This window comes from Crassostrea angulata, chromosome 2 (assembly GCF_025612915.1).
Source record: "Crassostrea angulata isolate pt1a10 chromosome 2, ASM2561291v2, whole genome shotgun sequence".
NCBI classification, from domain to species: domain Eukaryota; kingdom Metazoa; phylum Mollusca; class Bivalvia; order Ostreida; family Ostreidae; genus Magallana; species Magallana angulata.
This window is the reverse complement of record NC_069112.1, coordinates 63,450,990-63,512,647: the sequence shown is the minus strand read 5'-3', so window position 1 is coordinate 63,512,647 and position 61,658 is coordinate 63,450,990. Positions and strand designations below refer to the sequence as shown.

The 61,658-nt window shown below is 34.1% G+C and overlaps 2 protein-coding genes and 2 pseudogenes across 2 annotated transcripts; 2 read left to right on the top strand and 2 right to left on the bottom strand.

The window, feature by feature from the left end:
• Positions 1–6,594: 6,594 nt before the first annotated feature.
• Positions 6,595–13,615, top strand: LOC128172807 (putative protein TPRXL). The gene is given in 7 exon segments (XM_052838552.1): positions 6,595–6,752; positions 8,564–8,721; positions 9,954–10,043; positions 10,751–10,819; positions 11,142–12,087; positions 12,688–13,035; positions 13,038–13,615. Coding segments are annotated over 3 exon segments (1,158 nt in total). The 5' UTR covers positions 6,595–6,752; positions 8,564–8,721; positions 9,954–10,043; positions 10,751–10,819; positions 11,142–11,306; the 3' UTR covers positions 13,067–13,615.
• Positions 13,616–20,432: 6,817 nt separating this feature from the next.
• On the bottom strand, positions 20,433–21,833 carry LOC128174665 (uncharacterized; the record flags this gene model as incomplete). Its single annotated transcript, XM_052840160.1, has 1 exon — positions 20,433–21,833. A coding segment is annotated over one exon (1,401 nt), but the record flags the coding sequence as incomplete, so codon positions are not given.
• A 2-nt stretch (positions 21,834–21,835) lies between these two features.
• LOC128172781 (uncharacterized) lies at positions 21,836–25,997 on the bottom strand (annotated as a pseudogene).
• Positions 25,998–26,947: 950 nt separating this feature from the next.
• On the top strand, positions 26,948–30,898 carry LOC128174664 (uncharacterized; annotated as a pseudogene).
• Positions 30,899–61,658: the final 30,760 nt, after the last annotated feature.

Sequence of the window (61,658 nt, the reverse complement as noted above, 5' to 3'; positions counted from 1 at the left end):
CGCAGATCGGTTGCGGAGATGGAGGATGGATTTATCTTACAGTTTCTGTTGAATCAAGGATACTTAATGTTCTGAATGAGGTAAGTTTTGTCATTTACAATTTACTTTTATCGCACTAATTGTTGTTGTGATTCAACAGAGTTCCGGATATACTTGTATTACAGTAAATCTTACAATCACTCATGAGCATTTGCACAGCATGTGCAATTTATCAGCTGTTTATAGGCCTATCTCAGATGTATTATTCATTGAATATAGTTTACTGGCAAAGTTTAGCTCCTACATCATATGTTAGTTATTTTTGTTTAATGTAGAACCCTGCCACATAGGTTGATAAGAAAAGAAATTCTGTATCAATTGCAGAATCGATTCGAATTTCCTCGGCGATTTGAATAAAAAAATCTCACATATTATTGATATACCGAGGCTACCGAGCTAATCTTGTAACTTCATTTCCTTGTGTTATTTACTCAAAACAACTCGTAAGCATCTTGGTTTATGGGGTCTATGTTATACATTGATATATACAAGTAAACCAAAATCAGGCACAGAGTTTAACACTGTTGAAGACATGTTACATGCACTTACATACATGTAGTACACGTGTAGGCCTACAGAGGTGTGTACACTAAAGCACGATAAAACAGGAGATTTATGAATCAGTCTATCCACCTTGAACATTTGTTTATTTTTCTCATTTTTTCTATGTATACATTTTTACTCTAGACACTATTTACATTTTTGATAGTTTGTACAGGTTTTGTAGTCGCGCAAGACTGTCACTTGTATATTGTTTTGTAGATATATTAATATAGAAAATATGATCATCTTAAAATAAATGTAACGTGTAATGATAATTATCATGATTATTTTGATTTACATGTGAACTTTTAATTCCTTAAAATTGAAGTGTGATGGAATAATGGTGTATGTCTATATTAATATTAATATGCATGTAAAACACTCAAAGACAGCATGTAAAACACTCAAAGACATGTACAGGGTGGTGACAAAAGTGAGTAAATTGGCGGCCATTTTGAATTCTGATTGTAAACAAATCAGGGTAATAAAAAACCTACTTACCTTTCTGCTGAGTTGTGTTTTGACCTAATATTTTGTAATATGGCCCTTTGATCTGATAACTAACTGTAGTCGACGGGGAATTGAGGAATACAAGTTCTGTATGTACATCAAAGGGATTGAGAGCCAGGCATGCTGAAGTACTGCTTTCAGATCATCAACTGTGTCAATGTTCATCATATGTCTTTTTACTTGATTTTTTAAAAGCAACCAGATATTTTCGATAATATTAACATCAGGAGACTGAGCTGGCCATGTAAGAGTTGGAATGTTGTTATTTTCTTTCCAGGCTTTAGTCATCCTTGAGGCATGAGGTGGTGCATTGTCATCCTGAAACAAGTATGGCTTATTTGAAAAATATTTGGCTATGACTGGCCACAGGTTCTCATCTAATACGTTGATGTATTTCTCACTGTCCATAGTTCCATCTATGAAAGTCAATAACCCCTGACCATGATAGGTAATACAACCCCACACCATTACTTTCAAATTCCTGCCAGTGTGACGTTTCAAATGACCGATGCATTCGGGAAGGTACTTCTCTCGTTTTGTTCTCCAGACTTTAACAGCCCCACAACCACTAACAGTTACTGCCATTTCATCACTAAATATGATCTTACTCCAGTTTTCAGCTACTGTCCATGTTAACTTACTCCTGGCCCACGAAACACGACGAACTCTATTTATTTGTCGAACGCCTAATTTCTTGGCGATGGCTCGCTTTCTCAGGTCATATTTATGAATGGATCGCTGGATTGTCCTTTTTGACACAGATACATGATTAAAAGTGTTAAATTCATTAGTAATATCTACCAGCGTTGATGTACGATTCCCTCGAATGATTCGATTCAGAGTCCGGCAGCTTCGATCGTCCATCTTTTTAGGTCGTCCTGATCGAGGGCGATTTTCAATGGAGCCGCTTTCATGATACCGCTTCAAAAATCTACAGATAGTAACTGGCAGTGATTGGGAAGGACCTGCGCCACGCGCCATAGTCGCATTTAAGAGAAAAATGGCGCATTAGATCAATTACTCTACGCACCGAAGTGCGCATTCAAATTTCTCATCGGTTATAAAAGTTTTAGCGATGTCCGCTGGAAATTTACTCTGTACGACTTAGCTAATCGTCTTTTAATACATTTGTTTTAAAACATCAAATTTCATTGGTCGTGTTTGGTAAAACAGAAATAAACAACCAATAAAAACGTTTCCACTCTTTTATGCGTGGTAGATTATTCCAGAATTTCCTCCGAAAGAGAACTTGAAGTCGCCCAGTATTCTGAGTTCTCAATTATGTAAACTAACCCCAAATGCAGTAAAATGATGATTATCTAATTGAAAAGACGTTTTCACAGCCTCGATTAATCCCTGTTGTGATTATTAAAACTCACGACTGTCTTACCATGCTTATCGTTACTGTAGGGGTTATAAATACGGGTGATGCAACCACACTGCAATGAAAATTACAACCGATGTTTATTTATTTAAGTGTCGATACTACAATTAGTTGTAACTTGTAATTATTTAATAACTCGCAAAATTAATGTTTAAATAATAAGAAAAACCATTCCCTACAGTTATCTTCAAAGTTTGAAAGATTCTCTACATAACGGTAATAATTGGGTCAAAGGGTTTGACTAATACCTCCAAAAAACACAGAAGTACAGAGACTGATTTTATTTATCATTAAGCAAACACCATAACAAAAATTGCATCAGTGAAATGTATAAACACATCAAATAAATGAAATTTAACCAGTTCGTTAAGTTTTTAAATTTTATAGAAGTTGTTTGCTCTAGGTTGGTCCTTGATAATTTCAATTTTACAAAATGGCCCCAATGAATAAATAGATGGCCCTTTCATTATGAAAATGGCCCATTAAAATCAATAACTGTGGGGCCATAGTCCCATTGACATTTTTGGCCTTCCCAATCACTGAACTGGACTTATTTTCAACACTTTAGATATTTCACTTTGTTTGAAACCGCTGTCAAATAACTCCAATATAATTGTTTTCGTTTCATCTGTCATTTCCTGTCGTTTGGTATCCATTGTAAACTAATGGCGGTCGAAAGCAGAAGCAGACGCTTGTACCTCTAAAAACTGAAGAGCTGGTACAGTCGTACCCAAAATCATTCTTATGCATGACAACAACAATATTTGACGCTGTGTATGTATCGAAAACTTTATTTTTACAAACCCGATAAAAACAATCAGAATTCAAAATGGCCGCCAATTTACTCACTTTTGTCACTATGCTGTATGATATGATAAAGGTACATGTATCCCCCTCCCCTTTCAAGTGTTACTATTATTTATGTACTATATTTCATCGAAATGCCATATTCCACATAATTTAAAATCTAAAGTTGGTCAATATACCAAACAAAACTTCAAAACGAGTAAACTATTTTTGTTTCTCACTTGTAAATAATGTGGAATAATAATGCAGTATATAGCATGAATAGTCAACATTCAGATCAAAGCTAATTGTTATAAAAACACAAGTGTCAAAAACGAGGGGGTAGGTGTGTCGCTCCTAAATGGTAACTTAGAGGAGCATATAGGAAACAAAGGAGCTACTACGCAGTATCTGTGTTGACCGGTGATACACAGAGAGAAGCCATACATGTCAATTTCATTTTTTAACCTTTGTTGATGACCTAGCTACATTGCATTTGATTGGATGATATTGATTTTAACAAAGGAGAAACTTTTTGAGTTGAGGGCTGATTATAAGAATTAAAAGTTACGGTGATCAAGTTCTGAAGTATTTTGACTAAGTAAGAAGACAATGCCGCGATTCCCATCTATTATAGGTAATGTTGCTTAAGCTTCATGCAATTGGAAAATTCCCTAGGCTATATAGAAAAAACATTAGACTTAGCATTTTTTATATAAAAATGTTACATAATTATGTGCATGTTCAAGTTTCCATTGAATATTAACTAAGATGTGAAGCTTTTATAGACTAGTATGTATATTTATGCTCATAATATGTGATTATACATAGTACACACATGCATTTCTTACCTCATCCACTTAAATGCATTTATTGACAAATATTGTACAAATTATTCATGAAAATGGACATGAATTGCACAGTTTTTTAGGAATATTCTGTCAACATCAGATTCTAAAACCAAAACATGTATCTGTTAACATGATCAATCATTTACTTTTATATATTTACATTCAACGTGTAAATTAGTTGCATGGACAGGAAAATTTATTTCTAAGTGTCAGTTAATAATTTATGTTTACTGTTTTTTTTTCCTTTACCATAATTTACCCAGTCAGAGAAATTTAGTAATGCTCTACTTATACTGTTAAGTCTTGATTGTACCAAATCATTTAATGAATTATAGTACTGTGCTTATAATTGTCAGCATGAACAAATCATAACTTTATGGTACATGTGCACATATAATTTTGGGGTACATGCATGTACACCACCCCTATCAATGTCACAGTGATTTTACATTTTTCTGGAACCTAATTACATAAATTCAATGAAGATTTTTTTTTTATCAACATACATGATCAATAATACTTTTTCAATTACTGTTGATTACTCTTAATTCAACATAATTTTTGGTGATGCACACATTATATGAAATAATTAGTGTTGTTTGTATTATAATTAAGATATAAGAATGTTTTGATTCATTTACCTTGATTTTCCACCCCCACTCAAAATATAAATCATTAAATTGGTTCACATAAGTACACAGTCAAATAATCAGTTGGTCACTCTGTTATTCACATTGCCCTGCATATTTTTAGAATTTGATATTTAATCTAATGTATTAAAAATTTACTAGAGCTCCCTGATGATTAATAATTATTGAGAGAGAGAGAGAGAGATATATATATATATAAAAGAGGGGAGAAAAACAGAAGAAGAAAAAACTGATGTTCATTTTTTTAGATTACGGTAATACATTTTAAGTAATTGTGCCTAGCCTCATGTATATATGGCCGTGATTGTTGAAATTATTGAGACATAAAACTTGACAATGGATGGATTTATTTAGAGAATAAGATATCATGTATTCAGATAGAACAAGAAAAAAACAAAACTAAAATATTGTTTTTTTGGAATTGTCTCTCGCCTAATTGAAATACCCTCTGCTGACAACATTTTATTAGCAAAAAGATTAGAATTAACTTTTTTCTAGTTTTTTTTTTATCATACAAATGAATGTTTACATAGCTACAAGATCATTCAGAATTTTATTTTTTAACAATTTTTAAAAGGTTGAACTTATAGTTTGAGAAAAACAACAATTCCCTCCCTCCTCCCTGGGTCTGAAAATTCCCAGGTGGTATTTCAGAACAATTTTTTTTTTATAGGATGGCCTATTTAACAATTGTTTCAGTTTTTAACACATGTAACATGAAACAGTTAAATGATAATAATTATAATGCATTAAACTGATAAATTTAATGAACTTTCAAAATAATATTAAAGATTCCTTGTTCAAGTGTGTTCTTCTTATCATGGCAGCATTTATTTCATTTTGTGTGTGTAAACAGACTGCATATGATTCTTGATTGATGTTTATTTGGAGGTTTCAGTTGATGCACTGATGAACCATTTAGATTAGAATATTAAAGTAGTTAACATAAATCTGAATATCATTTATTAATGAGCACTTTATCTTCTGTAGCACACTTATGTCTGTACCACCATCATGTTTTATTTAGATACCAAAGTGTACCGTATTTGATTTTTTCAAGCTAAGTCGTTCTAAATAATGCAGACAGTGTATGTGTGAGTTTCTCTCCTTGTCCAAGTCCTGATTTACAATGGAAACACAGTGTTACATTGCTTCCTATCCTTACACAAGATTCAGTGTATTGAAATGGTGTTTATAACAAAAGCTATAGTGGCTATAAAGCAGAGGGGGGAGGGCGAGAAGTCTAAATCTTGTGTTAAATTTGAGTGATCTTCAGAAAGGTACTTCTAAAAACTATTGATTAGACAAACATCTTAATTTTGGTGTTAAAGGGCATTTTTCACAGTGAAATAAGTATAGAAGGTAGATTTCATTAAAAAAAATTTTGGTTCAGAATATCTTTTATTTAGAAGATATTACTGCTACTTAGGGCCCAGCTCCGCAGGCGCCCTATAGTAATCAGTCCGTCCCTCCATCTGTATGTCTCTCGGACACCATCCAATATCTCTTGTCCATAGCATGTCTTGCTATGGACAAGAGATATTGGATGGTGTCTCTCCCATTGGCCCAATCCGGCTCATACTACACCCACCGTGTGGCTTTAGTTAAAGGGTGTGTAGTGACCTTGTACCATGTTTTTAGGTCGAATGTGAAGGTCATAGCAGAATTATATGAAAAATTCTTGTCCGGAACATATCTTCTTCCCCTTATATCTAATATGTCTGTAGTGTTATTATAGTTTAATATTACATTATGAGATAAATGCTTTGTATTTTTTGTCTGTACTATATCATACATATTTAAATTTTTTTTATTTTTACTTAGATGAAGCATCCAAAAAGTGGGCACTTGTCCTCTTCGATTGGGATGGATGCACTGCCATCATCGAATCAAAAAGACTGGTTGGGAAAGATGACAGAAAAGTTGGGAGCAAGTTCAAGCTGTCATTTGATGGGCGACTTCATGAAGTAGAGATTCTTGGCTTTGGATGTAAGTGTATAATAAACTGCACTGTTACATGTTAAATTTGAAAATCTACAAAAAATGTTCATTCATGAATTACTTGCATGTGTAAATGTACTGAATTGATTCATGAATTACTTGTATGTGTAAATGAACATGTAGTATACAACTACTAGTACACATTTTTAAGGGGCAGTATTTTAAGCTATGTGTCATTAAATGTTTGTCGCATTAATAAATTAGGTTTCAGAGGATCAAAATGAGTACTATATGTGAGAAAAATAGAATTGATAAAAAATCTTTTTGCAATAAATAGGATTCTGAAGTTCATCATAGAGATTTATATGATTTGGTTTTGATTAGGGGAGGCAATTGATTGAATAATTGCTAAGCAATTAATCGCTATTCATTCTAGCAGATAAGCCAGCTTTTTATAAGAATATACACTGTCACATACATGTACACTGAAATGACTTTATTATTAGGCGATATAAAATTAATATTTAGATTCTCATCTTGATTTGCCAAAAATATTTAGCAGATGGGCGGATGTTATTTATGTTTTTAAAAACACCTTTATCACCGTTCATGTTCTAAAAATAAGCTTGTTAATAAGCTGTCATTGCTAATATGAGTTTATAAACCCATTTGTTATCTTTAAATTCCATTTTATTTCGACTTAACTGTTAATGTATGAAGACATTTGTATCCTTATAAATTTTTTCTACAATGAGCACAATTTTTTTTTTCAGTTTTTTTCACACAATTTTTTTTTTCAAAATAAAATAAAATAATTAGGGGCGGGCCATTTTCAGAGGGGCGGGCTAGAATGAGAATTTAAAAATTAATTTTATGTCTAATGTTGAGTTATGCCCCTTGAACTTAGAACAATTCCAGTTGTTTGTACTTTCTGTTCGATTTCTTCACAGAGGTTGCACATATTGAAATATGCAAGGAAAACATATTTATCATGATAATTAAGATCTAGGTCAAGTTCGTTTTTGGGAACGATTGTGCAATTTTTTTCAACAACAAAAAATTCCAATTATTTACAGTTTCCAATCATTTTTTCTGTAGAGGGCAATCACATAAGATTTTTTTGGAAGAAAATAAAATACGACTGCGTACAAAAGGCGACTGATTATTAGAGGTGACCACTTTAGCAGTATAGACTGTAGATTGATTTAAGGTAGTTTGCTACACCCAGACTAATACTTTTTAAGACACTACATCACACGATGGCGATTTAAATATTTTATTAAACTGTTTATATCGTTCAATTCGGTTGTATACTGTCGAAGCTCAGTGGCTAAAGTATTGGGCTTCTAAAACGCAGATCATGAGTTCAAATCCACCTGGACCCTTTGTTCATATTTACTGAACTTCAATTTTCGAAATTGTAATTTTTCATTCCAAATTGAACATTTTTTGCTTATTTCAGACTTAAATACTTCTTATCCATTATGATATCTATCAGAATCAAGTAATTTTCTGCGGATTTGAGAAAATATTTCAAGGTATAGTGAGCCACCTTAAAGGAAAAAAAACATCATTGAACTTAGGTCAATAATATCGTAATAATAGCTTTAAAGGGACATATCAGTGATAGTAACTAGTAACATCATTAAATTTCCTGAAAGTTACAAATTTTTTAACAATTGAAATTATTACTCCTTTTGAAAGATGGGCTGCAGATGAGCAAAATAAATTGATTCATGTGCATCAGACATGTAAATAATTGATAAATATGCAACTGTCTTTAATTGTGATCTTTATAAAAGAATTATTAAAAGCTACCTGATGATTTTTAATGCATTTTTCCTATTTTATATAAACAGATGAAGACCACCATCTGCATGCCAAAGACAACCAGTGGGACAGATCGACCCGAGCCAAAGCTATTGCTGCAGTTAGAGATGCACGGGAATTGACAAGAAGAGGGAAATATGGTGGTTACCTGGATATACACGACTCTGATAATTCAGATGAGGATGAGGTATTTATAAAAACTCTGCTTAAAGCTGAACACTACTCATTAAAGGCATTGTCTTTCATTTTTCTCTTTTATCACATCTATCTCTACAACCCCATATAAGTTGAGTACTTCTTACATTTAAAAGTTTGTCTTGCATTGCAGTGTTACTTATTTGCAATGAAATATTCAGTTTTTTTATGGCTTTTTGGCGAGGGATGTTAATGCTTACATCAAATTTACTGATCAATGCATTTCAAACAGGAAAAGCAGATGAATTAAGAAATAGGTCCACAAAATGAGACAGTGCCTGTTTATGAGCTGTGTTCAGCTTTAACATTCTTAATTTCTTTGCACATGATAAAAGCCATATCTAACCATAACTTTACAGTTTTATAATAAGAACTATTTGTTTGACTGAAAATCACAAGAGTTATAAAAATCCTTGTCACTTATATTTTGTCATGTAGCTTCTCGAGAGGTTGCATTAGTAGGTGGTTTACTTAGGTTAAATTAAAACCATGCATTAACCTGTTTTTCCCATTACCGGTATTCACCCTCAAGTATATCAATTCATTTATACTTTTTTGTTATTTTTTCCATTCTGTTGATTGGCTCAAAACTCCGAATCAACTATTATTAATGAAACCGTAACTCACGTCATAAATCTGTTCTCAAATTGCATGCTACTTAGATCACACCAATATAATTTCTTGTTTGTCAGACCCTGCACACTTGTAATTGAATAAAACTGCACAAATAATATTATCATTAATTTCCCGCATCCATGAAATTCTGCGCTGTTTTCCGTTGTTTTTCGGCTCCGTTTTCATATTTAAATAGTGTTAATTAATAAATCAGAAACAAGAAGAAAAAATATAATAGTGCGCACAAATTTATTTATAAACCGCTTAAAATTTTTGGCTACAAAAAATTGTATTTTTATTATTTAATTTCTTGCGGATGTCAGATGAACAAGAAATTGTACTGGTGTTTCCTTACTTGTGTATTATTGACATTTAAATAAAAAGTGTCAGATAGTACATAAGGTATTTTGCAGTCAAAATTTAATTTATATATAGAAAGACTGAAACGTTTACTGGTAACATGATCGAATCATCTTCTAAGAAATCTATACATCATTAAAATTGGTTGCATTATTCTTAATTGGTATAATTCCAACTTTGTTGAAATATTTTATGTCAAATATAAATAAACAGGCTGGCATTGTTTACAAACTGTTACTCAAATTGTAGGAGGCTATATTCAGTCCAGATACGTCTCATCTAAGGACAAGAGCAAACCCAAATTGCAGGAAAACCACTTCAAAGAAACAGCCACAAAAGGTAAATAAATATTTATGTATTTTTTTTTGGCATGTTGAAAATGCAACCACCCATTCCACTCACAATACTTTTAAAAGAGTTAAAACATTTTGAATATTTTCTATAGATACTCAGTTCATACTAATAGAATTCTAGTTTGCTGTCACATTGACAATTTTTCTTTTGTTTTTAAATACTGGCAATTAAGACATCAATGTAATAAAAATTATTAAAAGGTTTACTATCTAATCAAAGTTAGACTTGTAGAAAAGCTCCTTTATGGTACTGTATGCAATTAATACTAATTCTTACAACATATTGTGTACTCATCTAAGAGTTGCCTTATAAATTGCCAATGAGATCACTTCTTAAAATCTTCAGTGGTAGTTTGGACATTTGTTTACTTTTTGCAGATGAAACTTAATCTATGAGGTGTCTTGTGTGACAAACAGAGTCATCGAAAAGTTTATGTGTTAATTCTTAGTTTTTGGCAAAAACTTTAATTAGCAATAAATAGAAAACTGAACATTACAGGTGTAAGAGTTAAAGCAATCGAGCTATTTAGGCTTTTATTATTGAAAGGTCACTCTGAGATGACCCCTATGGGATGTTTTTAGATCTTGTTTTTAGTAGTGGAGCTGTTGAACAAGTCTAGTTTTGATTAAATTGTTAAGGGGTTACAAACATAAAATTTGACACTTTTTGTGATAGTTACATTATTCTTTCAGACAAGTACCCCTTCAACACAACAGCAGGCACAGCAAAGACCCCAAGAGACACAGAGAAAGCACATTGAGGTACACATTTAAATAAAACTGGGAAGTTTTGTAATTTTGCAGAAATTATACATTATACATTTATTAAAAAAATGAAATATTTATTTAAATCGACATACTCATTACAAGTTAAGATATTGCTTACATTTGAATTAAGAAAAATGAGACTTAAAAAAAAAAGAAAGATAAATTTAAACAGGAATATATAACATAAACCATTAATGTTTGAAAGTTATTTTTTATTAAATGTGAAGTTTCACTCCTGTTGGAGTAAATAAATAGGCCAAAAGGTCTAACTTTATCATTGTTTAACTTAAATAATTTTTTTCCTTAACTTCTTTAGGGCACAAATGGACGTTCAGTCACAATTCTGTACGAAGGATCAGGGGACTATGAAGGTAATTCTAGTCCAAAAAGACAGCCCTGTTCGTTCGAGGACTTAACATCTGATCAAGTGGACATCATCCTTAACCAAGTAGAATCTGCACAAAAGAACTTAATCAGCACCATGACAATGACTGATGACATCGTTATTGTTCAGAGTGAGGAGGATATAGCATCACTGTGCAAAGACTGCAATGGAACCCACCATTCTCAGACATCCGTTCAGACACAGCTCAAGGACATCAAGTCTTCTCAAAAAGCCCTGGAGAAGAAAGTGGACAGTCTTCTAGAAATATTGACCACATTTGTGAAAAAGCAGGAGACCTGTGTAACCATTGATCTGAATACATCAAGCTTTGTTATTGAACCTGAATCTACACCACCTTTTAAAGTGACCAAGGCTTTGAACAATATTCTTACCACCAGTGTTATGAGCACTACTGCACAAGACACTTCCGCTGCTAAAATTCCTTTCAACACTTCGATCCTGGACTACACCTGTGACACTTCAACCACCCGTAACAACTTGACGACAGGCAGGACTACAAAGACAGGCAACATCCTGACCACTTTGAGGGCATCAACCACTAGCAAGAACTCGATTGACAGCACCACAGGCAACAATTCAACGAGCAACACCCAGACCACAAGCAAGACACTGAGGGGCAGCACTCCATCCACAGGCAACTTGACTGGCCGCGCCCTTTCAACAGACAACTTGATGGGCAGCACTCCATCTACAAACAACTCGACAGGCCCCACCCTTTCAACAGACAACTCGATGGGCAGCACTCCATCAACAGACAACTCGACAGGCCGCGCCCTTTCAACAGACAACTCGATAGGCAGCACTCCATCCACAGGCAACTCGACAGGCCGCACCCTTTCAACAGACAACTCGATGGGCAGCACTCCATCCACAGGCAACTCGACTGGCCACACCCTTTCAACAGACAACTCGATGGGCAGCACTCCATCAACAGACAACTCGACAGGCCGCGCCCTTTCAACAGACAACTCGATAGGCAGCACTCCATCTACAGGCAACTCGACAGGCCGCACCCTTTCAACAGACAACTCGATGGGCAGCACTCCATCCACAGGCAACTCGACTGGCCACACCCTTTCAACAGACAACTCGATGGGCAGCACTCCATCAACAGACAACTCGACAGGCCGCGCCCTTTCAACAGACAACTCGATAGGCAGCACTCCATCTACAGGCAACTCGACAGGCCGCACCCTTTCAACAGACAACTCGATGGGCAGCACTCCATCCACAGGCAACTCGACAGGCCGCGCCCTTTCAACAGACAACTCGATAGGCAGCACTCCATCCACAGGCAACTCGACAGGCCGCACCCTTTCAACAGACAACTCGATGGGCAGCACTCCATCCACAGGCAACTCGACTGGCCACACCCTTTCAACAGACAACTCGATGGGCAGCACTCCATCAACAGACAACTCGACAGGCCGCGCCCTTTCAACAGACAACTCGATAGGCAGCACTCCATCTACAGGCAACTCGACAGGCCGCACCCTTTCAACAGACAACTCGATGGGCAGCACTCCATCCACAGGCAACTCGACTGGCCGCACCCTTTCAACAGACAACTCGATGAGTAGCACTCCATCCACAGACAACTCGACAGGCCGCAACCTTTCAACAGACAACTCGATGGGCAGCATCCAAATGTCATGCAAGACCTCGACTACCAACACCCCTTTGACAGGTAACAACTCATTGGGCAACACCTTGATTGGCAGCACCCCAAGCATGTTCATAACCTCAAGCATGGTTGGCACCTCAACACCAGTGACATCTTTTGAAACAACTTCCAGAGAAAAACCTAGAGTTTTGTTGATGGATGCCTCAAATGATGAGTTGCCACCACCTGTGTGTGAAACAATTGCCGAACTTGTGTTAGTTGAGGAAAATGAAGAAAATGTTGCCCCATCATTGGAAAATAGGTTTGCCAACCAGATGAAGAAGCCTCGACTGCAGCGAATGAAACGATTTCCAAGTCCTTGCAAGGCTAATGCTATTACAACTTATATAAGAAGCAGTGAGGATGTCGAGCCTGGAAACTACGAGATTCTTGTTTGCCCAGATGTACTAATGGAAATCAAAGATCGTTCCTGTTCTGATGGAAACTTTTTGTTGAACACAGCAAGAAGAATTTTCAAGGAGGAAGAGCTGGAAGGAAAGAATTATTCTGGAAGGAAAGGGAGGCCTGGGATTTCGCCTAGACGAAAACATGCTCTTCAACATGCGTTTGCAGAACACTGTTCATCAAACATTGATGACTTCAAGCGGGCAGTGATTGCTTTGAACTCAGGAATTAGAGGAATGGCATTCAAGTAGTTCATGGATTTGTGAAAAGTGTAAAAAACAAATTACATTTCACCAAATGTATTATACATGTTTTTTTTAAATGTACACTAGCGATGAACATGATGATATTTATGACTTTAGATGCCTATGATATAATGATTTTAAATGTCATTACATTTATGCAATTTAATCACAGTTATAAGGATAACATGTTGAATCTGTTGTCATTATAAATTCTCTTCCATTATTTCTCTTGTTCTTCAATGCATATTAGCTATGAATTTATCAACCTCATTTAATATGTTAGAAATTAGACTTATCAAGTTCCGGGTGTAAGTTTGATGTCGAACAAGTCCTCTGTGAGAAAAATTTCTTGCCATTCAGAACAATTAGGGTGACAAATGATATTCATAAATGATGAATTGAGAAATACCTGTATTAAATGAATAACCCATCTGATGCATTATCATACATGTATAATCTGTTAAGAATACAGTATTTTGTAAAACAATGGTTGCTTGGTTTCTCTCAAGTTACATGTAGTATTTATTTTGTGGGTTAGGAGGAAAATTGAAATCTCATTAAGCATGTTAAGGTACTTCACTACACCGAGACTTGTACTTTTTTGGACACTACGTCATAAGATGGCGATTTAAATGTTTTGTTAAACTAACTGTATCAATCGATTCAGATATGTATCGTCATAGCTCAGTGGTTAAAGTATCAGGCTTGTGAACCGCAGGTCATGAGTTCGAATCCACCTGGACCCTTTTGTTTATGCTTACTGAATGAAATTTTTGAAAATACCATTTTTATCTAAAATTGCACATTTTTTCGCCTATTTGATAAATATACTTCTTATCCATCATGCTTTCTATCATAATCAAGTAATGATTTGCTGATGAAAAACTATTTCAAGGTGTAGTGAGGAACCTTAAGAGATGTGTTATCAATATTAATGCTGTGAACTTCATTAATGGTAACCGCTTCAAGAGGGCACAGAGACATCTTTCATTAAATGTGGCATGAAATTACCATGAGGCTGTTCAAAGATAATTCTATGTTTTGTCACTCCTACAAATCCCTTTTCAAGTTTGAATTTTCGGTTTGCAGCTAAAATACTGCAATGTGTAGAAATGTAGATGTATAGAGCAAATCTTTAAAGCTGACAGAAAAAAATAATTAATGCGGTGGCCTTGAATCTTGAAAACTTGCTGTATTTGTATCAATGAAAAAATTAATAATCATTATGAAAATCTCTTCCTTATTTATTTACATATAAACATGGTTTAAGCCAAAAAGTTTAGGGGGTTCATTACCAAGCTATGCATGACCATTTTGAATTTTTCTTTTAATCACATAGAAAACGCAACTAATTGTATACAAATAGAGCCATGGTACATATTTTACATTAATGTTAAAAATTCAAATAGAAAAGAATCATGTAAAATAAAATGTTTTTACAATTTTACTTGGTAAAAATCTTCATATTGCGGAGATAGAATTATTTTAAAAAAAATGGAAGACATTAAAGTTGTGTCTGACCTTAATATATGTATAAACATCCCCCGTTTAGGTTTAGTATTTTGAAGTAGACGCTAAGCACAGAAATAACTTTGAGCAGCCACATTTAAGAAAAAACTTAAAAAGAAAGAAAACTCAAAATCAAATAACGTAAGCATTTTTATATGTACATACTATAAGAGAAGAATATATATGAAAGGTTAGACATTGCATGGTGATATCATCAGCTCAATACATACAAAAGAATTTGAATATTGTACACATTAATTCAATATGCCAGCAGTGTCTTTATCAAAACAAAAAATCCTCTCCTGATGGACATGTTCACTCAAGTTCATAACCATATGAAGAACAGCACATCTAATACCCTGACTGTTCCCCACTGTTCAAAACAACTGCTGGGATCACCTTGTGAATATGGTCGATGAATTTCTGGCAGCCATCAGCGGAAAGGCCATTCCAGAAATCCCTGATCCCAGCAACAAGTTCTTCCTTCTTCTTTGGTTTCACAGTCTTTGTGAGATATAGTTTCATAGCTGCCCACACGTTTTCAATTGGGTTAATATCTGGTGACGAAGCTGGTGTTTTCATGATCTTGTCCAAGAGATTCTTCTGGTGCATCCACTCCTTTGTTGACTTGGACACATGTTTGCTGTCATTATCCTAAAATATATGGCATAAAAATAATTTTTTTCATAATAGTGTAGTGAAATCAAGAAGAGAAATTATACAAGTACTAATTGGTTTTGCATTAAAGAAATTTGCAATTGTTTTGTAAAATTGAATTACCTGATAGATTCTAAATCCATTTGGAAATTTCTTCTCTGCAAAAGGGATTAGGTTCTTTTCTATGATCCCTTGATATATGACAGAATCCATTGTCCCTGTAAACATGCATATGTCTGTTCTCCCTTCGTAGGAAATACCTCCCCAAACGTGTACCTTAATGGATATGATTTACAGTATTAATCATTTTGTTTAATAAATGCAGTTTTATAAATATTGATATCTGTTACAGCTTTACAATAGATTAAATCATTTACAAATATATACATGTATATAACAATTAAACATGCATACATGATGTTTCATAAATCTCTGCAGTGTGACTTGATTACATCAAAACTGGTTTTTCTAAAAAATGACCCAAACTTTTTTTGACAAGCATATTTGCAACACTGAAATTCTTTTTTACCTTGTAAGCATGTTTAGGACGACTCCTTCTAGATGTTTTCTTCTGTATCTCCGAGGATTTTTGAAAAAAGTGGAGTCTCCCGGCTGAGCACATTTCTACTGTTGTTTCATCGGTGAATATCAAATTCTTGAAGTCTTTAACAGCTTTCAAACACCACTGCAATCTCTCCTGTTGGTAAAATGCAGGATTAGAAATTAATGTAAATCAAACTAACATTTGAATATGTAAAAATAACATAATTAATAGGTCATGTACAATCACTTTATTTAGCTACATAGCTTGCATTACCTACATATCTTTATTTACCTACCTTAAGTAAGTTTAATTAGTTACCCTATCATACTTTTTTCTTAAATGGGCATTCGTACAAAAGAGTCACAATTGGGTGCAGCAGTAACTTTCAACTTGGAACTGTCATCTGAAAACCAGTCACGAAAAGATCATTATTGAAAATAATGCTATTCCACGAAATTGCTGTTAAGGCCACATTTTCTTCTTAATCAGACCCTGTGCGTTCATAAACTTCACATCATAATAAAACTGTTTAAATAATATCATTATTAATATCCCAAATTAAAGTTTCCTGTTCTATTTTTGATTTATTTCTCATATTTTAAATAGTTTTAATATATAAATCAGAAACAAGCTGGAAAAATATAACTGTCCGCACAATGTACTGCCTACAAATTTTCATTACAATTAAAAATAATTTTATTATATAATCGCTCGCCCGCTCATACTTTTTTGCAATGGATGTCAGAAATTAAGTTGGTGTGGCCGAAAGTTCTGAAAATTTTTTAGGCTATGTATAACAGTCTACGTGTTACCAAACAGCTACATATAAATGGAATAACAAAGAAGTACAGTTCATGGTAAATGAAGCTATGTAAAGTTGCTAAATCTGGTGATTGTACTGGACCTAATAAAAGCAGTTGTTGATCAAAATTATAATCTTCTTTGATTAGTGAACAACTATCACTGCTTGAAAAAACAGCTTTACAAAAATTTACTTAACATGTAAATTTCATTAAAGGTGTACCAATAATCAAGGTTACCTTTCAATTAACTTTACGGAAAGTAAAGATGTAAAGTTGACCTTTAATATGAAGGAAATCTAATTAAATATAATCTTTCACCTTTAAGGTAAAAGAAAATATTCTTAATTATGATCTTTTACATTTACATAAAAGTAAATGTAATTAAAACCATTTTCTACTTTGGGAAATAAAATGTAATAAAAATGATATGTAGCTTTACTCTAAATTAAATATAGTTAAATGTATTTAAATATGATCTTTCACCTTTAAGGTAAAGGAAATTTTCATAAATATGATCTTTTACATTTACATAAAAGTAAATATAATTAAATGGATTTTTTTTTAACTTCGAAAATGAATTGTGATAAACATGGGTATACTACTATACAACTTATCGAATGATTTTTATAATTCGTTTGCAACAGTCATAGATACAGAAAAGACATGTGTGAGCACTTTGTGCAATTCAATATTAAAGGTTAAAAAAAATCAGAATTCTTTGTCTCAATATTGTTAACAAATGCTCTAGTAAATTCATTATGCTTATTAACTTTACAACTAAGGCCTAGAATCTCTAAATGTCTCCTTGTATGAAATTATAGCAAGTTTTACCCCATTGCTCTATCTATTAGCTATTAGTTCCAGGTGTAAATTAGGCATACATAAAACATTCAAAAAGAAAAAGCAAATGAAGTGCATGTTCAATTTTATTAAACTGTGCATCAAAGTAAATTCAGATTTCAACTGATTTTTAACAACATGAAATACCTTTTTCCATTCTTTTTAAAAAAAAGATATGTATTATGCATAACAAAGTTAAAAAAGTTTAACACAGCTCATGAAATTCACGACAGAATACAATGTCAAAATTATATCTAATTCATTTAACACCAATTTATGATTATAAAAAAAAAACCACACAGAAAAACCTAAATAAATGTGTACATTTAATCCTTAAAATGTGTGTACTTGCACATATACATATATATCACTCATGTGTCTAGTGAAATGTATGTAAGTGAATGAGTTAATGTGTACACCGCATGTTTTATGTGTCACGATTCACACATGTATAACTATGTGTGTGCTGACTTCACAAAAAGGCATACATGTAATGTGTGTAAGTGAAAGTCTGTATAAATGTGTACACCGCATGTTTTATGTGTCATGCTTCACACATGTATAACTATGTGTGTGCTGACTTCACAAAAAGGCATACATGTTCATGTAATGTGAGTAAGTGAATGTCTGCGTACATGTGTACACCGCATGTTTTATGTGTCTAGCTTCACACATGTATAACTATGTGTGTGCTGACTTCACAAAAAGGCATACATGTAATGTGTGTAAGTGAATGTCTGTGTGCATGTGTACACGGCATGTTTTATGTGTCACGCTTCACACATGTATAACTATGTGTGTGCCGACTTCTCAAAAAGGCATACATGTAATGTGTGTCAGTGAATGTCTGTGTACATGTGTACACCCCATGTTTTATGTGTCACGCTTCACACATGTATAATTATGTGTGTGCTGACTTCACAAAAAGGCATACATGTAATAGGTGTAGGTGAATCACAAACTCAAATGTACAACGTGTGTAACAAGTGTTGGATTTCATGTATACATACATTATAACTCATCAATTGATAATGCAAATTGGAAACACTTGAAATCATTTACTGATCCATGAAAGCTTGTCTCTGTTAATTAAAATTGCCTAAATTAACATAAAAATCTTTCCCTAGGCATTACTACTATTACATTATTGCCTCCAACTCTATCATATGCATATACAAATTTAGACTTAATCCTTTGTACAGGAATATAAGTAGAAGGCCCTTCTACATCATACACATCTCTTAACCATACCTCTACTGGCTTGCCATAGTACTTCAGTACATTTTCATTCGGCTTTGCAAACCATCTAACTTGAGCTAGTATATGAACACACGATTTATCATCAATGAGTACATTGTGCAGTATAATGTTTTCAATCTGTCCTGGTCTTGGGCATAGTTCCATGTCTTCATATTTAATAATCTGTCCACCATCCCCATGCCAGTGGGCCATAATCATTGATGACCTACTGCTTCTGCCCATTTTGATACCCAATACTGAACCATAGATATCTATATATTTAGTTGATCTACATGTATTGCACACAGAAATTCTACTTTCTTCTACATTGAAATAGAGGTTTTTGTACATGCTTTTAAAAAAAACAACATTTCTTTCGTTCAGTGTACCGTTTTTCAATGTCGATATTTTTACACCATCAAAAGAATCAAAAATCCAACTCAGTGACTCAATTCTAACATTTTTGGATGACAATTGAACAAGGTCATAATTTGAATTCTTATGAATTAAACTTAGAGTTCCTCTTTGATTGTCTTCATACAAAACTTTAAGTTTTTGGAAATCAGGTCCAAACTGCTCCTCTACAACTTCATCAGAGAAAAGATCAACAGAATAGCTATTTTTCAAAAACTTTCTCATAAGCTGTTTTTCAATGTCTCTCTTGTTTGTAGGTACAGATCCCAAAATACCATTTTCCCTCTCAAAACTAAAGAGCCAAAAGGAATAAACTGGCCCAAAATCATACAAACATTTATCTAAATGAATATGCAGGTGCATGTTTGGGGTTACACATTCACTTCCAAAAGCTTGTTCAACTTTTTTTACAAAATGATATTAACAACAGGTTGGCAACTCTAACATTACTTCTTGACAGAGTACGCGTACATAAAATTTTGCATGCCAAAACAAATTTTCTCCAATACTCCAAATGATCATCAGGTAATACACCTTTAAATGCATAAATAGAAAAAAGGATTGTCCAATTTTTATACTGATCTGCATTAAATGATCCTAAACTACTGGCCATCTTTTGAGGCAATTTTCCAACATCAGAGGGACAAAATATACCCTCAATACGGTTTTGTATGATTTCAAAATGTTCAGATTGTAAAAGTTTGTGATCTTTCCAGATTGAAAGCATGCGCTTGGCAGTCCCTAAAAATAGGTTATGCATTGGGTCTATTATAGTCATTTTAACTGGGTCGAAATAATCTAGCTCTAACAAAACAGAATATCTCACTCCATATTCCTTTTCCAATTGTTCTCTGCTTGTTTTATTTTGCTTCTAACAATTTTACCAACTATTTCTTTATGTTTCTCTAAATCCCTTAATTCACAACATGTATCAAAGCCACCATAATTTTTTTCCCCTACTCCACCATCAAAAGATTTCATACATTTATTGCAGCCTTTCGTTGCTGCATGTCCTAAAAATCCACATAATTTTCTACTAGCAGGGATGTCACAACCAACACAAATTAAGGCAAGTTTAAATGTGACAGGTTGTGATGGAGATTTAAAACTTTTCATACTAAATCCCTGCCAAGCTTCTTTTAGCTCATCAACCAAGGGCTCAATAAAAGTGTTCGTAGGAGGTTCAGTTTTCATATCTGGTATAAGTCCAATTAATATAATGTTCTTTTTTTTAAACCGTTCTGTCCTTGGCAAGTTCAAAATTGTTAAATAAATAGCACCAACAGAATAGTTGGTGTGTTTAAATGGCTGAAACCAGTCGACATTTAACATGACACCAAAGTTACGTTCAACAGTAAAAAAATCATATTTTTCTCCATTAAAACATTTCCATACATCACCATCATACACATCCATCAAAATATCATTTGGTACATTTCTGTACCGCCATGATTCACAGAGATCTTCAAAACCTTCTCTTTTAACCAAAATTTCTAAACTCTCTTCAATGCTTTTATAACAATAAGATTTTCTAGGTACTAGATTTGTTTTTCCTTGCATAGATACAGGTTTTAAAAGTACTTCACCACAAGGTCTACGAAAGTGTGCTAAAGCATGGTTTGGAAATACAACGTTGCTACACTTCTTGGAAGTTTCTACACCTTCCACTATGTTTTTACAATCAGAAAAATCATACAGGGTGAAACATTTTGGACAAACAACATGCCTTTGAAACTTATCTTTTACGAATAAAATACTTTTATGCAGCTGATATATATTTGATGGAAATCTTTTGTACAGTTCTTGAGTTAATTCAGATGATGCTGCTACCAAGTAAAGCAAAGATTTGATAAGTAAAAGTAAATATGAAAATGCTAAATCAGACACGTAAAAAAAGGACTGCCAACATAATAACATTTTCAAAAGAGATACAATTAACATATCAGTTCTATCCCTTGGATGGTCCTCAACAGCATCTTCCTCCTCAGAAAAAAAAATGAATTCCTCATCACACAATTCCTCTTCACTCTCAGAGGACTCTGATAAACAGACATCATCTTGAACTTCTTCCGTCTCTTCATTCCAAAATGTTGGGCTATTTGAATCATTGTTGCAGACTGGAGATGTACGCATCCGAGACCCAGAACATTCAATATTTGCACTACTTTCAAACACTTCTTTTCTTTGCTTTTCCACACATTTGTGTCTTTTCATGTGTCTTCCAGAATATTCCTCCCCACAGCCAAAACACAAGTGCATTCTTCTCTTTTTGCATCCATCCATTCTTAATACTTGTATGGCTCTGTCAGGAAAATGTGTCTTTTAACTGCATAAAAGAATAACACATTTATAATTATGACCCTTTTCATTAAGTGTGTGCATACAATAGATTTTTGTACGTGTAACAATATATATATTACATATATTTATTTTTACTAAGTAAATCAGTAATAGAAATCAAAATACCTGCAAAATGATTGATCATAATAAACATGTCTAGTTTTAACATCTATATATCATGATTAAATTAATTGTAAATTCACAAATTTTCAGAAAAAAATATGCACCAAAATCCTTTTTCTTAAAACCCATCTATAAAAATTCATGCCTTCAAAAAGACAGATTGATTAATGGATAGACAGATGGTGATTCAAACAGTACCGATATACCTTAACAAAGAGTGTTTTAAAATTTCAAGCAATTGCAACTGATCATTGCGGAGAATTCTTCGACAAAATTTTGTTACAGACTTGGATGGATGGATGGACAAACAGACACCAAGGGTAAAACAGTAAACCACACTCTTCTTCAAAGCAGGGGTATAAAAATGAGCTGAACCAATATCAATCTGTTATTTGGGTTCTCTTTTAGTCACTGTCAAGGTTTAAAAAATGAATATCTTATCATATAAACCTAATCTTATATATAATATGTAATATTTACATGTTCCAGTGTCTAGCCTGTGATAACACTACGTATCGATTTTGTACTATATAACCCATAACTTCAAATGACGCAAAGTTGAGGCGCCAGCGGGGTTTGCTTATTTATATTTCAATATTTAATCGTACGATTGCTAAAAATTATGTAAAAATAAGTAACAATGAATCATTCTTTGAATATTATGAGGTGATAATTTCGGTCAGGGCATGATCAAATCTATCATAAACCCCCCACCAAAATTATCACCTCAAAGAATGATTCCTTATTCCATAATAAAATATAACTTATAATCAATGAAGTATAGTTCTAGTACCATTTCTTCTGGCAGACAATCACATTAACATATAAAGCATCTGATAGTGTATCATATATACAGCATTGAAAACTTTAATAGTACATATTAAATTAAACATAAAAGAAAAAATTACCTATTCCATCAACAGTGTTGATTACATGTCGACTGCTGTATTTCTCCACATCAGCTTTGGCTTTCAAATACTTCCTGAAGTCTTTATAAAGCTGATCATTCTTCAAGTCATCTTCATAATCTGTAACACAAATCAACAATAATTACTGCTAGAACATTGCACAATATTCTTTAAAATCAAGGAATATAAACTAGTAAATGCTGTCATTTATTGGTAAGTTGGGTTTATTCACCGAGATTTCAGACATAAACTTTGAATTGAAAAAGAAAAGTGTTTCAGTCCTGCTGTCCTAGGTAAATATGTACACAAGAAAACCAGAACAACATAATGACATGTGAAATATTATGCAATTTGTCCAGAATGAAGAGACATACTTTTTCTTATCAAAACTAAAATAATGTAAATATTGCCTGCTACATCTACGCTGACTGCTGCTAAAGTTTCTTGATCGATATTGCAGGTGGAAGGAGATTCCTCTGTTGATGGTATGCTCCGATTTTAATAGAAGGGTATCTCGTTTCCTTATTTCTTCTTTTACTTTTCACTTTTACAGCCTCTCTGGACCTCTGGCATCGTTTTCCCATGTACGTAGCTAATTGGTCTAGAAAAAAAATCAGAACAAATTATTTCACAACTTTCAGTTTCTGTATTAAGGCTGAATAATCTCTGCATATAATATTTATTACCGGTTACTTCCTGCTCTGTAATCTTACATATGATTTGTGTATTAATTATACCCCCGCAAACGAAGTTTAGGGGGGTATATTGGTTTCACCCTGTCCGTCTGTCCGTCTGTCCGTCTGTCTGTCCGTCCGTCTGTCCGTCTGTCCGTCTGTCTGTAGACGCAACTTTGTCCCCCCTATAGAATTTTTTATTACTGCATGGAACAGTTTGAAAATTTGTACATATGTTGAACACCATCTGAAGATGTGCACCTGCAATTTTTTTTAAGATCAGACAAGATTTAATGATTTTATGACAGTTTTCATTTTCCTTATTCTATATATTGTACACTAATGTTGAAAAGTAAGGGAGGTAATCCTTACAGATTTTATTAATTAATTAATAGAAAACACTCTAAAATATATTTATATAAATACATCCAGATGGAGTTTTTTGTCTTTATGTCTTAATTAATAAAAAAAAATTATTTTTTATAAGTATTCTATCAACTGACAATGCAAAGTTTTTGTTTGTCAATGATAAATTCTTAGGAGCTAATGAGAACATCAAAGACAAGTGTGGCTGAATTCATTCGTCCCAAGGGAGCCATTATCTGAGCCATGGCTCAGATGGAGCATGTGTTTAGGGGAAATTGATAATCTGTAAAATGGGTGATGGTTTTGGGGCTATTTTAAAACTGTTTCATGTAAACCAAAAGGTCTATCATTATACGGAAATAAATAATATAATTATTAATAAAGAAGTTAAACTATTTTTAGAGGTTGTTGAAATTTATTTGTCAAGTAATTTGATGAAGTGACCCTATTGGGCATTAATTTAAATGAAATTCAAAATTACTGATATGATTGTAGTGTTTTGGCAATTTTAAAATTGTTTGTAATATTAAATTTTCTTTTTTACATATTTTTACATAGTATGGTAATTATGGTAATGTTTTGGGAGTTTATTAAATTTAACAAGCTCATCAAAGAAAATCATAGTCCTATGGGATCAATTTTCTGATATGGAGTTCAATTGTGCCATAGGAGAAAGTGAGGAAAATTTGAAACAACTAATTGCATCTGTCAAGACTCTTATTAGAAAGATATTGAAAGTTTTATCAACAGAAGAGCATTGCTTGGCTACCGGTATTTCTATTCACTGCAAAGGGAGGGGTTATTGTCATTTTGTTGGTTTTTCCTTAAATCAATTAAATTAAAAAAATATATCATCAAATACATACATTTGTAAATGTATTGCTGTTATAGATATGTTTTTACAGTGAAATTCTGACAATTTTGATTTTAATTTTTCTTTGTTAACTTTTTTTTTTTTTTTTTACAATTCTAGAATTTTTTTTTTGTATGTGTTCCAAACCTTAATTATTATTCAATTCAATTATTTGTCCCATTTGAAATTAGCCTAGCGGGGGTATTAGTCCCATTAGGACAGTTCTAGTTTTCATTTAAGTTCAAGTTAATGTAACAGAAATATCTTTAAAATTCATCTATAGACTATATATTATATTAAGATACTCAAAATAAACTTTTATTTGCACCAGGGTATTTAATCAAAGTTTTGAAAATTATGACATGTATCAATCATTACATTAAATTGAAAATACATCTTCCCTGACTTAAATACTTAATTAACAAAAATTTAATATTTGACTCAGTGTATATTAGAAATTCAAGCTCACAAAATTTATGCATGTTAAATGCACTGTACTATCTGAAGCTTTCATAAAAACAACATGGGTCCATGGTTATCATAAAAGCTTTCCTTTCATCTTATTTACAACCACTGATCAGCTCCATGTATTTGCATTAAACATATAGGTTATCAGTAATGTAAAAAAATGGTATCTGTTAAATCTGGTTACAAACAGGACTCCATACTGTGACCACATTGACTTACAGTGTTTACTTCTTTTAAGAAATCAGCATGTGTCTATATACACATGTGAACTGACAAGGAGATAGAGAATTGCTAATTGATAAAATGTTAATCCTTATCATAAAATTGATTGGTGAAAGGAATCCTTTGTGTCAGGGGTTTGTTTGCATTTTTAATACAGGATCCTAGTCTCTTATATTACTTTAAAACAGTATTTGATGAGAAAAATGTTTATATTTCAAAATTCTCAAACCAAAATTCAACCTGTTTAGTTTAAAATGTACAGATATATTAACATGAACTCGTGTAGCTAATTAACGTACACTTTAAAAAGTCAACATTTGTTGTTTAAGCCATTCCTTTTTTTCTGTTGAGTAATTTCGGTTTTTGTTTTACATGTAGACAAAGAAATGTAAAGATACTTACATGTACCTACAGGGTGACAAGGAATACATCTCTTTATTTGCATTATCATATATATATATATATATATATGCATGCATGACGACACTCACTCTTAAATCGTATTCCGGTCAGTTGATTTTCGATCCCGATTCAATTGTTTCTAGTTTAATTTTACAATCTAATATAATAAATTTGTTGTACTCAATTGTACAGGAGAAATTTAGTTTATTTACACATGGGCGCAGAGGGAATGCAACAAGTGCACCCCCCCCCATTCTTAAACTATTATACTTAAGTTCTTATATCAAATCAATATTAATTCATGTGAAAATATTTCTTTTCTTGACAGCCAAAATTTGCTTTATCTGTAATAAGAGTTGAATTGCGCGGAAACAGAAATATTTTCCCCAAAGAGTTTTGTTTACCAAAGGCGGCCGGGGGTGGGGGGGGGGGGTACTTTTTTTTTGGGGGGGGGGGGGTTCTAAACCTATTATTTCTGGCTTGTTCCGATTTTCATCTGATACTAATATTTTATTTTAGGGCAATTTATCGAGTGGTAAGTTTCATTTTTCGGATTTTCCAAGCTGGGGGGGAGGGGGGTGTCGATGGGTCTTCTCGAGTTGAGGGGGGGGGGGGGGTGAAGTTTTAACGAACTACGAATAACTACTGAATTTTTTTGTGCATTATGATTCTTTTTTTTGTTTATATGATAAAAGAAAACAATTCGATTAGAAATATGGTAAAATAAACTATCATTCTGCCAACCGGCCAACTTGCTCCGACGACATTTTTCTATCATAAATTCTCATTATTGCACCTCGTTAAAAAATGAATTAAACGAAATATAGTAAATCCTTATAAAATCGCTACTTACAATTAACAAATAAAAGGGATCCAAGCGTTGGGCAATAACTTCTATCTGTCTTTGAAATTCCTTTGTCTCTCGCAGACTCTTGAAAGGCGCCAATATTTGCGTGCAGAATAGTGTGGTATGCTGGTAGGATAGTTGATACAGGGAATTGGATGTGCGGTCATAATAATTTTAAATGAATTTACTTTGATTTGGTTTTATCGGCGTATTTAACATTTTTAAAATCTATTTTATTTAAATAACCAACAAATTAACTTATATTCGAACTTGTAGCTAAATATCAATATCATAGTGGTAAATAAAATACGAATTATTCGATGTTCGCTTACCTTGGTACATCCAAATATGGCAAGATGATGACATTGATGCTGCGAACCAATCAGAGCAAAAAGCGCACAAGCCATTTCTCATAAAGTTTGAAAATTTCCCCAAGACTTCGACAGATGAAATTATGTCGGAGTTAGATTTTAGTGCGACGGACGATGAAAGACTTCATCTACAAATCGACGAGACAATGGAAACAGAGACGGACGAAAGCCTGGAAACAGGAAAAAGGGACGCCTTTCGTTCGATAACTTCCGATTCAGACTCCGAGTCTATCTTGACAAAGGTAGGGTTCTTTAAATTTCGATGTACAAAAACATTCTATACATAGGCTGCAAATGCCGCTGCATGTACTGAATTCACTTCGGCATTTCAATCACTGGTCTTTGAAACCGTTCAAAGGTTTTCAATTTTCATATATAAATATTCAGTTTCTCTCCAATGCCCGTGGACAGGACTGTGCTCCCTTTTTTCGTTAAAAAATATTTTTTTCATTGCATGTCTGTCTCCTTTAGCTAAATTCAGTTATAAAACTCTTCCCTATTGTATGTGTGTTTAATGTGCATATTGTTTATTTACATGATTGTACAACCGAATCCTTGGACCTATTATCCCTTGAAGGCCCATATTTATTTTGTAACTATTAAAGTTTATTTTATTTCACCCCCTTTCAGTGACAGAAGAAATATTATATGAGATTAACAAAATATTCTTCTGAATTTCAGAAACCCTCTGCAAGCTTAAGGCGGTCACCCAGAAAGAAATCACAAAAAGCAACGCAGAGAAGTGTTCTCATGCCAAATTCAGAAACTGATGATACCACAAAGGTAAATACTAAATTTAATTTCATTGATCTTCAAGGAAAAAGTATCTGCATGTGTACTAGGCGAAAACGTCTGTATTTCTTTATAGTTATAGAATTATAGCATAAAAAAGATATTGTTATTCATGTAAACAAAAGTCCTTGCTGTATTTTAACTAGGGACCTGTGGTTCAGTAGACTTGAGCTTTATCTGTTTCACTTCGGAGATAGACATCCAAGTTTTGCAATATAGAGAGTTTCACAATTGGTTAAAAAGTAAATGTTGCAGGGTGTCTTGGACTCTTAAAAACTTTTTAAGTTTTAAATTTATATGAAAGTCCAATTATTTCAACTATAAGCCATAAAAAAGGTCCGTGAAAGACAAGTGAATTAGGGAGCCTTTCTATTTTTGATATAAAAAATATTAATACATAGTACTTGATGTCTGTTTAGGAAATTACAACAAGCACTCCTTTGAGGCGGTCACCTAGGAAACAAAGGCAAGAAACAAGAAGACGTGCAATTGCATATGCTCAAGAAGACACAGAATCAGAAGATGAAACATACTTATCTGCTGCAACTAATATGCAAAAAGAGGTGAGATTGTATTCATTTACTGATTTTGATGATGAAATTATATTATATTACATATAGTTTACGTACAATTTGATTATGGTTATATTCACATTATTCCATTTTCTTCAAAGGAAAAAACCAAGGTCTACATGGGCATATTAAAGAAATACTGCAAAACCAAAGAGAAATTCTTAGTCATTTAGGAGTTTTAACGAAGGAGTTAAAGGGACTTCGAACAGACATTGATAACAAAAGAGATGAAGTTAAGGAACCAGTATCAGTTCCAAATCGAATAAGGGTTGGTATCTGCCTTTTATTTTGCAAGAGCTTTAAGCATCTATAATTTTAAACAATTTTTTAAAATATTAATTGCAGACAGCATAATACACAGTTATTGAATATGACTGGGTATAATGGCAACATGATTTGTTGCACCTGGAGACAATATTTATTGCCCGAGGCCAATAATAGTGTCTGAAGGTCCAAAAATCATATGTTACCTGAACCACAGTCAACTATCAAGCAAGTCATTCATGTTGCTCAGCTGTTTCTCCATTTTGATTAACAACTAGACAAATATTGATTAATAAGCAATATCATAGAAGTCAATGGCCAAGGTTTCTGTTGTTGGGTCTGCAGACTGGTCAGCATCAAAATTGTTAGAGCAGTTGAATTACCATTCTTTTAGTAAGAACTACATTAAATAACATTTTTAATGGTCTAACATAAAAAATGCTAGTACCCATTCATGATCATTCATGATGTTTAAGTTTTTATTCTTTATTTTGATCTCAAGAATGCTGTGAAAGAATATTTTACAAATGGAGAGGAGATAGAGCTGAAATGGGATTATAAAAAAAGGTTTGTCAACTCGTCAACTTTTTCCCATTTAAATAGATATATTTTGGGGATAATTGTATGTACGTTACATTATTTAGTATACTCTTTATTTGGTTGTTATCTTAAATTGATGGATAATAATAAAAGTTGGTATTTAAAAACTTGTAAGAAAACATAAGAAGTCAAGGAAAGTACATATATATACTGCTTAAATGATTTTATAAAATTTGTATTTTATTTCAGATTTTATGATGAAGTCAACTCTGAATTCACAGATTATATAAAAAAGAAGTGTGAAGGGGGTTGCTCCTGATGTCACAAATGAAGTTTTGGATAGTAAGTTTTCTTTATTATTATAAAATAATTCATTGCTAGATGTAAATGTACAAAGTAAATGCATTTTGGGGTGTTTCATTCAGACTATGAAGTGAACATTGTGGACAAAATACATGTAATACATGATAATTTAAAAAGTATGTTAACTATTTATGTTTTGTTTTAGTTTTCTATTCTGGGGTCAAAACTGATTGTCAAGCTTTTCATAATGCACAACAGCATATGGCATATGTACAATAGTTATCCCCTATAGTTAGATATTAATGCTTCTTGTTATTGTGCTGTAGAATAAATATTCATTGCTTTTAAATTATCTGACTTTATATATTAATGATGGCTGGTTATTTCAATATTTGTATGTCTTTTTTCTTGTTTTACCATAGCTGCTGTAAAACGATACTTTACATCAAAAAAAGAAGCTGCTAACAGGAAATCAAGAAATAAAGAAACACTACGTAAGCAGAGGCAGGCCACATACGAGAGGAAGAAAGAGGCAAGTTGTTTAAAATACTTTTCAAGCACCCCATCATTGCTATAAGGCAGATTATTACTCCCTACATTGGTCATTGTTTATAAAATTGAGTGTTAATTTCTATTTTTATGAAAAACCTACCAGTTATATTCTATAGTTTAATAATAATTGGTCTAAAAAAATCAAAGGCTACCTTATTATTTGAGCATGAACTTGGTTGCAATGATTTTTACTTTCAAATGAAAAAGCATGACTTTGTTTTCTGCAGAGAAAACAACCCAAAACCGGTTTCAACCCAGTTTATATTTACTTTCATAGAGTAGCATAATAACTCATTGGTGTAATAAAATTTTCTACTGTTTATCGTAAAAGTGTTTGATGTTTAACCTTGAAAAATCGATAAATTCAGAGGAGTCTCGGAACGCCACTTGTTTACATTTTCATCGTGGCATGCCATTCCACTGCAAATTAGGTCAGCTCAGCTTTAAGCAGAGACATAAATCCTTGGTCTAAGATTAAGAAAAAATAACCGAATAAAACATAAATGATTTTCATGAAGAAAAAAAAATCATATTTATTTTAAAAGAAAGGCAATGTGTACATCAGGTCAATATTGATCACACAGTGTTAGCTTGATGACGCGACCTCTAAATATAGAATGAAAACAGTCCCGCAGAAACGCATGCACAAACTGAAAACCCGTATCAAGACAGCCCGCGCTCTTGCGCGGCCTGTAAAAACAGGATGACGGTTGTCATGGGTCAGACTCATCAGGATTCAGGCAACAACTGAAAGTTTAAACTTGCAGCAACAAGTTCGCTGAGTGACAGCCCTCATTTTTTCGACACAAAATTCGGTCAATGACTAGGATTCGGATTTTGTTGATGCCATTCCTCTCGCCGGAGACAGTTTTCCTTTGAATGATCTCCGAAAAAATGGGTTGGCGAGTTCATAGAGGTGACTCAAGACTAGACATCGACAAATGGCCAGAAAAAATATGAATGCAGCATTGATTGGTTAGTGTTGTGGTTCTAGATGAGGCATAATTTGCATTTTCCTCATACAACAATACATTTATAACATCTGCGCTGATGAGAAACACAATCCGACTTTTGTTCTCTTATATCGTCATTCGTTGTCGAAACTACGAAGAATATGCAATTTTTTACCCACATGCCAGAGATTCGCATGGAGATATCGATGGCAAGGGTTCCTCAGCGCCAGAAATGCCGTAAATGAACACAAAACTAGTCAGGCAGCAAGGCCATGCGTTTAAATTTAATTTGTAATTTTAAGACATTGGGAACGGTAGAATATAGGTATCTCTTACCATATTTCCGCGATCTAATTTAATAAAACGTTAATAGACGTGCACACAGATTATTTTCTAAAAATATTGCTACATGTATGTATCAATAAGCCAGAAATTTATATTATTTCAAAATAAAATTGATGAATAATTTTGCGGCATTTTTCAGCAGCTCTTAAATACAAACTATATACACAATGCCTCAAACATTTTCATTGGCCTGCCTTATACTTTTTTATGTGACAACATACATTAAATGAATTAAAATGCTTTAATTCCCTTTAAATGTAGCTCAATCATTATACGTATCGAAAAGAAAATGATGTTTCTATTTCAAAAGGATAAGGATAATTCATTAATCAGCTGTTAATATTGGGGCATTTCTTTCGTTCAATTTTCACTGCAGAACGGGATCTTCATCATGATTTTACTCTGGTGAGAAGCTGATATTAGATTTATTCAATAACGACCAATTAAAAATAAGTCATCTGTACTACGAAATCAAATGATCTCATTTGAAAAGAAAGACACGTTCATATATGCAAAAACTACTAAAATCAAATCGATAAACTACTGTAAAATTACACTAGATTTGATGCATTGTTTACATCGGTGGGTCTGTGTGACGTCATAAATCCACAAAATCAAGAACGATAATCGGGGAAGAATTTTTTCAGGTGCTGAGTTTTCACGGTTATTTCTCAGTAATGCAAAGGCAAAACAATCTTACTTCACGTATTTTAACATTTGTTTATACCAAGCTTTATATTTATGAAAGAAAATCATAGTGTTAAAAATCGTTTCATATGACCTTTAATTTATACTTATGATTTAGACTTTAATAATTTAAGAAATGAACTACTTACATGCCGATCTACAACATCAGGTTTTGTATCATGCTAAATAAAAACCAAAATTGAAACAGATTGGAAAGGGAAAACACATGCAAACGAAATGTCAATGACTTTTTATTCATGTGAGAATAATGTAAGCCGTCTTACGGATCCAATTGAGGTTCAGCTCAAACTTAGTGTTCACAAGTCCAGTATTTCTTTCTCTAGAGGTTTTATTAAGCGTGATCGTATAGTTACAACAATTAAAAGCAGCCCAAATCAAGAGTCTCATAATGTATTTCAATAAACGGAATCTGTTCAACATCATTTTACATGGGTATATATAACATTTTACTTATGATGGACAGTTTTGACTAGTTCGGCTCATTTACGACGATCATGAGTGAACATTTAGTGTACAAAATTAAGATTAATAGTTTATTCCTGAATAAAGTAACAAACCCGTCAAAACTGCCAATCAAAGAGTCTGGATGCAGGATTTGAGTCTCCGAGTCCTGGGTCTCAGAGTCCCCCACCTAGTATGAGGCATCACTTACTCATAATACGTTCATTCATACATGGCATAAAAGGTTACAAAGGTTAATATATAGAATACACAATACATGACTCAATATAGAGTACCAGAGCTATCGTTGCAGACACAGAATCGCTAAATATGTCACTTGTTGTTTAACTCTCAATTTGAATATTATTATGCCCGTATTGTGCAACTGGTTTCATTACATCATTTAGTAATACTACGCAGGACAGATAAGGCAACACATCGTTTTGATATGCTAATGAAGGGATAATGAGTTATGACGTCATAATATACGCCCCGCCTCTGTATTTCCATATATAGAAAATATACCGAAAACAGCAGTTTAAGCATAAAATACGGCTGATTTAATACTTCATTAGAAAAATATAACTAAGAAACACTTATCTGTGTTTTATAAGTTTACAACAATCAGAATATACGAAGAATTTCGATAACACATCTGTCGTATGGGTGTGAATCTGCGTCCCAAAAGCGCTCGTCAGACGATTTAAACACGTGTAGCTGGTATTCCCGATGATTGCGATCTTTTGATGATTTATCAGGGATGTAGAATAGATATACAGTGTATTTTTAATGTACCAGATAGCTCAATAACTACTTTATTGTGATTTTATACTGTTGATGCATTTCTGATCGACTTAATGTGTTGTTCGGTTCTAAACATGAGGAGAGACTGCATTGTTTACATTGTAAGCATTGTGGCAACGCACTTTGAAAAAAAAATTGGCACTTTGATTTTTTTCCCATTTGATTGATTACAGGAAAAAGGCTCCTATCCCCTCATTTTCCCCTCCAAAACATATGATATTCAGCAACTTAGAGTAAATGTATACTATCGGAAAAAAAATACGCTTTGTTGTAAATCAAGTACAGTTATATTGAAAAAAAAAACGAGCTAGTCAAACAATATTGTATCAATAACGTATCCTGTTTTAGCTCACCTGAACCGAAGGTTTCAGTGAGCTTTTCTGATCACCTGTAGTCGGTTATCTTTCTTTCTCTCTCTCTCTCTCTCTGTGCGTGCTTGTGTATGTGTGTGTGCGTGCGTTGGTTCGTGAGAGAGAGAGAGAGCGAGAGAGAGATTGTTAGCGTTCATGGCTTATCTAGTGGAAAAGGGTGTGTTTAGGAAAATCAAGGTTTCCTTCTTGATGGTGGGCCATACCCAGATGGTGGGCCATACCTACGAGGACATTGATCAGGTGTTCTCAAAGTACGAATAACAGTCGTATCATCTTATCCTCACTCTTTGGTTGTTTCTGCATTTAAAAGTGCCCTCCCTTTTATGTTGCGGGGGGGGGGGGTTATATACAGTAAAGTAATTAAAGCATGTGCATAAAAACACTCACTTTGAAAAAATGGTGTTCTAAATAAGTGATTAAAATTGCAAGATAATGCAATAGCAATATTGCGTTAAACAAACCCAAACAAACACACCAATAAAGCTGACATGTCCTAATGTTTTTTCGGTATATCAGATTCAGCCACTGGTTGTGTAAACATGCAGCAATGACCCTGGAAAAGCTGATGGAGAGATTTGAGAAATGTTATACTCCAACACCAGCAAGCATACGGACCTCGACGGTGTTCAACATCACCGAGTGGCTTATTCCACATCTTAACACCATCGAAAACCACTCCAAGCCACACAGATTTAAAATCGCAAAAGATGACAATGGCAGGGCTAGAATTTTTTGGCAAGAGTGGTCTACAGACAAAGTACGTGCCGTAAAGTTAGAGATGTTAACAAATGTTGTAACAGGTCGGGTACACAACCTTTTATGGATAGCATTATTTAACACGTGACAGTATTTACGTCAAACAGATTCTCCAATCCAGTGAATTAGTTGCAATGCATGGCGGTTTACAACGAGTTTACGATTCAACAAACGCACGTAGTTTTGTCCGTTTTATTCACAATATTTTATTGCTTGCCGGAATGTTTGTACATCTTGATTTTCACTTTAGAAGGTAAAAAAGGAAATATTACGTACCATTAAATTTGTTCCAGGTTCACATTAAAAAATACCGTTGTTTTAGTTGATCAATTGTTGCCTCAAAAAATGATCAGTATCAAGCGACTGACAAACATACGCATAAAAGAACAAACAGATTGTGGTAAGAAAAACCGCCAATTGTGTTTTGGTGACTTTATCATTGTATACTAGAAATAAATACAGGTAACTGTACATTTTTAACATATTTGAATAGCCACGGTAGTAGAAATGCACAAATATACAAACGCAGAAGCGCAAGCTATGCAGCATATAGTATTTTGTCTGTTAAGCATTCTGATGAACGTCACTGAAAAAATATCAAAGCGCATTCTACTAAAGTTGTCCCAAATATGGGCTATCACGTGAAAAAACGGTACTCACTGCTTTTAATTCAATAGGACGTACCTCTCTTTTGAACATTGACAATGGGCATTTTAATAGGTTGATATCAGTCCTCATATGCAATATATTTTAAATGTGAGCGTAGAAATTGAAGTTCAGACATAATTGTCCATATTAATTTCATAAATTCTGAAAAATCATTCAAAATGAGTTTCCAAAGGACAATTCAAAATGGTATATATTTTCAATACGCTTTGTATACACTGAAACTTGTAGTAGCCCACAATGCCTTGCAACTCATTCACTTGATTGGTTAGTCGATAAAAGTAAACAGATGGCTAATTTAGTACGCAAATTTATGCCGACGTCACAATATATAGTGGTGTCGACCTGTGTAAGGTTGTTTGTCAATTCACTTTGTATGGTATATGGCAACACCCCCCTCTCTCTCTTTCTCTCTCTCTCTTTCGCGCGCGCTCCCACACACGCACGCAAACACACATATAACTGAAATAAAACATAAGTCATATGTAAATCGTATTCAAAAAACAAAATGTATATGTATCTTATTTTTAAGACTCTGAATGCTACTGGGGAGTATCTTCTGAAGACGCAGGTAGAGGACTCGCCAGACGCAGGTAGAGGAGCGACTTCACGGAGATAGCTTCTAACATCGAGAAGCTGGAGGGAGATGTCAGGGCAAGTTTTAAATATTTTGCTAAAGAGGGCGACAAAGAATGGTGGAGGTCATTTTTTTAAAACTACGAAATAGGTATTTATTTATTTGAGCTTAATTTTATAGGCACAATAATTTAGTTGATATTAATCATCTTCATTATTAATTATGATGATATCAGTCATTTTTGTTGTTTAAGTACATACTCACATACTGTTACATGTATTTTTAGGCAATCACACAGAGTGGTTCATTGAAGAAATCCTCGACTCCAAAGCAGGTACTGTATGCTTCTTTTCTCTGTGTGTGTTTGTGTGTGAATAAACTTTAAAAAGTAAGGTATTTCTGTCTTTCAGAACCAAATTCTCAGGAAAGTGCGAGCGTCTTTGATTTCGGCGATGACGAAGATGTGCCCTCCGGTAAATAATCATTATACACTTATACATGCACATTCAATAACAAAATCCTACGTTACAGAATAGTAACTCATTTTAAATATTTCTATTTAGGTCATTAAAGGAAAGGCCTGCGGACCCAGAAAGTCGACACAAGAGATCCAGGTAGACGATTTTGTTCTGGTGGACATTCCAAAGTATGCAGGAGATTGGCTTCAAGTCTGCTGCCTTCTGGGTATTGATTGTCAACATGTGACTGTGAGGTGGTACAAGGGATCCAAGACGACTTCTTGGACTCCGTGTACTAGGCGTGTCAAGGGCGCCCGAGGGAAGACTGAGCCCTGGACTGAGACAGTCTCCAGATCTCAAATCTTGACATCGGGATTTTCTCTCACACCGTCTGGATTGCTCCCAAAAAAAATCAGAGATGATTTGGACGTATATGAACAGTATTAACACGAGTAGATGATGAGGAGTGTTTCATCGGGGGCGGAAACTGTCCACTCGGAAATGAATGTTTTATGTTTTTATTTTCATAGGAGTGTTTAAAAGGGGGCGGAAACGGTCCGCTCAGAAATGTATATTTAACTTGTTTTTATCATATTCTTTTGCGTAAACTACCCCAAACCATTTTATTTCTTATACAATAAATAAATATTGAATTCATTTCTTAAATAACTATTTTATCCTAATCCCCAAGCTTTGTGGTGTATAAATTAGGGGAGGGGGTTACATGTTAGTGGTTGCACAGTTTTCCTATTCCTAGCAGAAACTCAACACAGGTACATATATGCTTTAAAGTTAAATAATTCAGATTCATTAGGTGACAATCATTTTTAAAGAAGGATACTTAAACGATCCGTATATATTATTAAACGTAGCTGAATATCTAGTGATCTGTAGTCTGATTCTAAATGCTTTTGTCTCCTCTGAATTTTGGACTTGTTCTATTGTAAGTAATACGGGAAGATTTGTCCGAAATCGACTGTTTAACTTGAATGTAATAAACTCATGTGAACAAAAACGTGACTCAAACCAAGCTATGTATCTTGCTTATAATTCTACGATTGACGCTGAAATTTTGGTTGATCAATAGAAATGTCTTGCTAAAAGGATGATATGCTGTAACTACTTTCTGGTGCCCCTTCTTGAACGATGAATTGCCTAAAATCTACACAAATTTTTGATAGTTATTCAAACACCAGTAAATGAAAACGACACTTTTCTTCTTTCACATATAGAATTTTTTAAAATACAATAACTAGTAAGTAGTGGAGGGAGAAAATGTACCCTTATGCTCTCATGCATTTTAATCGTTTTATAAAGTGATTGGTGGTGGGGTTAAAATAAAGGGAACTGGAAGTTAACCGTGAACACCAACTGAAAATTTAGTTATTTATATTGCATATGATCTTATTTTGGTAAAAATGGTATTCCAGATAAATATGTCAAAGATTAAGTATATGCAAAAATAAGTGAAAATTCGGATATTCATTTTTTGTTAATCTACTGAGGGGCCACATGGCACAATATCCTTTGAACGCCCATATAAAGCCAGTGTTGCTCAGGTGAGCGAATAGGCCCATTTGGACCTCTTGTTTCTTGATAGGGGTTTTCCGCCAGCGACAAGGGATGTACTTTTTTATGAGATGGACAACAACGTGTAAAATGCCTGATTTTCTCACTGAAATTTCGATGCCAGTTGTTTAGGCAGGAGGTGAAAGGGCTCGGACATGATTTTCAAGCACATGTGTAACATTGATGTAAACAAAACTCGTGCCTTTGTCGATGGGTGTGTTTTTAGCTACTAGATTGGTCAGGAACAATTGTTTTTAAAAAAGTTGTAAAGAGGGATTTTTCCAGAAGTTTGTTTTAAACTCGCTACCTGTGTCTAAAGTTGCGTAATTTTGTATAAGAATATATAGTAAAATTAAGTTAAAAGTGGTGTGCAACCTGAGAGGATCCATCTAAAATTGTGATATAAATTCCAGTCGCCGAAAACTTAATGAAAAATGTTATTATCAGTTCAATGATTTATAAATACCCGTAAGATTTTAACAACAAAATTATCCTGATTACACTACCAACGAAAATACCTTTCCACGAACCACTTTTTATAAATGATATATTTTATATATTTAAGGATTTGGAGTATTTGCTACTCAAAGTTTCATGAAAGGAGAAATCCTGCTAGGGGACAGACTTATGATTTACTTTTTATACATTTCTAAGCACATTTGATAACATAGAAATAATTAAATATAGAGATGATTGGTGAAAATGTTTGGGACACTGATAACATATAACAAGAATGCTTAATTTAGAGACAATTAAATATTTGAGACATTAATAATTATTTACCGGTACATTGAATATTACTGAGAATGTTCTGGGTTTTTTTTAAAGCAATATGAGTTGCATGTTAGCCTAATTTTAGTGGGAGAAGCCTTAATTGAAGCAAAATTGAATTATTGTCGTTCCGTACGAAAATTGAAAAGCTATATATTCCTTAGAAGAGAAATCTTCTTTCTGACAATTTTTTTTCTTTCAAATCTTATTTATCATAAAAGTTTGTTACATGCAAACAAGCAGGTTTTTGCAGCAAAATAAAATTCTAAAAAATACAGCTCTTATTGCTTGAAATAAAATTTGTCAGTGCTGTTTCTGGAATATACAACATTTAGATTAAAATAAATGATTTGACTGATTGAAAAATATTATGGTAATATATAAATAAGCCACTTTTTTACATTTGTCTTTCAAGACCTTATAAAAGTCTGAAAATTTTAGAGAATTGAAAAATAAAATTGTAACTAGATGCAGGTGAATGAATTTAGCAAAAATATATTTGCAGTATTCATTAGTCTATAAAAGCATTCAAACAGATTTTTAAAAAAAAGAAAAAATTTCCAGATGATATATTTTTTTTTTTAGGTGTGGAATAATAGTGGATGTATGGTGTTATTACTATTTTAAGTATATAAATTTGAATGAATTTAAAAAAAACATTATATTGTATTATTGACCTCACCTTTTCTTGTTAAAAACTATTAAAAACAACTAGTAAAAAATGATATAACATTAAATAAATTGATTGCTAAACTTCAATTGTAAATGAAATCATTTTTTTTATTTTAATTAATAACCAAATTTTTTGGTTGTAGATTCTAAAGAAATGGCGTCCAATATTTCTAAAGACCTTCCTTCTTACAAGAAATCATTTCGGAGATCGATGTTGAGTTGAAGGCTGCTTGTTATGACATAACAATCGGACAGATGAAGAACGCTCTGAGTATTATTGAAAAAGTGAGAAGAAAATGCATGATGTTGCAGAAAAAATCTGATATTTATCACAAAGAAATAACAAATTAAGAGATTACAAGACATGGTGGCCAGCCTAAGAAAAGAAAAATATAAACTTCAGGAAGAGCTTTCTACTGTGAGCAAAGAACTGCAAGATTTTGAGTCAATGGTATCAGTACTTGATACAAGCCAGCCAGCATCTAACGACGAGGATGAAGTTATGGTCAGCCAACCAAGTGAAAGTGTATAGAACATGACAAAAGATATAACAAAAAAGCTAATTTGGACGTAGTTGCTGTATTTTACTTGTGCTATACATGTATGTAATTCGGTCATTCTTCCTTTAACGGGACGTGTGTCTGCTTTGACTGCATCTTTTCATGTTTTATAAGGGAAACAAACTAGATTAAATTGGAAAGTTGTGCTGTAATTGTTTTACGAATCATTAAAGGGGCATGGTCACGATTTTGGTCAACTATTATTTTTTCAATATTATTGTTTAAAATGCTTCAGGAAGGCATTTTTAATAGGCAACCAAATTTGAGTGTCATATAATGAGTTATAAGCGAATTACAGAGCTTACAATTCTTCGCTATGTAAACAAAGCGTTTGTTTACATTTAGAATGTTGAAGTGAAAATTCCCGTTTAGACCTAAAATAAATGTGTTAATCGTTAGGAACTGTTTCTTTATGCTTAAAATGAATAATAAGATAGACAAACTGGCATTAAATTTTTTTTTACTGGTATATTGAACCTATGAAAACAAAAACTGGGCACGAGCCTTGATTACATGACGAAGAATTGTGAACTCAACGACTGGCACCCAAAATTCATTTGATCATTAGAAATGCATTGCTAAAGCATTGCAAATAATAAAAACAGAAAAATAAAATTTGATTAAAATCGTGACCATGCCCCTTTAAAATGTGAAACATATTTCTTATTTTTGTTTTATTTCATGAAATATAGCAAAAAGTATTGCCCTGTCCACATTTAATCATTTATTCTATGGAGTCATTAATAAACTTGATAGCTTAATTAGTTTTTTTGGGATGTATGGGTATTTTTGTACCTCTGAAATTAAAACGTACTATGTATTTAATTAATATTGAACATTATTATTTGACCAATTTTTAAAAAACAATTCTCTTTTTTTCATTTCAACAAACTACATGTATCAAAATATATCATCCCTCTTTTTTTTTTAAATGAGAGGACCATGAATATTTATAGCCATGTATATTTAGCAATAGCCATAGCTACCCAAAACCAAGCTAACAATAATATGTAAACGGTGTGACCGTTGGACCGAGCGCATATTTAACACGGTGCATTTTGATTTTTGTTTAATAAAATTAATTAAAAAACGCACACAGTAGAAACCTCCTGCATGGTTGCGTATATAGCCTACTCAAATCATTCATCAAAGTTAAACTAAACGTCGCGTGCTCAGTCTACATTTTGACGTCATATTTCAGACGTAAAACGTCTTCGGAAATAGCCGAAGAGACTTACGTGATTCCGAAATTTTTTTTATTTCTTCTTTCATTGTTCATCAATTTAATTAATATGAATACCAATGTAATAAAATCGAATACTTTATTCAGAATCTTAAAGATCAGTTCCTTGACGTTAATATTTTTATTTTCCATCTGATAATTTGATAAGACATACATAGAACAAGTCGTGTTTCTTGATTGAAGCACTATTGAAACTTATCTGGTTTCCTTTTTAATTTCTTTTAATTCAAATTACCTTTTATTGAAACACTGGAACTTATTAAATCGAGTTTAGGGGCAATAAACATCGATAAGTACCAGTCAATCAATGATCGAACTAACTTTTTAAAAACAAAATGGCTGCCAATATGGCGGCGCCCAGAGCTGGAAGAAAATTTTTTTGGCCTTAGTACCCCTGATTCAACTTTCATTTTTCACCGATTTTCTTATATATACGTGTTACCATTAATCCTCGCTTCGCGAGGCGGGCTTCGCCCGCCTCTCGCTGCGCTCGGTATTATAGGTCTGACAGGGCATACTCATACATAAAACTAGGCCTGAATGATTATGCTTTTAAATGCAACATAAATATTGTTGTACTTTTACTTACATAGGATGGTATGTTTTAAATAATTATTTAATAATAATTTTCTAAGTAATCTTTTAAAAAGCTTAGAAAGAATCTAAACAAGCATTCTGAGAGTATTGCATAAGCAATACACGTCCCCTACCGGTTTGTATTATTATATGACAGCTTCCAAGCACACAACTATTTCAGAGCTATTGTAAACGAGATATCATGCTTTAATCAGAGATAAAAGAACAGAGGAAATTAAAACTATATAGTTGATATAGAAATTAAATAGGAAATAGGTAATATAATACTCTTTATTTCATCTCCTGTAATTTCGCCAAGTCTATTCTGTATTCGGTGGTAAAAATTTGTGAAAACAATGCACTGTTGTGCACAATATCATATCTTACCGTCTTCTGTACCCCGAATCAAACCAAACAGTTAAGCAGCCCAACCCGACAACGAACCCGATTGTAATAATAATACAAAAAACCCTGCCGATTAAATTTACAGCACAATGCTTGACACTATTTTATAGAATTTATTTGTTTGTTAGAAATGATAAAAGGAATGGTACAGGAAAAGGAATGGTACAAGTAACGCACGATATTATTACTGACTACATACTGACCTCGTTTATTCAGTTACACACCGAACCCGATAACGAACCCGAACATTAAAAAATTGGAATATAAAAAATTAATTTTCTCGAAAATATGTCAATCAGTCGCTACAAAAGTGTAAACTTGATCTGTAGTTTGACATTTTGAAGCTGTTCAGCAAGTTTCATATTATTCCTCAAATGCATAAAGAAAAAAAGTGTGGAAAACTGAAGTGTGACAGACAGACAGACGGACTGACGGACGAACGGACGGACGGACAGACGGACTGACGGATGCAGAGGAAAGCTATAGTCCCCTCCGGTGAAACCGGTAGGGGGCTAATAATCTGTTAGAATTCCCTTGGGACCATTTATCAGTTCTGTAGAATCTCTTGCTTAGGAAATTGCAATGCGGGAATACCAGAACTTGACGCAGAAGCACAATCCAGATATAAATTTGTGGTTAAATATATGCTTTCGAACGAAAGTCATTTATCAAGGAATATTAGAAATAAATCAGTTTATGAATGACTGAAATAAGTCCAAGACTGCTTCATGATCATTAGGCATGGAGTACCAAGATGACGATATTGGATAGCAACTTTCAAACCATGTATTTCTCTTTCTGAAGATAAAAAAAATAACATTGATAAGATCTCCATTTATTCCTTTAATTAATAAATAGTTCTTTTCACATACATGTATTATAAATATATGAGCAATATTGAGTCATAAAAGTACTTTTATTTCAGAACTGAAGTCATTATTCATAGCTTGTAAAACAACAATGAATTTTTTAAAACTGCTTTGCACAATTCCTTGTCTAGTGATAACACAAACAATGTATGTATTTCTAAAGGCACAAAACTGATCCAGTACATTGCATAAAAAAACTAGAGGTACTGTGAGCAAGCTCACAATTGATACCCCCCGCTAAGAAAAAAATCATAACGCGTGTATTTTTGCTATTATAGAAAATATTCGATGAATCTATTTCACTGTCCATTTTCTATAAATAACAACTGCTTTATTTTTTAAAACTGTTAATTTTTAGCTTCTAATATTTCCATTAATACAAGACATGACACAGACAGCATTTAGCTTTTATGAAACAATGACCTTGAATTTTCTCAATTGACCTTAGGTCTGGTCATTACACACCCTTTAATCATAAGCAATCTTTGTGTGAAGTAAGAACTTCCAATGTTTCCCCATCAGAAAGATATTGACCGGACACGAATTTTGCACTTTTTCTGCCAGTGACCTTGACCTTGCCCGAATGACCTTGGGTCAAGGTCATGACACACCCTCAGGTCATAAGCAATCTTTGTGTGAGGTACGAACTTCCAATGTTTCTCCATTAGAAAGATATGGACCGGACACGAATTTTGCACTTTTTCTGCCAGTGACCTTGACCTTGCCCGAATGACCTTGGGTCAAGGTCATGACACACTCTTAGGTCATAAGCAATCTTTGTGTGAAGTAAGAACTTCCAATGTTTCTTCATAAGAATGATATGGACCGGACACGATTGCACAGACAGACGGACAGACAGACAGACGGACGGACGGACAAGTTGATTCCTATATACCCCCCCCCCCCCAAACTTTGTTTGCGGGGGGTATAATAATATACATTCATAAGTTCAACATAGATTTTGTCCTAAACCTCACAAATCACAAAGCAACTCATAAAATAGTTCCATTGCTATTGATAATGGCTGTCACAACACGCACTAGTTTGTCACCAGAGGTAATACATGAATCCACTTTCCTCTTCACTAGATTGATGGGCAATGTTCCTTTGATACTTTCAAAGTCCTTAAATCTTTCTTTTACCCTTTCACTGTGAATTCTAGCACGAGACATCATTCGGGACTTCTCCACCTCTTCCCTTGATAACTGCTTTTTGCCTTTGGTGAAGGCAGGTACAGTCAACATGGCACATCTAATGGCAAAGTCCGCCGACATATTGAAATCTGTCTGCTTACACAAAATCACCAGGCACTTACTTGTCCAAAAATCCAGAATCACAAGTAATATGTCGGTCACTCACTCGGCCTCCCCAACAGGTTGAGAGAAATGTCACACAGCCAGATGGACTTCTTCCTACCAGGATCTTGATTGTGTTGTGTCTTTTGTAGTTCGAATAGGTTTGATAGCTGATGTCAGTACATATGCGAGCGGATTATTGTCAGTAAAAACACAAAATGTCTGACCTGTCAGATAATCAGAGAACTTCTTTGTAATCGCTAATTTTAATGCGAGAAATTCCAACTTATGAGTTGGGTAATTTCGTTCTGACTTACTAAGTCCCCTACTAGCATACGCTATGACTCTTTTAACACCTTCCTGTTCCTGGTACAGGACTGCCCCTAAGCCACTTTGACAAGGATCTGTATGAAGCTCAAATGGGGAATTGAACTGAAATTAATTTCTCCTTCAGTAGAGCAAAGGCCTTCTCCTGACTTGGTCCGCAATTCCAAGTAGATGTTGGCAGCTTTTGTTTTCCTCTTGGCACCTTCCCAACTGCCATTATACTAATTAAAAGATGGGCAATCTTGAAAAATATTGAATGAATTTTCTATAATACCCTGCAAAGCCGAGGAACTGCCGAACATCTTCAGGTGATTTAGGTGTAGGCCAATCTCACACTCTGTCTACTTTCTTAGGGTCTGCTTGTACCCAATCTTCAGTGACAATGTGGCCTATGTACTTTACCCTTTTCATAAAAAAGAATATTTCTTGGGAGACAATTTCAATCGAAAGTCTCTGAATCCCTCAGGTGCCAAGATTTCAAATTGGTGATAACCAGATTTCATATCCAGGACGGAGAAGAACAGGGAATCCAGGATTTCATCTATCCTAGGCAGTGCGTAATTATCCCTTACTGTCCTCTGATTCAGCTGTCTGTAGTTAACGCACATTCTCAATGATCCATCATGTTTCTTCACCGTTAAAAATTCCTGTACTAGTATATGATGCCTAACCTCCTCTATCATTGCTGGGGGTATACGTCGATATTTCTGCTTAAAAGGAGTAGGATCATGGATGGACTTTAAAACATTATCTGCATTCAATTCTTCATTGTTTATACTGTCTTTGATCAAAAATACTTTGGAAATTCGGGTTTTAATTCGATTTTGCAAGAACATTCGGTCGCCAATGCAATCTAAACACACTTTCATTTTTATCACTCATACAACTTGTTTTAAGAATTATAAATTTCCAAAAAATACATTAATATATTTGAAAGTTCTATTTACCGTTTATAATATGTTTGGAGCAGATCCTTGAATGTTCGATGGGCTTCAAATGTTCTCTCTTCATGGCTGACACCCACTTTGCTCTCAGGTGAGGGTCGGTAGGTATTCTAAAAAACTTGAGATCTACACCAGGAATCTGTCTGTTTTTGCAGCCATACCTACAACAATGGGCAGGCATCGTGAATACTTTAAACTAGAGAATCCAACCACGATATCGAAGACACATGTCATACACGTAAACAATCAAAATGGCGCATAAACAGGTAAACTACTATAAGATTATCGTGACCTTGCCCTACACAGCACTGATCTCGTTACCCTTCTATTTACATTACCAAAGGTTGACATTTCAATTTGTTCTTTTTGTTCTAGTAGAAGCGTTGAAACATCAAATAAAGTTACATCTGACAGACTTGATGTGCTACTTGAAAACAGTGAAGGTGTATGTAATGGCGTTGACATGTCAATACTTAAAGGTGGCGAAGGTGGAGTGTAGATAGGAGATTCCTGCATAAATGGTATTGGTGAAGGTAATCTATGGATGGTAGAGTGGCGTTTTCTTCTGGTGACAATAAATATGATGGTGATGGTAATGCAGATGGAAATGGACGTGACTGAAAAAAATAAAGTTTGGTTATTATAGCCTTGGTAATTGGTTCCAAATATAATTCATTTTCTGATAATGATGCAATAGATGCATAATCATTACTAAAAGATGAATCAGAAAAACTTTCATCCATGTCAATATTGTTTGATTCATAAGAGTTTAAAATACAGTTTTTTTTATAAACACCAGCCATATTTCTGGCCTTTTGTCTAGTATCAAACTGATTTTTTTTGGAATAAATGATAAATCTATAAATGCTTATTGGAAGAAACAACACTAGTAAAAATAAAAAGTAAAGGTAATTTAAATTCATATGATAAGTATTTGATTGCAAATTACCTTATATAACATGGGTAAATTAGGCGAAACATCAGGTGTCGTAGAACCAGTAGAGGAGGGGTAGGTAGAATTGCCTATTCTACCTGCAAACTTAACCCCCTCCTCTACTGGTGTCGAGGTCTCCTCCTCCCGGCCCGAGTCGTGGTGGTGGCACCCGGTGGTCTCCACACCGGCCTCCTCCTGGGTGTTGATCATCTCTGGGTTGGTGGTGCCGGCCTTGGTAGTTGAGTAGGGACCCGGCCTAGTGGTGGTGCCGGCCTTGGTAGTTGAGGAGGGACCCTGCCCGGTGGTGGTGGCTGCATTGGTGGTTGAGTAGGGACCCTGCCCGGTGGTGGTGGCGGCATTGGTAGTTGATTAGGGACCCTGTCCGGTGGTGGTGGCGGCATTGGTAGTTGAGTAGGGACCCGCCCCGGTGGTGGTGGCGGCATTGAAGGATGAGCGGGCACCCGCCCCGGTTGTGGTGGTGACCTTGTCTTTCGCTGTTGATCCTTTAAATAAAGACAACTATTTAAAATTTTTCAGCATAATAATTAATAACAAGAATAGAATTCCTGGGTCCTCCGCCGTTCAAGCAGTATAATAGTATACTGTACTGTGGAATCATTAAATTCCGTGGGGGCCAATTTTCGTGGATTGCTTAAATTTTACAGGTTCGTGGGGACGTAATTTCGTGTATTCTCTAAAACCTACAAAGGAAATATGATTTCATTACCCTTATTTATTAATTCGTGTAGGATGTTAAATCGTGGATGAGAGGTACCCACGAATTCCACGGAAATTGAACAACCACGAAATCTAATGATTTGACAGTATATGAAATTGCAATATTTTCAAACATTCAGGGCTGTTCCAGAATCAAATGTGTGGGGAGGTTGGGAGCAACATTTTTTACCCCGACCACCCATTTTTTTCTATTTTTCCTGTCGCAAATATATCCAAATACTACAATCTAAAATCAAACAAATACCTATTAACATATATAAGTTTATTTAAAATGTACGAGACAATATCACTGTGCAGTTTTTGTTTAAAAATCATATTCAAGTTTCATACTCTGGTTTACATGTTGTATAAAATCACATACCTTATTGTAGAGATATACATGTAAGAAAATGGTCAGAATAGGGGACAGGAAAAACACAAGATGATGCCTTGTCATCTGTTGTCAATATCTGGTCAAGATTGTTCCCATGAGTATTGTCAGTATTTGTATTTTCAAAATCTTTTAACAGTTTCATATCTTCATCTATAATGTTTCCTATACGAATGCGTGACAAAATATTTGCATATATAGGATCGTTCTTTTGTCTTATAATTTCATATAGTTCATGAAGTTCAAAATTCTGTGTCCATAATGAACCAGCTAATGCACGGTATCCTGAAGAAGGGTTTTTGAAGACGGGTAAATCGCCGTCAGGATTCAATTGCAAAAGGTCTCCTACTGCCAAGACAGAAATTCCAGCGAATGGTTTGTTATAGATCTCGAAAATGTGCTGATGTGTTAGATGCAAGTGCAATAGACTTCTGGCTCCAAACATAAAAATTTCATCAGCTATTATGAGTTTGACATTGATGTAATTACTTCGTAACCTATTTAAGTTCTCTGTGCCAGGTTTTTTATATTTAAATTTGTTTGATTTGTCCTTTATTGGTAGATTAAAAGCTGAATGAAGTGTTGTACCATTAATGTGTACTGCAGCTTTTCCTGTAGAGGCTGTTAGCAATACTGTTGGTTGATCAGGACTGTGTGCTGGGGTACGCAAGGCTCTTGTTACACCTTCATATATAGCATTGATCAAATGAGATTTGCCTACACCCCCTCCTCCACTCAGAAAGATATGAAATGGATCAGGTACATTTACAGACGATCTCATAGCTGTGGCCCAATAATAGATGAAGTCAAATAAAAGTCTCTGTTTGGAATTTAGGGATTGAATCAACTTGGAAAAATCAGTGTCTGGTAATGTTGATGTTTTTGTCAATGTGAATGATTTATTAAATGATGAATGACGTAAATTTGTTTCTAGAACATCATTTGGTAAGTTATCTGGATTGAGGAATTCATAGTTTGGATCTTCTATAACTGCTCCTTCTTTTTCCTGCTCTATGTTTGCCATAAAATCTTCCCATGCTTCCGGAGCCATGTCATCCGGGTCAAAATTTTCTAAGACTGACTCAACATTCAAAGGATTAAAAAAACGTTTGCTGAAGTACTAGAACATTTTGAAACGGACTCAACTTGCAAACAGTTATTTAACACGGAACCTTTCACTGAATACAGCAAACACAAAAATATAGGAGATCTGTTGATAAAATCTCGCTTACATTAGATACATTAAATTTGGACCCCTGATGAGGCTTCCTTTACTGCCGAAACACTCCACAACTACCATTATAACAACATATATTTCTTCAATATTATAAAGATGCAACAATCAGGTGTGGTTTAGAGTGTCGGGTCCTAAATATCAAGTCAGGTTGATTGATGTTGTTTTTTCTAAACATACGGCATGCAGAGCAACACAATCTAAGTGCATTAAAAAGTGCTTTTAGAAAAAAAAATCAAATTTGAAAAAGAAGTGGCAGAAATTAGAGATCAAACATCCGAGGAACATGAATATTTGGAAAAATTGCACTATGAACAACTTCCCCACTTCACCGAAAACGCCATAAATACTGTCTCAGAAGAACAGTATGGCGCCACGAGTCAATTTGGTGATCAAATTGAAGAAACTAGGCACCATGCCGAAAGAATGAAAAACATTCTTGTTTGCTTGTTGTGAGGAGAAGAAAATTCGAGACGCAAACAAATTTGTGATGGCTGTACCTGTAACAGGAGGTGGGGACTAAAAGACGCACGCGCAAAAAAGAACACACTGTTCCTAAGCCAGAGCCCCAAGGAACCGTTCAAATTATTGTGGAAGAGACAACGGAACAGAAAGAAGAAGAAGATACTGAAAGATACCAACATGTCCCAACGAACCACAAAATACCAGCTGATGTCACGCTTGGGATGCCAACATTTGTCAACACAAACAGCAATGAAGGAGTGTCTTTGGTTCTACGACATATCGATATGAACGGCGGGATAACAAGATATGAAGGAAAAGACCGACAGTGGATGTTTGCATGCAGTGATGGCAGGCCACGTAGCCTTTATCAAAGGATACTGGACGAGGTTATGATTTGAGACCATTGCAATGAGCCTTGCTTGAACATCCAATCTTACAAACAACACCATAAAGAAAACCACAAAGAATGTATCCCATCATGCTCAAGAGAATAAGTAAATGTGTGAATTGATGGGATTCAATACAGAGAATGCAACACAATTTCCAAAATTCTGCAAAGACCACCACGTCGCTTGGCACCTGTTGCTAACATTTCACATGACAGCATTGCCAAAAAATGGTGTATCCATACATACAGCATGCCAAAGATCTCAACCAACATCAGTCGAGTCCTTTATAAGGTATTACAAAAATAAAATGTCCGAAAATCCGAACTGTGCATATTTGAATATTTGCAAGTCTTTCGATTTTTTCAGGCTATTTTCAATTTTGGTATTGGCATTCGGCGGAATAATGCAGAGCTTGTAAGAAGCGCAAAATTTCACATCAAAGAACTTTTTTTACGGTCTTTTTCATCCCCATTATTAAGATATTGAAATATTTGATGCAATTCAGTATAAATTTATGCCAAAAGAAGTACGTGAAAAATAGGATCAAAATGCGTCTTTTACAGTTAGCGGAGACAAATCGAAAGGCCAGCACCTTGATTTTATATTAGAGGAAACAACAAAGCAATCAAACACTACTTACCAAGCGGAACCGTCCATTCTGATGATACATTGAAGTATATCTGCTGTAATATGAAGTGTTTTGAAAACTTACAGGAGAAAGCTTCAAATATGCTGGAAACAAAAACACCAACTGAATATGGCACCAAAATCATCGATATTGATAGTGCCATCCAAGCATTTAGACCCGTTCTAAGAAAGCATCTCTCGTAGTCGCCTGATTCGTTTGACAGTTTAGAGGGAATAAAACTGCACCCAGGTCTTCTTGAATTTTTGACCCATTCAACAAAAAAACGGATGTCCAAAATTGACAGCGATATTTTAGGCCAAAATTTAAAACAAATCAACAGAGCCAGTTTATACTACAAAAACAGAAGAAGAAACTTATTAACACAAACAAAACATGAACTTTATGGACAAATCAAGACATTTAAGTTTTTTAACATCTGACAATCTGCTCCGTGTACACTATTCACAAATCTTGGAAAGTCTGGAAGTTCAAAACGCCAACAAGGCACCTTATGCAAACCTGTACTTTGATCTGAAAGATCTGCTTGTAGCAGATACAAATTAAAGAAATATAGAACCATTAGAGGTCTCTCAAAGCGTTGACAGAAGAAAATTTACAATGTCAAACCCTTTCAACGAACATATCGAGTGCAGTGTTATTTAAATAAATGCCTTAAGGATAAACCTGATGTATCTGGGACAATGAGATAAATCGCACAATATTTCTGCAAAATCAATTGGGTAAATATTCATTTGCATTTGATTAAATTTTTATGTTGCGTTACCCCATCTGTACTTTGTATAGTATATCATATTTACAAACCGTTTCCCGAATTCTAAACTGTGATGATGATTGTGAAAATGAGCTAACTCGGACAAAACTCGTGTCCTTTATAACTGGTGTTTTATATACCACCCCCCCCCCCACCCTTTCCTTAAATACACTTCATTTCTCGGATCTTCTTAATCAACGTTTAACTGAAGTAGACGAGCATAAGACATGCTTGTGATTATGCCCCTTATTTCAAAGATAAAGAGGATTGACATTAATTACAATGGTCAGCTTAAATGAGCTAACTCGGACAAAACACTGTTGTACATGTATTATATAATCACTCCATCCCCCTAATATTCTCTTGGTCTCATCACACATAATATCAGATTCCATTTCTCTGATCATCTTATTCAACGTTTAACTCAAGTAGACGAGCATAAGACATGCTTGTGGTTACGACATTTTTTTTTTACAAGATCAAGAGATTTAACATTTAACATTAAATAGAATGGTCAACTTAAATGAGCAAACTCGGACAAAATACTGCTGTATTATATAATCACCCCTACCTCCCTATTTCCTTGGCCTCATTACACTTAATACAAGACTCCATTTCCCGGATCTTGCTTCTTATTAAACGTTTCACTCAAGTATACGCGCATAAGACATACTTGTTGTTATGACATTTTATTTCCAAGATCAAAAGAACTAGAAAACTGACCAGTCAGGAAGGGCCCCGCTATGACAATTAATATAGAGATGTGAAAAAAACTTTGAATTCCAACCTCTTTATATTAACAATGATGAAAAATAAATGCCCTGCAGAAGATGTAAAGAACTGGGATATATAGGATCTCGTGATTTGTAGTTGGATATGATTTTCATCCAACAATTAAAATGTTTTTTTCTTGAGCCTTACAAAATGTAGTGGTTTTTCAGAAATGACAGAATGGGTTTATTATCTGATTACCTGTTAAAATTAACAGCATTAATGCAGAAAAAAATAAAATAATAAAAAAATAAAATAGTGAAAACGGATATCTTAATATGTATCTTGATTTTAGAATTCAATAAAATTATTATAAATCATTGTGTACGGTATTTTAACCAAAATAAAATATGAATATTATATTTTAAATCCATATTTCAAAGAATGTACACAATACTACACATCATTCCAAATTGACCTTAACTTCAAAACAAATTTCATATGCAGACACAGGCAGTGCAGTAATTAATCTCATTGTGACAGTAGCTGCAGATCTGCAGCTCTCTGGTTGAAAAAATTCGGATAGACAAACCAGAGAGCTACAGTTCCAAGCGTTGTAAAAACCTCCGATTTACGCCGCCGTTTTTGTGTCGCTCGCTTCGGGAATTATATCCGACTTTAAAAGCATTCAACCGCCTAAAAAATTGGATTTATTAATTAAACATATAGTTTACCCTAACTCTGTTAACTTTGTTTTCCTTTCAACGGTTCACAACGGCCATCCTTCGCCTTGGAATGTCATCGTTGTAAAAAACTCGCCTTATGACAACCATGTTTACCTAGTAGCGAGATCTCGGGAGTGTCGATTTACCCAAATGGACCCAAATTCAAGCGGAAAACAATTATAATAAAATCCTCATAATTTAGGGAAATTTGGAAAAATAAAAATAAAATAAAAGTTACTTTAAAAAGTTGTTTTATTTTTATATAATATATATATTTATATTATTTGAATATACATGTAATTACATACATTATATACTTTTACAAATCGAGATAAAATGCTCATCTTTATTTTTCAAAAACAATTTTTAAAGATATACTGAAATAATTTTAATTATTGTTTTGGACCTTCGGCTTTTATTTTTCCAAATTTCCCTAAATTATGAGGATTTTTTTATAATTGTTTTCTGCTTGAATCGCCATTTGGGTCTTTATTTTTCTTAATAACGGCTAACAACCCCATGAAATGACTAAAACAAGTGATAATATTAGTAATAAGGATTTTATTATAATTGTTTTCCACTTTAATCGCCATTTGGGTTCATTTGGGTCCATTTGGGTAAATCGTGCTGTCCAAGTGCTTTTAATTGTATGACTAATTTATGCTCGAGTTTAACAAAACTTACCTAAGTTGCAATAAACTAACTTTTTCTTGAGTTCACTTAATCAAAGTAATACATAATAGTTCCAACTAATAAAAAAGATTATATGTAATGAGAAGTTATGAAATAGATTTATAACTGCTTAATGTCATATCTTATTATATAAAATAACTGAAGTCCTAAATTAATTAAGCTACAACTAGTAAACACTAACAAGTTGTTTATGGAAATGCATATATTAACTCGTACCGTAGATATCTCGAATGAAACTCTATAAAAGGCCTTTCTAGTCGTTTTGATATATTCACCGTTCGACCACTTCTTCATATAGCCCTGATTGTGTGAAGCGGCTGGAAACGTCAACAAAGGTTGGGTTAATGTGCAACATCTTCAATTTTGGACACTCAAGAAATCCAGTTTATTGAAACTCGTGTGAGATTATGTCTAAACAATGAGACAAAATGAAAAAGTCCAAACATCCGTTAAACTATTCACCGCGGTATTACCCAAACGTATACTATCGTGTCAAAAGTATGTCACACCCCCCCCCCCCCCACCCAAAAAGAGACATATTTTAAAGGGTTTTTGTTGATATTTTTTGTCAGAAATGAAGATTTTCCATTTTTATCCAAATGCCAACAATTTTGAAAAATGACATTATAAGGTAACCTGACAAAATATTTCTTGTCCAAAGCGTTGCTATTGTAGATTGTTGCAACTTCAGTACTTTGATTTCATGCCAGTTCACTTGAAACTGTAAAAGTCCATCAGGCCCAAATAGTGCTGGTCCTTTCTGAGCAACAACCATCAAGTCCATGTTTTTTCTGTTGTTTATTCAACGTCACCGGTACATGTACCATGCCCAAGGGATTAATGCTCTCACCCGAAAAAAGTATTTAGCTTGATTCTGGTCTTTTGAAGTGGAACATCACTAAGCTTTTCCCTATAGAACGTCTCTGGTATGATGGAGACAGATGATCCATTATCAAGTTCCATGTCATTTTGTTGTCCTTTGATCATTGGCACTTTCTTCACATTGTTCACAGAATGCACAAGTAGTATAGGTTCAAATTGATGTTCATCGTTGTCACCATCATCATCTAAGTAGTTCACCCCTTTTTAGCTCACCTGAACCGAAGGTTCAAGTGAGCTTTTCTGATCACCCGTTGTCCGTCGTCCGTCCGTCCGTCCGTCTGTCCGTCCGTCTGTAAACTTTTCACATTTTCAACTTCTTCTCAAAAACCACTGGGCCAAATTTAACCAAATTTGGTACAAAGCATCCTTATGGAAAGGGGATTATAAATTGTTAAAATAAAGGGCACAGCCCTTTTCAAAAGGGAGATAATTGCGAAACAGTGAGTATAGGGTGCATGTCTTTAAAAATCTTCTTCTCAAGAACCACTGCACCAGAAATGCCAATATTTACACAAAAGCTTGTATGTATAGTGAAGATTCTAAATTGTAAAAATCGTGACCCTCGGACCAAACCTGGGGCCCCAGGCGGGATTCAAATTTTAACATAGAAATACATAGGAAAATGATTTAAAAGTCTTCTTCTCAAGAACCACTGCACCAGGAATGCCAATATTTACACAAAAGCTTGTATACAAAGTGAAGATACTAAATTGTAAAAATCGTGACCCTCGGACCAAAACTGGGGCCCCAGGCGGGGTTCAAAGTTTAACATAGAAATACATAGGAAAATGTTTTAAAAGTCTTCTTCTCAAGAACCACTGCACCAGGAATGCCAATATTTACACAAAAGCTTGTATACAAAGTGAAGATGCTAAATTGTAAAAATCATGACCCTCGGACCAAAACTGGGGCCCCAGGCGGGGTTCAAAGTTTAACATAGAAATACATAGGCAAATGTTTAAAAAATCTTCTTCTCAAGAACCACTGCACCAGAAATGCCAATATTTACACAAAAGCTTGTATATATAGTGAAGATTCTAAATTGTAAAAATCGTGACCCTCGGACCAAAACTGGGGCCCCAGGCGGGGTTCAAAGTTTAACATAGAAATACATAGGAAAATGTTTAAAAAATCTTCTTCTCAAGAACCACTGCACCAGAAATGCCAATATTTACACAAAAGCTTGTATGTATAATGAAGATTCTAAATTGAAAAATCGTGACCCTCGGACCAAAACTGGGGCCCCAGGCGGGGATCAAAATTTAACATGGAACTACATATGAAAAATGTTTAAAAATTTTCTTCTCAAGAACCACTTCACCAAAAATGCCAATTCATACACAAAAGGTTGTATATATAGTGAAGATTGAAAAAATCGTGACCCCCGAACAAAAGTGGGGCCCCAGGAGGGGTTTAGATTTTAACATATATAGGAAAATGTTTTAAAATCTTCTCAAGAACCATCGTGCAACTGTTTGGGATATTACTATGCATACATGTACATCCTTAAATAATGTAGATTCAAAAAATTGTAACTCCCGGACAATTGATGGGCAGCAAGAGGGGTTCAAAATTTAAACATTTTAAAAAACAAAGGAAAAGTTTAAAAATTTTCTTCTCAAGAACTACAATGTTTTAGTTAGTGGAATATCTATGCATGCATCCTTCGCTTATGTAGATTCATAATTCGTAAAATCGTGACCCCCGGACCAATAATGGGGCCCCAAGATGGGGTCAAAGTTTATTATAGAAATATAAAGGTAACAGGTTAAAAAATCTTCTTCTCGAGAACTACAATGCTTCAATTTGTGAGATTACTATCATGCGTACAACCTTGGATAATGAAGGTTCGACAGTTTTAAATTAGTGACCCCTGGACTAATACTAGGGACCCAAGATGGGTTTAAAGTTAAATGTAGAAGTACCGGTATATATGGAAAATGTTTAAAAATCTTCTTTTCGAGAACTACAATGCATCAATTTGTCAGATAACTACGTAAGCACCCTCAGATAGTGTAGATTCGAAATTATAAAAGCCGTGACCTCAATCTAATACTGGGGCCCCAAGAGGTGTTCAAAGTTTAGCGTAGAAATATAGAGGGAAAATGTTGAAAAATCTTTTTCTAGGGAACTATAATGCTTCAGCTTGTGAGATAACTATGCAATCATCCTTAAATAATGTAGATTCCAAATAATTAAAACTTTAGCACTGGACTAATACTGTGGCCCCAAAAGGGGTTCAAAGTTTAACATAGAAAGATATATTGAAAATGTTTTTAAAAAGTTCTTCTCGAGAACTATAATGCTACAGTTTGTGAGATTACTATGCAAGGATCCTCAAATTGTGTAAACTCTAATGTAGTGGAACCAAGAGTTAACTTTCTTAATGTTCTGTACAGTCTGAGAGTTATTCCTCTTGAAGTGGAACTCTTCTACGTTCAGTTTTTCAGGTTGTGTACGTGCGGTCCCACCGCAGTGCTACACATTTTCATTCCTATGTTACTATTTATGTTGTTCAAGCCAACCATAAACCTCGGACCATTACTGGGTCCCCAGAAAGGGGTTCAATGTTTAAAATAGAAAAAGCATATGCTACGAAATGTAATGTTACAAGGAACTGCTGTTCAGGTGAGCGATGTGGCCCATGGGCCTCTTGTTTGGTTTCTTGTCTAAATCCTTCTTCTTCTTGAAACATGCTCTCTCAATATGACCTTCATTTGAACAATAGTGACAAATACTGTGCAAGTGTTTACAAGATTTCACACTGTGATCACGTCTACACCTCCAACATGGTCTATGACTGTCCTTATGTTGCTGTGATGCAGGTGAATGTTTTTGCATCTGTGGTTTAGGTTTCGATTTCTGACTTCAACTTTGTGTACTGTGGCACTGGTGTTCCGCTGTTCGCGTAGTTTCGTGGCATCCCGTCCTGCTGTTTCCATCGCATGCGCGATTTTTATTGCTCCATCCAGGGTAAGTGCTGATTCAGACAGCAATTTCTTCTGTACCGATTCATTTTTTATCCCACAAACAAATCTGTCTCTTATAGTATCATTCAAAGTCTCTCCGAAGTTACAGTCATTTTTGATGGAGAGAATAATTTAAGCTATTAAGTTTATTTCAAAACAGTAGCATCAGTATCTTGCTTTAATTATTACCTCTAAAGGATTTACTTTAAGGTCAGACGACACTTTCCTCGAGCATCTTTTTAGTATATCCTCGTAATAAAGAGTTCCAATAAAAATTATTATTTATAATCATTTTTAAATGATTTAGATTTTTATTTTTTGCATTTGTAAACCTAGATGGCCGAGTGGTAAGAGCGGTGGCCGCACACTGCTAGAAGTGTAGGTTCCATGAGTCGTGAGTTCAAAAACCATCTCCGGCTGTATATATCAATGTATAAATTTTAATATCAGCAATTAAAGTGTATTTTAAAAAGAATATATAGGAAATTGTATACTCCGGTATTTTGCAGAAATACCTGGTAAGGTATCCTAATTTTTGGCAAGAAAGCTTCTCAAAGTAGTAGTAAACCATTAACACATTCCTGGAAAGAGTTATAAAAAATTGAGGAACGTGTCGTCTGACCGTAATTGCCACATTTACCAGTAGTCGGTGATTTTTGATAAAAAAAAAATTATAGGCTTAGAGACCATTTCTTTCTGTTCCTTTACATCATTAATAATACCTTTCAATGAAGATTCAAGAATACTTCTTGTTTTCATTGTCGTTAAAAGTTATATTAGTACAAACCTGTGCAGATGTCATACTTTCAAATACCGGTACTTATAATTGTCACAGTGTCTGTTTTCTTGCCAATGAGGCATTAAATTACTTGTGTATATCTAACTGTACAACTATGAATAACTTTTAAAATACTTGTAGTTATTGATTAATCAATACATGTATATTTGCAATATGAAATTGCACTGATTTTTAGTTATTACACCTATATTCTATAAATGATGAAGTATTTTTTGTTCTTGTTTAATCAAAATCAATAAATGTCTTAAATATATCTTTATTTTCTTGCTTTAGTTTTTGAGGCAAAAAAGACACAGTGGTTGATAATGATAATGAATATTCAATGTAGACCTTTTGTTTTCTTTTGAAGAATAATAATTTTGCATTTAAGTTGTATTTGAAATGCATTTCATGTGAAATTTGAAGTCATTTTAAACAGGTTACACTCTTTTATGAACAACTGAATGTTAAGTACATCGAGCTTCCATGAAATTGTCGATGTTTGCTCGATCTGACAAAACTGACAAACCAATAGTAAACATGTTCTTCGAATGAAAATTAATGAAGGAAATAATAAATCCTCTTGAAAGCTTTCAGGTGCTGGGCATTTATTTTTTGGACGAGGCAAGTCCTGAGATCGAAAATAAGTGCTTTAATTGATCCCTTATGGATATTTTGCGTTATTACTTTTTATCTTAATAGTCAACTATTCTGAAATAAAATAAGTAATCTTATAGGAAAAGTGTATCGTTTTGCAAGACCATGGAAACAACATTAAGACATAGAAGTCGATTAAAAATGTTCTTAAAATAGGTTGTTTTTATAACACATGGAAACAGATTTTTCTTGGAAATTTTAATGTGTTTAAACATTTTTTTTTTATTATCAAAATTTGATTTTATGCGGCTCCATTTGCCATTAAAGCCAAAGTTGTATGAGCAAGATATTCTCAACTATTTTTGCGTAAATGTTCATTATCATTCTCATATTGCCAAAATTCGATTATATGCGGCTCCGTTTGCCCTATTCAAGGAAATGTTCATTTTCAACCGCATATGACCAACAATCGATTACAGTTGAACCTCGATATCTCGAATACTGATATCTCAAATACAACGGATATGACGAAGTGATTTGTAAGTCCGAAGCCCATACTTTAAAGGTATTTTACACTCAATATCTCGGAAGTGTTTTAACATAGTTCGAGAAAACGAAGTGTTACTGTATTTGCTCCGTTTCCCTTTTTATGTGCAAATTTAGGATTATAAGCACGATACTCTAGACTATTTCAAGGAAATGTCGATTTTCAGCCGCACATGACCAAAGTTCGATTTTTGCGGCTCCATTTGCCGTTTTCAAGCAATTCAATGATTATTATCATGATATTCTCTAATATTTAAAGGAAATGTTCATTTTCAGCCGCACATGACCAAAATTTGATTTTATGCGGCTTCATTTACCCTTTTTAAGCAAACCACGGTATTTTAGCATGATATTCTTACCTATTTCAAGGAAATGTTCATTTTCAGCCGCACATGACCAAAGTTCGATTTTTTGCGGCTCCATTTACCCTTTTAAGCAAACCTAGGTATTTTAGCATGATATTCTCAACTAATTCAAGGAAATGTTCATTTTCAGCCGCACATGACCAAAGTTCGATTTTTTGCGGCTCCATTTGCCGTTTTCAAGCAATTCAAGGTTTATTATCATGATATTCTCTAAAATTTAAAGGAAATGTTCATTTTCAGCCGCACATGACCAAAGTTCGATTTATTGCGGCTCCATTTGCCGTTTTCAAGCAATCCAAGGTTTATTATCATGATATTCTCGAATATTTAAAGGAAATGTTCATTTTCAGCCGCACATGACCAAAATTTGTTTTTATGCGGCTCCATTTACCCTTTTCAAGCAAACCAAGGTATTTTAGCATGATATTCTCAACTAATTCAAGGAAATGTTCATTTTCAGCCGCACATGACCAAAATTTGATTTTTTGCCGCTCCATTTACCCTTCTCAAGCAATTCAAGGTTTATTATCATGATATTCTTACCTATTTCAAGGAAATGTTCATTTTCAGCCGCACATGACCAAAACTCGATTTATTGCGGCTCCATTTGCCGTTTTCAAGCAATCCAAGGTTTATTATCATGATATTCTCGAATATTTAAAGGAAATGTTCATTTTCAGCCGCACATGACCAAAATTTGTTTTTATGCGGCTCCATTTACCCTTTTCAAGCAAACCAAGGTATTTTAGCATGATATTCTCAACTAATTCAAGGAAATGTTCATTTTCAGCCGCACATGACCAAAATTTGATTTTTTGCGGCTCCATTTACCCTTCTTAAGCAATTCAAGGTTTATTATCATGATATTCTTACCTATTTCAAGGAAATGTTCATTTTCAGCCGCACATGACCAAAGTTCGATTTTTTGCGGCTCCATTTGCCGTTTTCAAGCAATTCAAGGTTTATTATCATGATATTCTCTAATATTTTAAGGAAATGTTCATTTTCAGCCGCACATGACCAAAATTTGATTTTATGCGGCTTCATTTACCCTTTTTAAGCAAACCAAGGTATTTTAGCATGATATTCTTACCTTTTTCAAGGAAATGTTCATTTTCAGCCGCACATGACCAAAGTTCGATTTATTGCGGCTCCATTAACCCTTTTTAAGCAAACCTAGGTATTTTAGCATGATATTCTCAACTAATTCAAGGAAATGTTCATTTTCAGCCGCACATGACCAAAGTTCGATTTTTTGCGGCTCCATTTGCCGTTTTCAAGCAATTCAAGGTTTATTATCATGATATTCTCGAATATTTAAAGGAAATGTTCATTTTCAGCCGCACATGACCAAAATTTGATTTTATGCGGCTCCATTTACTCTTTTTAAGCAAACCAAGGAATTTTAGCATGATATTCTCAACTAATTCAAGGAAATGTTCATTTTCAGCCGTACATGACCAAAGCTAGATTTTTTGCGGCTCCATTTTGCCGTTTTCAAGCAATTCGATGTTTATTATCATGATATTCTCTAATATTTGAAGGAAATGTTCATTTTCAGCCGCACATGACCAAAATTTGATTTATGCGGCTCCATTTGCCCTTTTTAAGCAAACAAAGGTTTTTAAGCATGACATTCTCAACTAATTCAAGGAAATGTTCATTTTGAGCCAATTGCCGTTTTCAAGCAATTCAATGTTTAATATCATGATATTCTCTACTATTTGAAGGAAATATTAATTTTCAGTGGCATATAACTAAAATTCGATTATATGCGGCCCCGGTTGGCTTTTCGGCCGAATTAAGGTTTATGAGCACTATATTCTCTAATATCTTAAGGAAATTTTCATTTTCAGCCGCATAATGAAATTCGATTATCTGCGGCTCCATTTGCTGTTTTCGTGCAAAATAAGGTTTTTGAGCAACAATTTTATAAAAATGTTCATTTTCAGCCGCATTTACGTGGCTCTATTATTTGCCTTCCTCTTGCAATATATTTAATACGTCTTGAGTGTTTGAAATATTTTTACAACCAAACTTTATGCAAGGGCATGCTCTACGTACAAACATTTTCTAGGCAAGCTATTAACAAACAAGTTGATGAAACAAGGATATCAACAGCCTCGTTTGAAGACAACAGTTCGCTGGTCTATACAATGACCTTGTCGGCACATATAACCTATCATTAAATGCTTACTGAGGTTTTTCATTTAAAGTTTATACACTGATTTTCCAACTTTTTTTCGTACTTTGCACGACCATGAGCACACGGCATGTACTTTTTTTATATAGAGGTCCGTGTTTGCTCTGCTCCAGATTTGTATTATTTCTATGGCCATATGAGATTGAGTACTGTTCGTTAACGTCATATTTCATTTTACATCTCTGAACTACTTCTCCAATTG